Source organism: Oncorhynchus masou, chromosome 2 (genome assembly GCF_036934945.1).
Source record: "Oncorhynchus masou masou isolate Uvic2021 chromosome 2, UVic_Omas_1.1, whole genome shotgun sequence".
NCBI classification, from domain to species: domain Eukaryota; kingdom Metazoa; phylum Chordata; class Actinopteri; order Salmoniformes; family Salmonidae; genus Oncorhynchus; species Oncorhynchus masou.
In genome coordinates, this window is record NC_088213.1 from 33086783 (window position 1) to 33158871 (window position 72089).

The 72089-nt window shown below is 44.5% G+C and overlaps 1 protein-coding gene across 1 annotated transcript; it reads left to right on the forward strand.

Moving 5' to 3' along the window:
* Positions 1-14250: 14250 nt before the first annotated feature.
* LOC135559346 (cysteine-rich secretory protein LCCL domain-containing 2-like) lies at positions 14251-42188 on the forward strand. The gene is made up of 13 exons (XM_064993519.1): positions 14251-14408; positions 22081-22471; positions 26596-26714; positions 33898-34030; positions 35615-35730; positions 36213-36475; positions 36597-36724; positions 36813-36943; positions 37071-37114; positions 37220-37292; positions 37680-37755; positions 39353-39483; positions 40316-42188. Exons 2-13 carry the CDS (start codon positions 22196-22198, stop codon positions 40365-40367), a joined length of 1542 nt encoding a protein of 513 aa, XP_064849591.1. The 5' UTR covers positions 14251-14408; positions 22081-22195; the 3' UTR covers positions 40368-42188.
* Positions 42189-72089: the final 29901 nt, after the last annotated feature.

Genomic DNA, 72089 nt, shown 5'->3' on the forward strand with positions numbered 1-72089 from the left:
GTGACTCCAAATCCAGACCTCCATGGGTTGATAAATTTGATTTCCATTGATAATTTTTGTGTGATTTTGTTGTCAGCACATTCAACTGTGTAAAGAAAAAGTATTTAATAAGAATATTTCATTCATTCAGATCTAGGATGTGTTATTTTAGGGTTCTCTTTGTTTTTTTGAGCAGTGTATAACACACAGAAATATGAGCCTTAGGTCATTAATATGGTAAAATCCGGAAAATATTTTGAAAACAAAACTTTTTCTTTCAGTGAAATACGAAACAATTCCGTATTTTATCTAACAGGTGGCATCCCTAAGTCTAAATATTGCTGTTATAATGCACAACCTTCAATGTCATGATTATGTACAATTCTGGCAAATGAATTATGGTCTTTGTTAGGAAGAAATGGTCTTCACACAGTTCGCAGCGAGCCAGGCTGCCCAAACTGCTGCATATATCCTGACTGCTTGCACAGAACGCAAGAGAAGTGACAATTTCCCTAGTTAAAAGAAATTCATGTTAGCAGGCAATATTAACTAAATATGCAGGTTTAAAAATATATACTTGTGTATTGATTTTAAGAAAGGCATTGATGTTTATGGTTAAGTACACATTGGTGCAACGACAGTGATTAAAAAAAAACAGCATTTTTTTGCCAATGCGCTTGGAAAATCCATCACCCGTTTGGCGAAGTAGGCTGTAAATCGATGATAAATGAACAGGCACCGCATCGATTATATGCAACTCAGGATAAACTAGTAATATCATCAACCATGTGTAGTTAACTCGTGATTATGTTAAGATTGTTTTTTATAAGATAAGTTTACTGCTAGCTAGCAACTTACCTTGACTTCTTGCTGCACTTTCGTAACAGGTAGTTAGCCCGCCACGCAGTCATCCTCGAGGAGTGCAATGTAATCGGCCATAATCGGTGTCCAAAAATCCCGATTACCGATTATAGTGAAAACTTGAAATCGGCCCTAATTAATCGGCCATTCCGATTAATCATCAACCTCAAGTAATCATCTCTCTTACGTAACAATACTAAAGGCAAAAACGAAAATAGGGTGGTTGGTCAGCGTGGATAGGTGGGGCGTATAACGCGTACGTCAAGTAACCCAAAGGTTGCGAGTTTGAATCTCATCATGGACAACTTTGGCATTTTAGTTAATTAACAAGTTTTCAACTACTTAGCATGTTAGCTGACCCTAACCTCAACCCTTTTAGCTAACCTTAACTCTTTAACATAACTTCTTAACTTAACCCCTAGTCTAGCTAACGTTAGCCACCTAGCTAGAATTCGTTACACATCTATTAATAATCACCTGTATTGTAGCCTACCGATATCTATAAATAACCACCCATGGTCTCATTCCTCATTTAGTTTTCACCTACAGTATATGATGTGCAGTATTTCCAGTATGCTGTAGCTGTTCTCCCCATGACCAGGACTGTGGTCAAGCTGGCTGCCTCTGTGTCCTGACTACAGTCTGTTTCAGGGACGTGAGCTTGCTTCTGTTTGGTTTATACAAGCAGGCCCATCATTTCAGATTTTGCCAGTGATGGATTTTCCACCCTCTGTTTTTCTTGCTATAATTTGGCCTTTTGCAGTGTGCAGGTTTTGCTCTCAGACTTGAACATGTAATTAAGTGTGGTATTTTTCTTGTTAATGTCACTGCATAGCTAAAGATCCGCTTTATAGGCCTGGGGGGGATTACAGCCCTAGGCACCCAGTGATGGACCACCTATATACTCAGAAGTGTCTCTTTCAGCCACACAGAGAAAATTATAGGATGTAAGGGAGCTTGTTTTATCTCTTCCATTTTTATGGCATGAGTGGATGTTTATAGCCGGAACACACATTTTTAAAAAGTCAGTCATTTGTAATGGGCATGTTGCGTTGCAAACCTTGGCATGAATGTACACTGGAAACAGGGGCTACTCTTAACATGTCGGTAGGGGTTTTAAAGTAACGTTTCACCCTTCTAGGAGATACTTTAACATTACCTGTGACGATTTCAAACGAGTACCATTGCCTGTGCCACAGAGGTTTGATGCGTCAGGGAGAGATGGTCTAGTGAGGGATGGCTGAATCAGAAGTGCTTAGAACATGTAGTGAACATGAAGTTCAGAACTCTCCTATATGGGGGCTGAGTGCAAACTCCCCCATTCTTTATGAAGGATGGAGAGATGTAGTGCAGGAGAGAAATTAAATCTACCCGTAGAAAAAAATGTGTGTGGTTACATACATCCATATCAACACCATAGCCTCCCCACACCTGTCCACTAACCACCTCAGTCCTTATTTTCAGACTCATATGTCTTGGCTCCAGAAAACGATGCAATTTGAGACAACCATGTCCTGTCTGTAGTAACCAGTGAACTCGTAGGGGGAATCACATAGTTTTAAAGTTTCTCTTCTGAATTGCAAACACAATTCAGTCATTTGCGTTTGAATGGTAATGAGCAGTAACGGCTACTTTCGCCCCCCTCCACTGTGTGTTGGCACAGGACTATCCTGATCCAGTCAAACAAACTGTAGACCTTGAGACTGGAATCCCAGGCATGCACTCCCTCCTCTGGTGCTGTGATGGTCCCTGTGCACTCCAGCTACGCAGACCTCTCCCTATAGCCCCCTTGGCTCCTCACTCCAATGGCTGAGCCCCAAGAGACTTTCCACTTTGCTCTCTGTGATACTCCCACCCTCTTGTTCACCATCAACTCCCATATGCTGCAGTCCTACATTTCCCAGCCTAAACTATCATGGATGTCTTATTTCCTTTCTACTGTATGTGGATGTTACGGATACAGTTATCCTGTGTGTGTGTATCTTGTGTGTGTGTTTCTTTTCTCTCCTTCTCCCCTCACAGGTGAAAATCATCACTCCCCAATCAGTCAACAATCAATCATCAATCAGAAGACACACCTCCTCCTATTTCCTAACCTATCACAGTTCCTTCCCCATGGTTTAAAAACCCCATCATTTGTTTGTTCTAGAGCTCAGTCTCTCTGTAAATGCCATGTCTGTAGGTCTCTGTGTTTCACTCTCGCTTTGTGTCTTAACCTCTCTTTTGTTTAAGCACCTCATAGCACTTTGTCATCACCTGTGAGTATTGTTTTTGGTTATGGTGTTTGTTTGTTGCTGGTGGGAAAAGGGGGAAACCAAGACAAGTCGCCCATGGGCATACACTACCCGTAGGTGAACTTTGTTAAAAACACTAGTTAGAACTGGGCGGACCACCCACTATTTTTGGTTAGTTAGTTAGCTGTTGTTAAAGTAGGCTAGTCTAGCTTAGGGGTGTTTTTTATACTTATTGTTTCTTTCCTTGGGTCCAGCTCAGCCCCTTTTCCTGCTCCCCCCATTACCGTATGTTTATAAATAAACCTGGAGTTTGACGGTAGATTTCTGTTGTCGTGGTTATTTCGTTCACATTTTTACTTTGTCACAATAACAATTTGCATGAGTTATGTTACGGGTCTCATTACCATCCCCCCTAGACTGTCGGGCCAAAAGGGATTCGTAACATAAGTGGAGCCTCGTCCGAGATCTGTCATAACTGACACCCATGCCGCTCATGTAGATTGTTGTAGCGTCATAGCTGAAGTAGCATTAGTGTTTGCTATTTTCTTTGGCACTTGTGAAGTAGTGTAAAATGACTACTTTTGATTTGAAATATTTTTTGGATAACCCTTCGTGGGAGGTTTTTGACAAATGTCGTAGAGTTGATTTAATGACCTTGGCTGACCATGATTCAGTATCAATTCCGCAGAGTTTAGTTAAGGCGGGGGTGAAACGGCTAGTATTAAATGTATTGTTGGAAGAGTAGGTGCTTGTGTTACCGCTGCCTGAGCCTACTACCCCTGTAGCGGATGTTGCTGCTCCTGTAAGCCCATTGGTGTCTGATAATGAGGGAGAGGCTAAAACACCAGCCACATTGTCCCGTTTTGATCCACTCTCCCCAATGTCAAATGGTGATGCCAGGAGGGATGTCCGTTTAGCACAGTTCCAACTGGAGGTGGAAGAGAGCCCAAATTAGGCGAGAGACTCTCCAGTTGGAGATGTGTAAAATAGAGGCAGAAAAAGAACGAGAACAACGGCATTTGGAGATGTGTAAAATTGAGGCCGACAGAGAACAAAGGCAGTTGGAGTTCAAAATGCGCCAGATGGAACTTGAGGCAGAGACAGCGAAGCTAGCCTCCGGTCCTACTGTGCCTGTTTGTGAGCCGTCCTCACCTGCTGTGTCCTCAAACACGTTTGACATTAGTAGGCAGATTGCCTTAGTACCTTTGTTCAGAGAGTCAGAGGTTGACTCCTATTTTTGTGTATTTGAGCGTGTAGCATTGAAATGGCCTGAAGAGGAATGGTGCCTATTACTTCAGTGTAAATTAACTGGTAAAGCCCAAGAGGTTTTGTCAGCGCTACCTCTGGAGGACAGTTTGAATTATGAAGTGGTCAAAGCTACTGTTCTTCGTGCCTATGAGCTTGTGCCTGAGGCATACCGACAGAGATTTAGGTCTCATAGAAAGTCTTCTAGTAAGACTTATGTGGAATTTGCTAGAGAAAAGGGAAATCTGTTTGATAAATGGCATGCTGCTAGTAAGGTAACTGATTTCAACTCTCTCCGGGAGTTAATCTTGTTCGAAGAGTTTAAAAATTGCTTACCCGAACGCATTGTAGTTTACCTAAACGAACAGAAAGTATCCTCCCTGGCAGAAGCGTCTGTGTTGGCAGACGAGTTTGTGTTTTCGGCTCAAACTGAGTGTAGAGCCACTGAGTTTCCTACCTTTAGTCCTAGTCGGCCAGCAGTAGTATGTCAAGCACGCCAGAAGAATGAGCGTCCATGTTTCTATTGTCATAAAGTAGGACATATGATTAATGATTGTTTCCTGCTTAAACGCAAACAAGGGATGCCTCTTCGTGCCAAGCCACCAACAGGTGTTGCTCTAATTCGTACGGTTGTGAGGTCTGCAACAAAACAGGTGCCTCAGGGTAACTGTAGTTTGAAAGTCTCAGTCCCCGACCGCAGTTATGAACCATTCATTTTCGAGGGGTTTGTGTCCCTAACGAATGACGAAGCGTCTCAACGACCGGTTAAAATCCTTAGAGATACTGGTGCGGCGCAGTCGTTTATATTGTCTGATGTGTTGCCCTTGTCTGACGATACATACTGTGGTTCCAGTGTGTTAGTGCAGGGTATTGAAATGGGTTTTGTCCCAGTGCCATTGCACTTTGTGAAAGTACACTCTGAGTTAATCAGTGGAATATTCAGAGTGGGGGTACGCCCTATGTTGCCAGTGAAAGGTGTGACCTTTATAATGGGTAACGATATTGCCGGAGGAAAGGTAGTACCCGTATTGGAAGTATTGGATAAAAGTGACCACTCTCTCTCGAATGAGCTGGCACAGAATTATCCACATGTGTTCCCCGCTTGTGCTGTCACTCGTGCTCAGGCACGACAAGAGGGTGATGAGATAGATTTGTCGAACACTGTTCTGTTCAAAGAGGTTGATCAAGAGGATGGATTGTGTGATACCTCTGAGAAGCTGATCACCTCTGACAAACAGCCCAGTAAAGAATCAAAGAACGTTGAACTTATTGCTGATGCAATACAGTTACCAGTCACTCGTGAGCAGCTGATTGCTAACCAAAAGGTTGACAACAAGCTTGCTAAATGTTTTTCTAGTGTTGTCTCATTGGAAGATGTGAAGAAGAAGAACGTGGCTTACTTCATTGATGGTAATCTCCTCATGCGTAAATGGAAATCCCATGTTGACGCGGATGGAGATTGGAATGCTGTTTACCAAATAGTGATTCCTACAGCCATTCGACAAAATGTGTTATCCCTTGCTCATGATCACCAGTGGTCTGGTCATTTAGGAATCACAAAAACTTATGATCGGATCCTTCGACATTTCTTTTGGCCAGGTTTAAAACAAGATGTGGCTCAGTTCTGTCGGACATGCCACACATGTCAGATAACAGGAAAACCAAATCAGGTTATTCCTCCCTCTCCTCTTTGTCCCATACCTGTCATAGGTGAACCATTCGAGCATGTGGTGGTTGATTGTGTCGGACCCGTTACTGAAGACAAAATCGGGTAACCAGTTTTTGTTAACGATAATGTGTATGGCTACAAGATACCCCGAGGCCATTCCTCTGAGAAGGATTACAGCCCCGGTAGTGAGTAAAGCCTTAATAAAATTCTTCACGACATTCGGGTTACCTAGGGTGGTACAAAGCGATCAAGGTACCAATTTCCTATCCAAACTCTTCAGGCAGGTGTTAAAATCCTTGTCAATTACGCACCGTGTGTCAAGCGCCTATCACCCAGAGTCTCAGGGTGCACTTGAAAGATGGCATCAGACACTGAAGTCTATGCTATGTAAATATTGTTTGGAATCTGAGAAAGATTGGGATGAGGGAGTTCCTCTAGTTTTGTTTGCTGCTCGTGAAACTGTGCAGGAGTCCCTAGGTTTCAGCCCGGCTGAACTGGTGTTTGGTCACACAGTGAGAGGACCAATGAAAGTCCTTAAAGAACAGTTCTTGTCCCAAGAGTTGTGTACCAGAGATGAGAATGTGTTGGACTACGTTAGTCGCTTTCGTGAGCGCCTACACCAAGCTTGTGCTCTCGCAAAGGAAGCTCTGTCTTCCTCACAGAGGAGCATGAAAAGACACTATGATAAAGAGGCTGTTTCTTGTCCACTACAGCCAGGTGACCAAGTACTGGTGTTATTACCTGTTCCAGGATCTTCACTGTCAGCTCGTTTCTCGGGTCCTTATTTAATTGAAAAGAAAATAAGTGAAACTGACTATGTGCTTCAAACTCCTGATAGACAACGCCAATCTCGTGTGTGTCACATTAACATGTTGAAAGCTTACCACACCCGACCCATCACACAGTTAGATAGTTAAAAAACAGAGGAAGGTACTGCTGTCTCCTCTGCTACTACTGCTATGATAGTGGACTGTCATATTGATGATGTTGATGGCTTGGAGTTGCGCAATACTCAGCAGCAGTGTGTTAGATTGCCCAACTCAGAAATGCTGCTGTCTATCCAATCCGGTCTGGTTCATTTAACGGATGAACAGGCCAATGATATTGTGAGGCTACTACAGTTTTCCATGTCTCTTGACGTTCCTACTCGCACAAATGTGTTGGAACATGACATTAATGTTAGAAATGTAGTCTGTAGTATGTAGTATTCATAGAAATACTGTAATATCCCTAGGGTTGCTCTTTTAAGGGTGGGAGTGTTACGGATACAGTTATCCTGTGTGTGTGTGTGTATCCTGTGTGTGTTTCTTTTCTCTCCTTCTCCCCTCACAGGTGAAAATCATCACTCCCCAATCAGTCAACAATCAATCATCAAGACACACCTCCTCCTATTTCCTAACCTATCACAGTTCCTTCCCCATGGTTTAAAAACCCCATCATTTGTTTGTTCTAGAGCTCAATCTCTCTGTAAATGCCATGTCTGTAGGTCTCTGTGTTTCACTCTCGCTTTGTGTCTTAACCTCTCTTTTGTTTAAGCACCTCATAGCACTTTGTCATCACCTGTGAGTATTGTTTTTGGTTATGGTGTTTGTTTGTTGCTGGTGGGAAAAGGGGGAAACCAAGACAAGTCGCCCATGGGCATACACTACCCGTAGGTGAACTTTGTTAAAAACACTAGTTAGAACTGGGCGGACCACCCACTGTATTTTTGGTTAGTTAGTTAGCTGTTGTTAAAGTAGGCTAGTCTAGCTTAGGGGTGTTTTTTATACTTATTGTTTCTTTCCTTGGGTCCAGCTCAGCCCCTTTTCCTGCTCCCCCCATTACCGTGTGTTTATAAATAAACCTGGAGTTTGACGGTAGATTTCTGTTGTGGTTATTTCGTTCACATTTTTACTTTGTCACAATAATAATTTGCATGAGTTATGTTACGGGTCTCATTACCATCCCCCCTAGACTGTCGGGCCAAAAGGGATTCGTAACAGTGGAGCATACAGCCCATATTCACCCAGTCTCATTTGGTTCAGTCACACTGTGTACCCCATTACCCCCCCATTCACCCCCTCCCTCCCCCTCTGGCTACATTTCTCCGTCACCATCTCAGTGCCTCCCGTTCAGAGATTCCACAGTGCCCGCCCCTTAGTCGCTAGGGAAACAAACCCATGGCAACCAGGATTCGAAGGATCCCCCTCGCCAATAAACTCCAGAGCAGGGGTATGAGCAGGAGGGTGTTCTGAAATACTGCTGAGGTAAATGTGAACCCCCCCTCCCCCTGTGCATCTCAGTGTAGCATGGCACCTGGACAAAGGCCCATTCAGTCAAGGTCATGGTTGGCATCCTGTTACCTGAGTTTTATGAAACGCTGGAGATTTCCAGATCCATGGTGGATTGCATGATAATGAAGAGCAGTGCTCGAACTGACACAGATGGGAGGATGTTTGAGTCACTTTTCTCATTTGGCTTTGAACCCCCAGATACAGTCTAGGATGTGAATAATCCCCACTCAAATGAAATCTGTAAGGACTCAATTCTATCTGAAGTTTGATTCTGAAAGTGAACCTCTTCCTCTGTCCACATCTCTTCCTACAGGTCTCACGGAACAGTGCCCTCTGGTGGACATAAATCATACAACCATCAAGCCTGTGGAGATTGTTTGAATGTTCAATGTCAATTATTCAGTATACCGGTAACAGGTTTAGACTTTGCCCTCTTTTCATGGCACCATTCATTGTGGTGAAAAGAACCCTCTGGCTGTTCTGCCTCTCATAACATGTGAGCCTATTCTCAGGACTAGAAACTATATTAGTTTTCCACAATTGTTTGCGCATGTTTGCTGAATCTTTGGACCAATTTCCCGAAACACAAAACCACAAACACAAAATGCAAAACTTTACAAATCTCGAGCAAAAGCAGACACTGCAATCAAACTGTTTCATCTCTTTCCAAAATGTTTTTTTAGCATCAAAATGACGCGTCATGAATAGATCTGTCTACGAACCAACACACTGATGTGCTCAACACAAAACACTATGAATATCCCATCAGTAGGTTTATGCCTTTTGCATTTTCAGTGTTACACTGTAGCCAGTTGTAAAAGATTGTTGCATTAAAGTGTACCTCTGAAATATACATAAATGAACAGAGACAAATGCCATACAGTAACAAAAACGTAATTTATTTCCAAAATGCAGTATTTTTTTGAACACTTGTTTTGTATCTAACACTTTCCAGACCCAAAAGGAGAAAACCAGGAAAAGCATTCAGTAAGAATGGGTTTTCTGTACAAAAATAAAAAATGAAAGTGGCTTATTGTTTTAAAACACTAAATACAAAACTACAAAAACATGCAAAATGTAAGAAAAAATACATTAGGCTCCATCCTGCCTCCTGTTTTGGTCTGGCTCACAGCACCTCATCTACATCGCAAGCGATGTTCTCCCTGGCTAAACAGAGGGGAAAGAATCTTCTGGAGTGACGGATCCAGCCGCCGAAAGCCCCCATATCAACTCCACCATATGCGTCCTCAATTGCCTGGACAAGAGGCATGTGTGCGAGGGGATGGCGGTCATACACCTTCCATCGCCATGCCGAAAAAAAATAATAATTTGGGTTTAGGAATGGGGAATATGGTGGGAGGCAAAGAACAATAAATTGTGGGAGGTCGATGAACCAGTTGCGGACCAGAGCAGCCCGGTGGAAACTCACATTGTCCCAGATGACAGCATACCTGAGCTGCTCTGGTCCACCCCTCTGCTCGGCTAGAATGAGGATGCCGTGTAGTGTCTCCAGGAATGTGATGAGAAGGGAGGTGTTGTAGGGATCAAGGTTGGCATGGTGATGGAGGACACCTTGCTGGCTAACGGCTGTGCACGTGGTGATATTCCCTCCACGCTGTCCAGGGACAGTCACGGTGGCCAATAATGTTCTGTCCCCTTCTTTTGGCTAGGTTGATGCCAGCCTCATCAATGTAAATATAAACGCGCTGAATTGCAGCGGCATCCAGCTCCACGTCTCTGAAACAGACAATACAATATGTGACATAGACCGAGAGCAGTCAATATGGTGGGGCACAATACACTGGATTACAGTACTGTAATGTGGCTATACAGTGCTGATATGATAGTAAATTCACAGTATAGTAGCTGTTCTTTAACCCTCTCTGAGTTTCGCTCAAATGGCACCCTGTAGACCTGTTTCATCCGGATTCGGTTGTGCTGTAATACATGGTCCAATGTAGACAAGCCCACCTGGTGAATGTTATTGAATATTGTGTTGTCTGCAATTATGTGGTTCTGGGTTTATTGTAGTCTAATGGTATTTTTTGCCACTATCATGTTCACAATAACGGTCTCTTGTTCTGGTGTGAACAGCCAATGTCTTCCACTATAGTTGTCTCTCAGTTCTGCAGAAGATCCACAAATATGATATGATTTGTTACAGTAAGCAAAAATAATCTATTTTCTTAGGCCTACTGATATGTTGGATTGCAGTATACTACAGTATACATACATAAAGAGCATAGTGTAGATGGTAGGTAACTTACTGGTTCTCATTTCTGAATGTATGGATCATAGATGCAACGTAGTGGCTCAGGTTGGGCTGAACTCTCTGTCCAGCCTCCCTCATACTCAATCCATGGTTGAGCACATGGTCAACCAATGTGGCCCTGATCTCATCTGAGACAACTGTCCTTCCTTGCCTTCCTCATCCTCCTTTTCCTCTCACTCCTTCACCTCTAGCTCTTGTTTCATCATTGACTTCCATTTTCCTCAAACAGGAGAGCTCATCTGTGGCCTTTTATAGTGCTAAAGCTCTGATTTCTAAGTGAACAATTCAGCAACTAGTGTTTACACATGTGAGGAGTGGGTGTTGCCAATTGGTGTGTAGAGTTTGGCATTGTTTTCCAAAGGGACTAAAGAGATTTTGATTTTGAATGTTGTGCCTAATGTAGAGAACTGTATGTAGTGTTTTGCAAAAAGTGTGATATAGAATTGAAAACTGAGTATAAAGCAGGAATTGTGCTTGCGGTTTTGCAGACTTGGTTTAGGGATTTGATGCATGAGTTTCAGGTTTCGGTGATTGCGTTTCAAGTTCCAATTTTAGTGTGTAAACAATTGGGAAAAAGTGTAATCCTAACAGTATTTCCTGTAGCATGTTGGTATCTTTACCAAGCACTGGACCCATGCCTGTGAGAAGGGAGGGGGGAGATGTAGAGATGTTCTCATCCTCTGTCCTAGCTGTCTGTTGACACACTAGCTGTGGTGCTTGGGCATCTGGGCACAGTGTTTAAACTGCTGCATTTCACTGCGGGTTTCTTGGGTGATTTGAGTAAAAAAGAAGAGGCCTTCAGCTGGTTGCACACACTGTGGCCTCTTAAAGGCCAACAGAGGGGTTTCACACAGAAAAATGTCAATCACCGGATTAAGCATTCCCGTCTCTCACTGCTGCTAACCAGTAATGTTACTGTGGTTACCTTAATGTTGTTCATTTTGGCCTTATCAGAGTGGTACAGCGAAAACAAAAAAGATAATTGAGGAGTAATGTAAATACAGTTTATGTGCTGGGTTCTTAGCAAGAGGGTGGTGGAGGATGTAGATATTTCCAGCTTCCAGCTTTGCAGCACTGGCACAGCAGGCAGGCCAATCATGGGACGCAAGGGGGTCACGGCTTCCCCTGGAAGGGTAGGAGAAGTAGGACAGGGTAACCTGTGAAGAGTAGGAGAAGTAGGACAGGGTACCCTCTGAACGGTAGTAGAAGTAGGACAGGGTACTCTCTGAAGGGTAGGAGAAGTAGGACAAGGTACCCTATGAAGGGTAGAAGTAGGACAGGGTACCCTCTGAACGGTAGGAGAAGTGGGACAGGGTACTCTCGGAAGTGTGGGAGAAGTAGGACAAGGTACCCTCTGAACGCTATGATGTCACTTGTTAAATCCACTTCAATCAGTGTAGATGAAGTGGAGGAGAAATGTTAAAGAAGGTTTTTAAATCCTTGAGACAATTGAGACATGGATTGTGTGCCATTCAGAGGGTGAATGGGCAAGACAAAATATTTAAGTGCCTTTGAAAGGGGTATGGTAGTAGGTGCCAGGCACATCGGTTTGTGTGAAGAACTGCAACGCTGCTGGGTTTTTAACACTCAAACGTTTCCCGTGCGTATCAAGAATGGTCAAGCACGCACAGGACATCCAGCCAATTGGACAGCTGTGGTACGCATTGGGGTGCTGTCGACAGCTGTGGTAAGCATTGGGGTCAACATGGGCCAGCATCCCTGTGGAACGCTTTCTACACCGTGTAGAGTCCATGTCCTGATTAATTAAGGCTGTTCTGTGGGCAAAAGGGGGTGCCACTAAATATTAGGAAGGTGTTCTTAATGTTTTGTGCACTCAGTGTATGTGCAAGACTGACAAGCCCAGATACACATAAAAGCCACTGGAGCAGCTTCCTGATGTCTTTAACTGGTTTACTCTACCTGTACGCAATAAAACGTGGATTCCGGGCAAAGCTTTTTGAATAAATCATTTTTCAATCATTCAGGTAATTTGTAAATGGTCATTTATCAGTGGTCTGGGTTTGATCTGATGAGACTTTTGCTTTGTATTCACTCTGGTGGAGAATTGGAGAGATACTTTTGTTAAATGGAGCAGAATTCTCAAAAAGTCATTTTCAAATCCCTTTAGAGAAGATTCGTTCCTTGTTAAATGCACAACCTAAATGTTTCAGAGCAATATATTTATGGAGGAATTATGGGTAGAAAATGTTTTGCTATTTAGTTGGCTTTTCTTCTGCTAGGTAAATAACAGCGACAATATGATGAACCATCTTCTCAGCAGCACACGAAGTCTCGGCTTCTCTATGTTACCGTGCTAACCCTAATCCGTGTCTGGCGGGTCAACACCCCTCATGTCCCCCCGTGCCAAGTGTCATAAACTTTTGTTTCTCCTACGTAACATGTTTGTTAGTGCGTCTTTTATGTGCTGCTGAGTCAAATGAAGGCCAGCAGACATTATCTCTATTTTTCATCTCCCTCTGTGGTCCCATGAGGCTGTGTGTTTAGACAACAGTCAAATCATGATGGAGTAGTACCATGCCTTTACATCCACAGGTCTGGGTCAGTACAGAAGACGTAGGCATGTATGCTATACTTTACATGTGGAGTGTGATGTAGAGGTTGGTGTGTCAGTGTTGCAGTGTGTGAATCACAGTATGTGTGTGTAAAGTTCCACCGAGGATTCCCACTCTGATGGGAGTCTTGGTCTCCATACCTGGGGGTAGAAATGTGAGTTCTCCATGGGTTAAGTCATCGTCACGGAGACCATGCTGAGCTGTACCAGAGGGAGGGAGATAAAGAAAGAGACTGCTCTGACAAACTAGGTACTTGGTACAGATGTGAATGAAGTGTTTGCACATCTGAAGACAGTGAAGAGAGACGAGTGTAGTAAGAGCACCCCCTATTCTTCATTCCTGTTTGATCTACAACTGTTCTGTTTTAGAACCGAACTGCCCCTCCACCCTGCTATGGAAAGAGGACATTCTGTCATGGCATACCTTGAGTGGCATCAAAGCAAGGCATCAAAATAAAAAGTCAACAAGTGACTAGTTGTTCAACGGAAATTCAATGGAAATAAGTCCCAGACTTTATTGTGTGTTATCCTCGATGATTTTACTCATGCACATGTATGGCTTTTTCAAGTTTTATGTGTGCTTGTTTTTTCAAATGGCCGAATTAATAAAATAAAATAAAACCATAAACTGATATATCATACCAGCTATCATATCATATGAAGGATATATTATAATACAACTATAGAGATAATTATTAATACTAATAAAGTTATACACAATTTACTATCACTTTCAAAATAGTGTAAATTATAATAATATCGTAGGTGGAATTATGAATTATATTTACATGTATCCGACTATAATGATATACAATCATGCAATAATATGTATGATAGGCTAATGGTAATTATCGATGAACTGTCTTGAAGAAACTCTGGCAACACTTTTGAATTGGAAAAGAAACAGAAAAGTTACAAAACTCTAAACTCTAAAAATACAAAACACTATTACGCTTTTCGATTGCACTGTTTCGTAGTGAATTACATACTTTGCGTTTTCCTTTCGACATCAATCGTCAGAGCGCAGGATGCTTGCCAAGAACATAGCCATCTTGAGGAGGGAGCTGTGGGAGTGACTAAAGAAAGAAGAGTTCAAATGTCCCCTCCTCGCTCGTTCAGCGGGGTCTCTATATAAAGCACTGAGATGCCGCTGTAAAGTTAGTCAACAGTCACAAAGTTACTCTGCCCTCTAGGACCGCAGCCAACGAGTACAGCTCCACTTCAGCACCAATTTAGCAAACGGGAAATACTCAACCGGTGCTGAAGCTTTTGGATAATTCCCGGATAATTGTCAGTGATTGAGGTTCGCATGTTTTTCTACATTTAATCAGATTTATTCTGCAACATGTATTCACCATGTAATTCTATGCTTTTGGCTGCTACTGAGTTCAAACATTTTATAATGCTCAGAGTTGATAAGAATATGTGAATGTATTTAATGCTGTTGTAAATTAATTAGTTTCTCATGAAACACTACTTATTTCAATATTGTCTAGAACATTGTTATAACACATGCAAGTGCAGTGCTCCAGCCATCATCACTGTCCACATTTCTACTTCTGTGAAATAATGTCAATCTCAGGTGTCAATTCCTAGAGAACAATTTAATGAAAACTGTGCATACAGTATGTAGCTTATATCAATAATATAGCTATTTTGAGTCAGGTTTACCTAGGAGCATGTGTTGTCTACCTGTCCAAGGGGAGTTGTGTTGATGTGTGACACTCCTGGGTTTGACATCGGGGGCAGTATAGGACAGAAGAGCTTCTGCAGAGCCACCAGGTGAGAGCCCACCAGGCTCGTGTGTGTGTGTGTGTGTGTGTGTGTGTGTGTGTGTGTGTGTGTGTGTGTGTGTGTGTGTGTGTGTGTGTGTGTGTGTGTGTGTGTGTGTGTGTGTGTGTGTGTGTGTGTGTGTGTGTGGCTGCTGGCTGGCTGCTCTGTCTGTCACTCGGGTATAACATTCATGAGAATCATGAGAAAGGCCCAGAAATAAAGACTGGTGTGGGAAGGTAGGCAGGGACACAAAGAGAGGGCCAGAGGAGGGGTGTGGTGGGATGGTTGGGCTGGCTCCCATCACTGGCTGGGGCTGCTTGGCTCTGTGACAGTGTGTTGACACAGACCGGCCGTCAGACCTCAAGCCGCAGTTCCAGGCTGAGAGAGAGAGAGGAGGAATTGAAGGATGCATGGAGCAGTGGCATGACTGCTCTCTCTCTTTACTTCTCTCCCTCTCTGCCATGTCTTCTCCTGCCGGCTGATTTAGTAGCCTTGCTGTTTGTCTTCTCCTGGTCAATGGGGTGGTGGCTGAGGCTGAGCCTGGGAGCCTGCCTTGAGCCCTGTGAGCCTTGTGTGCTGTGGCAAAGGAGGATGAGAACCACACACTTCCTCATTTTCATACTAACATCTTCTGTTTTAGTAAAGAACTCTACATCTGTCTCTTCCTCCCTCTCTCTTTATTTGGCTTTCTCTCCCTCTATTTTCATCTCTCTATCCATCATTCTCTCTCATTAACTAATAACCCTTTCTGCTGTAGTTCTTCACTACTCCCTCTCTCCCTCTACTGTTTTAGATTTTTTAAATCTGGCTGACCTGATTTTGCAGGTCAGCCAGACGAGTATCAGAGAGAGCTCACAGAGATTATGGACTTCTTGAACCTGACTGATTGCTCTCTTTCCACCCAGATTATATATCACTATGGCATCCAGGGCCATTAAGGACAATTCATGTCTTTAAAGAAATATCTGCAGTTATGTTTACTGATACAGTGGGGCAAAAAAATATTTAGTCAGCCACCAATTGTGCAAGTTCTCCCACTTAAAAAGATGAGAGAGCCCTGTAATTTTCCTCATAGGTACACTTCAACTATGACAGACAAAATGAGGAGAAAAAAATCCAGAAAATCACATTGTAGGATTTTGAATGAATTTATTTGCAAAATATGGTGGAAAATAAGTATTTGGTCACCTACAAACAAGCAAGATTTCTGGCTCTCACAGACCCGTAGCTTCTTCTTTAAGAGGCTCCTCTGTCCTCCACTCGTTACCTGTATTAATGGCACCTGTTTGAACTTGTTATCAGTATAAAAGACACCTGTCCACAACCTCAAACAGTCACACTCCAAACTCCACTATGGCCAAGACCAAAGAGCTGTCAAAGGACACCAGAAACAAAATTGTAGACCTGCACCAGGCTGGGAAGACTGAATATGCAATAGGTAAGCATCTTGGTTTGAAGAAATCAACTGTGGAAGCAATTATTAGGAAATGGAAGACATACAAGACCACTGATAATCTCTCTCGATCTGGGGCTCCATACAAGATCTCACCCCGTGGGGTCAAAATGATCACAAGAATGGTGAGCAAAATTCCCAGAACCACATGGGGGGACCTAGTGAATTACCTGCAGAGAGCTGGGACCAAAGTAACAAAGCCTACCATCAGTAACACACTACGCCGCCAGGGACTCAAATCCTGCAGTGCCAGACGTGTCCCCCTGCTTAAGCTAGTACATGTCCAGGCCCATCTGAAGTGTGCTAGAGAGCATTTGGATGATCCAGAAGAAGATTGGGAGAATGTCATATGGTCAGATGAAACCAAAATATAACTTTTTGGTAAAAAGTCAACTCGTCATGTTTGGAGGACAAATAATGCTGAGTTGCATCCAAAGAACACCATACCTACTGTGAAACATGGGGGTTGGGGCTGTTTTTCTGCGAAGGGACCAGGACGACTGATCCGTGTAAAGGAAAGAATGAATGGGGCCATGTATCGTGAGATTTTGAGTGAAAACCTCCTTCCATCAGCAATGGCATTGATGATGAAATGTGGCTGGGTCTTTCAGCATGACAATGATCCCAAACACACTGCCCGGGCAACGAAGAAGTGGCTTCGTAAGAAGCATTCCAAGGTCCTGGAGTGGCCTAGCCAGTCTCCAGATCTCAACCCCATAGAAAATCTTTGGAGGGAGTTGAAAGTCCGTGTTGCCCAGCAACAGCCCCAAAACATCACTGCTCTAGAGGAGATCTGCATGGAGGAATGGGCCAAAATACCAGCAACAGTGTGTGAAAAACTTGTGAAGACTTACATAAAACGTTTGACCTCTGTCATTGCCAACAAAGAGTATATAACAAAGTATTGATATAAACTTCTGTTATTGACCAAATACTTATTTTCCACCATAATTTGCAAATAACTTCATAAAAAATCCTACAATGTGATTTTCTGGATTTTCTTTACTCATTTTGTCTGTCATAGTTGAAGGCCTCTCATCTTTTTAAGCGGGAGAACTTGCACAATTGGTGGCTGACTAAATACTTTTTTGTCCCACTGTAGATCATAATTCTAAAGGGCTGAATAAAAGTGAATTTCCTTGGTCACCGTGTTGAGCAATCGATGGAAGATTACAATGAAGTCATTATTATGGATCTGAAAGGATATCCCCAGCTAATTGCTGTATTATGAAAGAGCTGAAAAGAGCTTTGAAAGGATGGGGCCAAACTGAAGATGATCAGGTACAATGTGGAGATTAAATTTATGAGATATTGTCTGACTACTGAAAGCCTTGTAGAGAGAATGTATCCTTTGATATGGAGTAATACCACTCATTTGGCTACATAGCTGATGCCTGCTGGACTGTTCATTTATCACGGTACTCCATTTTGTTTATTTTTATTTTTTTGTTTATCTGTCGGCCCTAGCCCCGAACTCAGGCCCTGTGTGTAGTTAACCGACCCACTCTGCCCATTCATCGCCATTTTACCTGTTGTTGTTGTCTTAGCTGATTAGCTTTTATGTCTTACCCGTTGTTGTCTTAGCTAGCTCTCCCAATCAACACCTGTGATTGCTTTATGCCTCGCTTTATGTCTTTCTCAAATGTCAATATGCCTTGTGTACTGTTTTGGATAGTTATCATTGTTATAGTTTACTGCGGAGCCCCTAGTCCCACTCTACTTGCCTCAGATTCCTCCATTGTCCCACCCCCCACACATGCGGTGACCACACCCAGTATAACCAGCATGTCCAGAGATGCATCCTCTCTTATCGTCACTCAGTGCCTGGGCTTAACTCCATTGTACCCGCACACCACCATACCCCTCTCTACACATTATGCCCTGAATTTATTCTACCACGCCCAGAAATCTGCTCATTTTATTCTCTGTCCCCAACGCACTAGACGACCAGTTTTGATAGCCTTTAGCCGTACCCTCATCCTACTCCTCCTCTGTTCCTTGTGTGATGTGAAGGTTAACCCAGGCCCTGCGTGTCCCCAGGCACTCTCATTTGTTGACTTCTGTAATCGTAAAAAGCCTTGGTTTCATGCATGTTAACATCAGAAGATTTCCATACCCAACTATAACATTTTCCGTCAAGATAGAACTGCCAAAGGGGGAGGAGTTAGCCTGCAAAGTTCTGTCATACTTTCCAGGTCTATGCCAAAACAGTTCGAACTTCTAATTTTAAAAATGCATCTCTCCAGAAATAAGTATCTTACTGTTGCCACCTGTTATAGACCCCCCTCAGCTCCCAGATGTGCCCTGGACACCAGGGAATGAATTGATTGCCAATCATCTATCTTCAGAGTTTGTTCTGTTAGGGGCCTAAACTGGGATATGCTTAACACCCCGCAGTCCTACAATCTAAGCTAGATGCCCTCAATCTCACAAAAATCATCAAGGAACCCACTGTGTACAATCCTAAATCCGTAAACATGGGCACCCTCATAGATATTATCCTGACCAACTTGCCCTCCAAATACACCTCTGCTGTTTTCAATCAGGATCTCAGCGATCACTGCCTTCTTGCCTGCATCCGCTATGGGTCCGCAGACCACCACTCATCACTGTCAAACACTCCCTAAAACACTTCTGCGAGCAAGCCTTTCTAATTGACCTGGCCTGGGTATCCTGGAAGGATATTGACCTCATCCCGTCAGTCAAGGATGCCTGGTTGTTCTTTAAAAGTAATTTCTTCACAATCTTAAATAAGCATGCCCCTTTCAAAAACTGTAGAACTAAGGACAGATATAGCCCTTGGTTCACTCCAGACCTGACTGCCCTTGACCAGCACAAAACATCCTGTGGCGGACTGCAATTGCATCAAATAGTCCCCGCGATATGCAACTGTTCAGGGAAGCCAGGAACCAATACACACAGTCAGTCAGGAAAGCAAAGGCTAGCTTTTTCAAACAGAAATTTGCATCCTGTAGCTCTAACTCCAAAAGGTTTTGGGACACTGTAAGGTCCATGGAGGACAAGAGCACCTCCTCCCAGTTGCTCACTGCTCTGAGGCTAGGTAATACGGTCACCACCGATAAATCCAAGATGATCAAAAATTTCAATAAGCATTTCTCTACGACTGGCCATGCTTTCCTCCTGGCTACCCCAACCCCGGCCAACAGCTCTGCCCTCCCCGCAGCTTCTTGCCCGAGCCTCCCCAGCTTCTCCTTCACGCAAATCCAGATAGCAGATGTTCTGAAAGAGCTGCAAAACCTGGATCCGTACAAATCAGCCAGGCTAGACAATCTGGACCCACTCTTTCTAAAACTGTTTGATTTGTTTGATAATGTCTATCATTTATGTCCAAATAGCTTCTTTTGTTAGCGCGTTTGATAAACAAGGCATCGGATGGACCGGGCTGTGGGGGAGCACTGGAGCTCTGGTGCGCAGCCTTGGCACCACTCCTCCAGGCTGGATGACCACTTTAGCCCGCACCCTCCAGAGTGCAGGCACAGGATGGACCGGGCTGTGGGGGAGCACTGGAGATCTGGTGCATACCATTCGCACCTCTCCCTTAGGCTCAATACCCACATTCGAACTGCACCCACCCAGCGCCCCGGAGACACAGCACGCTGTGCTGTAGCAGGATACCCTGGCCCGACACGGTGTACTGGAGACCAAACACTCTGGGCCGGCACAATACGCCCTGGCTGGATGCCCACTCTTGCATCGCACTTGCGGGGGGCTGGGATGTAGCGCACCAGGCTAAGAACGCGTACTGGAGACACCATGCGCTTGACCACATAGCACGGTGCCCGACTAGAACGACGCCCGCCACGTTAAGCACAGGGAGTTGGCTCTGGTCTCCAACCTGATTCTGCCACACTCCCCGTGTGCCCCCCACATTTTTTGGGGGGGGCTGCCTAACGTGCCTGCTGCGCTGCCTTACCTCAAATCGCCGCCGCTCAACTTTCGCTGCCTCCCGCTCTTCCTTGGGGCGGCGATATTCCACAGCCTGTGCCCAGAGTCCCTTGCCTTCCAGTATCTCCTCCCAAGTCCAGGAGTCCAGAACCCTCTGCTCCAGGTTACCACTCTGCTTGGTCCTTTTTTGGTGGTGGGTGATTCTGTAACGATTCTCCTCCTCAGAAGAGGAGAATCATCCACCACCAAAAAAGGACCAGGAGGAGTAGGAAATGTCGGACCAATGCACAGCGTGGTAAGTGTCCATGTTGTTTATTATAACCGGAACACTGAAACAAAAACAGAAGTAGAACAAAACGCAACAGTTCTGTCAGGTACTCACACAAAACATAAAACAATCAAAATGGGAAAACAGGCTACCTAAGTATGGTTCTCAATCAGAGACAACGATTGCCAGCTGCCTCTGATTGGGAACCATACCAGGCCAAACACATAGAGATAGAAAACATAGAATGCCCACCCCAACTCACACCCTGACCAAACTAAAATAGAGACATAAAAAAGGAACTAAGGTAAGGACGTGACATAAAGACTGTTGGCATCTAGTGGAAGCCGTAGGAAGAGCAATATGACCCCATTTACACTGTATATTGGAATGGCAAAGAGTTGAAAAACTACAAACCTCAGATTTCCAAATGCATGCTTTTCAACCGTTCTCTACCTGCACCCGCCCGCCCGACTAGCATCACTACCCTGGACAGTTCTGACCTAGAATATGTGGACAACTACAAATACCTAGGTGTCTGGCTAGACTACAAACTCTCCTTCTAGACTTATATTAAACATCTCCAATCCAAAATCAAATCTAGAATCGGCTTTCTATTTCGCAACAAAGCCTTCTTCACTCACGCCTCCAAACTTACCCTCGTAAAACTGACTATCCTACCGATCCTCGACTTCGGCGATGTCATCTACAAAATAGCTTCCAATACTCTACTCAGCAAACTGGATGCAGTCTATCACAGTGCCATCCGTTTTGTTACCAAAGCCCCTTATACCACCCACCACTGTGACCTGTATGCTCTAGTCGGCTGGCCCTCGCTACATATTCATCGCCAGACCCACTGGCTCCAGATCATCTATAAGTCTATGCTAGGTAAATCTCCACCTTATCTCAGCTCACTGGTCACGATAACAACACCCACCCGTAGCACGCGCTCCAGCAGGTGTATCTCACTGGCCATCCTCAAAGCCAACACCTCCTTTGGCCGCCTTTCCTTACAGTTCTCTGCTGCCAGTGACTGGAACGAATTGCAAAAATCGCTGAAGCTGGAGACTTATATTTCCCTCACTAACTTTAAACATCAGTTATCTGAGCAGCTAACCGATCGCTGCAGCTGTACATAGTCCATCTGTAAATAGCCCACCCAATCTACCTACCTCATTCCAATATTGTTTTTATTTACTTTCTGCTCTTTTGCACACCAGTATATCTACTTGCACATCATCTGCTCATTTATCACTCCAGTGTTAATCTACTAAATTGTAATTACTTCTCTACTATGGTCTATTTATTACCTACCTCCTCACGCCATTTGCACACACTGTATACAGACGTTCTTTTTTTTCTATTGTGTTATTGACTGTACGCTTGTTTATTCCATATGTAACTCTGTGTTTGTTTGTGTCGCACTGCTTTGCTTTATCTTGGCCAGGTCGCAGTTGTAAATGAGAACTTGTTCTCAACTAGCTTACCTGGTTAAATAAAGGTGTCTGGCCATGTGCTTTGCTCTGTAGCCTGTTTTGTTGGCTGGCCGGCTCACAGTGTGTTTTCTCCCCACAGCATCGTGTCTGCTGTGCTCAGGACCAGAGCTCACACAAGGCTGCCCACTGTGGTCTGCCCAGCCTGCCCAGAGCCCTAGACACAGACGCCCAGAGACCCGTCCCAGAGACCGGAGATGACTGCTGCCATGCCCTGCTGGCTCTCTGCCCTCACCCTCACCCTAAACCTCCTGGTCCTCTCTGCCAGGGAAGGAGCTGCCCTCTTCCTGCCTGACTCCAATGAGCTGCGGCAACTACTGAGCCGGTACCAGGATGACCAGAACAGCACCGATAACACAGTGGGTAGTAGGACCCGACGGGCCATCCAGTGGACAGACCGCGGGGAGATTCTACAACTGCACAACAAACTGAGGGGACAAGTCTACCCCACCGCATCCAACATGGAGTACATGGTGAGACATGCAATCCTGAAATGTACACTACCGTTCAAAAGTTTGGTCGTCACTTAAGAAATGTCCTTGTATTTAAAATAAATGCAATTTTTTTGTCCATTAAAATAACATCAAATTGATCAGAAATACAATGTAGACATTGTTAATGTTATAAATGACTATTGTAGCTAGAAACGGCTGATTTTTAATGGAATATCTACATACAGAGGCCCATTATCAGCAACCATCACTCCTGGCACGTTGTGTTAGCTAATCCAAGTTTATCATTTTAAAATGCTAACTGATCATTATAAAACCCTTTTGCAATTATGTTAGCACAGCTGAAAACTGTTGTTCTGATTAAAGAAGCAATAAAACTGTCCTTCTTTAGATTGTTGAGTATCTGGATCATCAGCATTTGTGGGTTCGATTACAGGCTAAAAATGGTGGGTTGCAAAGAAAAAGCCATATCTCAGACTGGCCAATAAAAAGAACAGATTAAGATGGGTAAAAGAATACAGACACTGGACAGAGGAACTCTGCCGAGAAGGGCAGCATCCCGGAGTCGCCTCTCCACTATTGACGTTGAGACTGGTGTTTTGCGGGTACTACTTAATGAAGCTGCCAGTTGAGGACTTGTGAGACGTCTGTTTCTCAAACTAGACACTCAATGTACTTGTCCTCTTGCTCAGTTGTGCACCAAGGCCTCCCACTCCTCTATCTATTCTGATTAGGGTCAGTTTGCGCTGTTCTGTTGAAGGGAGTAGTACACAGCGTTGTCCGAGATCTTCAGTTTCTTGGCAATTTCTCGCATGGAATAGCCTTCATTTCTCACAAGAAGAATAGACTGATGAGTTTCAGAAGAAAGTTATTTGTTTCTGGACATTTTGAGAGTGTAATCGAATACACAAATGCTGATGCTCCAGATACTCAACTAGTCTAAAGCAGGCCAGATTTATTGCTTCTTTAATCAGTTTTCAGCTGTGCTAATATAATTGCAAAAGGGTTTTCTAATGATTAATTATCCTTGATAAACTTGGATTAGCTAACACAATGTGCCATTGGAACACAGGAGTGATGGTTGCTGATAATGGGCCTCTTATGCCTATGTAGATATTCCATTAAAAATCAGTCGTTTCCACCTACAATAGTAATTTACAACATTAACAATGTCTACACTGTATATCAATTCGATGTTATTTTAATCGACAAAAAAATTACTTTTTATTTAAGAAAAAATACATTTCAAAGTGACCCCAAACTTTTGAACAGTAGTGTATGTACTGTAGCTTTAACTATCAACACCCTGACAGATACACTGTTAACACACTGTAAAGAGGCTCACTATTCACACACTACAGTAGCACAACAACCTCTATTACATGTAGAATACATGGTGAAAGTGACGGGTTGGAAGTTGTTTCCCTAGCTGGAGGCACAGAAAGCTGATGAATAGCAGGTGCGTAGCAGGTAGCCTAGCGGTTCAAGCATTGGGCCAGAAAGCGAGAGGTTGCTAATTCGAATCCCTGAGCCGACAAGGTGAAAAATCCCTAATTGCGTCAGAGTTGATAATGGCAGACCCTGCTGGCCGTGACCCCCCCCCCCCCCACACACATGTGCAATAGGACAAATATATTTTATTACTAGATAGTACAGAGAGATGGAGGTAAACGTCAGCATCAGTCTGCTGCTCAGGAAATACCAAGGTCTTGTGTTTATGAGATATAATGTAGGTGAGTGTTTATAGGCTCCACATTCAATGGGAGGGTTTTGGTTTTACTACTGTTAGGTTCTGAACAAACAGAATTAAAAACTCATGGACATCTAGAAAAAGCTCAAACCAAGTTTATTCACCCACTGGGTCATACAGCTGCAAAGACAAAGATAGGATTACACAAGAATAAATATTTATACCTTCCTACTAGGCGCAGTCTACTCCTTGCACATCTAGACAGCCAATACAGTAATTTCTTCTTTTTTCACCTTTATTTAACCAGGTCGGCCAGTTGAGAACAAGTTTTCATTTACAACTGCGACCTGGCCAAGATAAAGCAGTGTGACACAAACAAAAACACAGAGTTACACATGGAATAAACAAGCGTACAGTCAATAAAACAATAGAGAGAAAAAAAGTCTATATACAGTGTGTGCAAATGGTGTGAGGAGGTAAGGCAATAAATAGGCCATAGAAGTGAAGTAATTACAATTTAGCAACATCTCTGTTGCTAGTCAGGAACTTAATTGGTTCCTCTCACTGGTGTTGCCATGGCCCTGCCTGGTGCTAGAACCTTCCTGGGTGTGGAAGTATACAGTGCCTTGCGAAAGTATTCGCCCCCCTTGAACTTTGTGACCTTTTGCCACATTTCAGGCTTCAAACATAAAGATATAAAACTGTATTTTTTTGTGAAGAATCAACAACAAGTGGGACACAATCATGAAGTGGAACGACATTTATTGGATATTTCAAACTTTTTTAACAAATCGAAAACTGAAAAATTGGGTGTGCAAAATTATTCAGCCCCTTTACTTTCAGTGCAGCAAACTCTCTCCAGAAGTTCCAACCTCACTGAGCTCGAGCTGTTTTGCAAGGAGGAATGGGAACAAATTTCAGTCTCTCGATGTGCAAAACTGATAGAGACATACCCCAAGCGACTTACAGCTGTAATCGCAGCAAAAGGTGGCGCTACAAAGTATTAACTTAAGGGGGCTGAATAATTTTGCACGCCCAATTTGTCAGTTTTTGATTTGTTAAAAAAGTTTGAAATATCCAATAAATGTCGTTCCACTTCATGATTGTGTCCCACTTGTTGTTGATTCTTCACAAAAAAATACAGTTTTATATCTTTATGTTTGAAGCCTGAAATGTGGCAAAAGGTAGCAAAAGGTCAAGGGGGCCGAATACTTTTGCAAGGCACTGTATGTGTGTGTAATAGGACTGTTCCTTCTCACTTCATCTGACCTGACCTCGGGCCCAATTCCTCGCTCCTCCCTAATCCTCAACTGTCCTACCTTAACAGTGACTGAAACCAGACTGTTTGCCCTTTGCCTCCCTCCTTAGCCTCCATGATTTTTAACAATACCATGTTTTGACAGAATGTAAAGTTTCTGCACTCCCCCTTGTCTCTATTCGTAACTTCCCCTACACCTAGGTTCTATCCACCCTACATTGACCCCAACATATTAATTCATTATACATGTAAAGTAATTAATAAGTTCTAGTATCATAACATGAATAAGTATGTTTCAAGCTAGAACCCAACACGACAACAATCTTCTCTCCTGGAAAAGATGAGCTCATGGTAGTCAACTGCTGGCAGCCTGGAGAGGAGCTGGCTTACTAGGAGGATAATTACACTGACTCTACACTACCTGCTGGGAGTCAGACACTGCAGAGAGGGGTGAATGAAGACAGGGTAGGCCTCCCTCTGCCCTGCTTTTCTGTTCTCTGCCAGGCCTGGTTCTGAGGACAGGACTGGGGGTATAGCTGTGCTGGCATAGTCACGGGCATGCATATGTATGTGTGTGTATTTGTATGTGTGGTGGTGACCACCAATGGCCTGGAAATGTACTGAGGAGAGACACTGTGAGGTGCCACACTGTACCAGTCCTCTCCTCCCCCATATCCTAGTGGTGAGAGTGGTGGCAGAGATGAGTTGCATCCCATCTTTCCACATTCTTTTCCATGAGTAGAGAGAGAAACCCGCTCAGGAAATATGCCTAATTCAGCTGTGATTGCTGGGGATTTGTAGTGGAGTGGGGCCAGGCGTTGCTCCACTCACATTTCCTGGGCTAAAGCTAATGTTTTACTTGTATCCAGATCAATTTCAGCTCCTTGGGAAGAAAGAGGGCTAGCAGAGGCCTACAAAGGAGGCTTGTGGTTAGGTAGGTAGCTATGAGGAGACAGGAGGAGCAGTTATTATATGAAGGGGATCTACCTGGTGGCCTGATATTAAAGCAGCTGGGGTAAGTCTAGCTATGGAGATGGTCATGGATGAAGGTAGTTTTGATGGGTCTGTCTCACTGTTCACTGATCATATGTTGGAGTGTGTCACAGTGTGGACCCCTTTGCTGTCATTAATGTTACTGAAATGTGTGAGTTTTAGTGTTACAACTTTGTTCTAACAGTGTTATTTGTGTGTTTCCAGGTCTGGGATGATGAGCTGGAGAGGTCAGCCACTCACTGGGCAGAGGCATGCCAGTGGGAACATGGACCTAATGACCTGCTCATGTCCATCGGTCAGAACCTCGCTGTTCACTGGGGCAGGTAAGACAATATGACACACACACACACACACACACGCACACGCACACGCACACGCACACGCACACACAAACACTTTGTGCTTTGTGCTGTCTGCTACCGAGTCTATGTGAGTCTGTAGTGTGGCTGTTGTGTGTGGATGTACACTGAGTGAACAAAACATTATGACGAACACCTGCTCTTTCCATGACAGACTGACCAGGTGAATCCAGGTGAAAACTATGATCCCTTATTCATGTCACTTGTTAAACACTTCAATCAGTGTAGATGAGAGAAGACAAGTTAAAGAAGGATTTTTAAGCCTTGAGACAATTAAGACACAGATTGTGTATGTGTGCCATTCAGAGGGTGAATGAGCAAGACAAGATATTTAAGTGCCTTTGAACAGGCTATGGTAGTAGGAGCCAGTCGCACCGGTTTGTGTCAAGCACTGCATCACTGATGTTTTTTTCATGCTCAACAGTTTCTCGTGTGTATCAAGAAGGGTCCACCACCAAAAGAACAACCAGCCAACTTCTGGATGCATATGGTAGTGCAGCTCCCGCTTTTTTTTTTTTTTTTTTTAATTATTTTTAAATTTTTTTACCCCTTTTTCTACCCAATTTCGTGGTATCCAATTGTTGTAGTAGCTACTATCTTGTCTCATCGCTACAACTCCCGTACGGGCTCGGGAGAGACGAAGGTTGAAAGTCATGCGTCCTCCGATACACAACCCAACCAAGCCGCACTGCCTTTTAACACCGCGCGCATCCAATCCGGAAGCCAGCCGCACCAATGTGTCGGAGGAAACACCGTGCACCTGGCAACCTTGGTTAGCGCGCACTGCGCCCGGCCCGCCACAGGAGTCGCTGGTGCGCGATGAGACAAGGACATCCCTACCGACCAAGCCCTCCCTAACCCGGACGACGCTAGGCCAATTGGGCGTCGCCCCACGGACCTCCCGGTCGCGGCCGGTTACGACAGAGCCTGGGCGCGAACCCAGGGATTCTGATGGCACAGCTAGCGCTGCAGTACAGCGCCCTTAACCGCTGCGCCACCTGGGAGGCAGCTCCCGCTTTTTATCATAGGTACACTTCAACTGTGAGAGACGGAATCTAAAACAAAACTCCAGAAAATCACATTGTATGATTTTTAAGTAATTCATTTGCATTTTATTATCAGAAAAGCAGAACTTCATATTTGGTACAGAAACCTTTGTTTGAAATTACAGAGATCATACATTTCCTGTAGTTCTTGACCAGGTTTGCACACACTGCAGCAGGGATTTTGGCACACTCCTCCATACAGACCTTCTCCAGATCCTTCAGGTTTCGGGGCTGTCGCTGGGCAATTTCTATTGGGTTCAGGTCTGGAGACTGGCTAGGCCACTCCAGGACCTTGAGATGCTTCTTACGGAGCCACTCCTTAGTTGCCCTGTCTGTGTGTTTTGGGTCATTGTCATGCTGGAAAGACCCAGCCACGACCCATCTTCAATGCTCTTACTGAGGGAAGGAGGTTGTTGGCCAAGATCTTGCGATACATGGCCCCATCCATCCTCCCCTCAATACGGTACAGCCGTCCTGTCCCCTTTGCAGAAAAGCAGCCCCAAAGAAGGATGTTTCCACCTCCATTACGGTTGGGATGGTGTTCTTGGGGTTGTACTCATCCTTCTTCTTCCTCCAAACACGGTGAGTGGAGTTTAAACCAAAAAGCTAAATTTTTGTCTCTTCAGACCACATGACCTTCTCCCATTCCTCCTCTGGATCATCCAGATGGTCATTGGCAAACTTCAGACGGGCCTGGATATGCGCTGGCTTGAGCAGGGGGACCTTGCGTGCGCTGCAGGATTTTAATCCATGACGGCGTAGTGTGTTACTAATAGTTTTCTTTGAGACTGTGGTCCCAGCTCTCTTCAGGTCATTGACCAGGTTCTGCCGTGTAGTTCTGGGCTGATCCCTCACCTTCCTCATGATCATTGATGCCCCACGAGGTGAGATCTTGTATGGAGCCCCAGACCGAGGGTGATTGACCGTCATCTTAAACTTCTTCCATTTTCTAATAATTGCGCCAACAGTTGTTGCCTTCTCACCAAGCTGTTTGCCTATTGTCCTGTAGCCCATCCCAGCCTTGTGCAGGTCTACAATTTTATCCCTGATGTCCTTACACAGCTCTCTGGTCTTGGCCATTTTGGAGAGGTTGGAGTCTGTTTGATCGAGTGTGTGGACAGGTGTCTTTTATACAGGTAACGAGTTCAAACAGGTGCAGTTAATACAGGTAATGAGTGGAGAACACGGGGGCTTCTTAAAGAAAAACTAACAGGTGTGTGAGAGCCAAAATTCTTACTGGTTGGTAGGTGATCAAATACTTATGTCATGCAATAAAATGCAAATTAAATACTTAAAAATCATACAATGGGCCTCCCGGGTGGCGCAGTGGTTAAGGGCGCTGTACTGCAGCGCCAGCTGTGCCACCAGAGACTCTGGGTTCGCGCCCAGGCTCTGTCGTAACCGGCTGCGACCGGGAGGTCCGTGTGGCGACGCACAATTGGCCTAGTGTCGTCCGGGTTTGGGAGGGCTTGGCCGGTAGGGATATCCTTGTCTCATCGCGCACCAGCGACTCCTGTGGCGGGCCGGGCGCAGTGCGCGCTAACCAAGGTTGCCAGGTGCACAGTGTTTCCTCCGACACATTGGTGCGGATGGCTTCCGGGTTGGATGCCCGCTGTGTTTAAAAATTATTATTACTATTTTTTTTACCTTTATTTCACGAGGCAAGTCAGTTTAGAACAAATTCTTATTTTCAATGACAGCCTCGGAACAGTGGGATAACTGCCTGTTAAGAAGTGTTCAGAAAAGTGCGGCTTGGTTGGGTTGTGTATCGGAGGACGCATAACTTTCAACCTTCGTCTCTCCCGAGCCCGTACGGGAGTTGTAGCAATGAGACAAGATAGTAGCTACTAAAAAAACAATTGGACACCACGAAATTGGGGAGAAAAAGGGGTAAAAAATAAAATAAAAAATATTTAAAAAATCCTACAATGTGATTTTCTGGATTTTTGTTTTAGATTCTGTCTCTCAGTTGAAGTGTACCTATGATGAAAATGACAGACCTCTACATGCTTTGTAAGTAGCAAAACCTGCAAAATCGGCAGTGTATCAAATACTTTTATTTATCAAATACTTTTTTTATTATTATCGAGGAACACAAAGAAAGTACAAATAAAGTAAAAGAACCACAAAAAAAGATCTGTCAGTTACAGCGTATCATACATTCATCAGAGTAGTTACATTGACATCATCTTTGAATTAGACCATTTTCAAGTACGAAACCCATTTTCCCCAGTATTCCTGACCTCTCTTCTGTTGAGTTCTTAAAGCAAAGGTCATACGCTCCATGTGGTGTATTTCTCTTACAATGTCTATCCATTGTGTCTCTGTGGGAGGGTCTTTTTGTAGCCATTTTCTAGTGATAGCCTTTTTACTGGCTGCCAGTAGGACCTTCAAGAGGTACTTTTCTCTATTGTGTAAGTTGTCAGGTATTTCACCCAAGTACAAAGAAATCAATGTTTGTTCTATGTCAAATCCCATAATTTTCCAATGTTAGATCTTATTTCTCCCTAGTAAGTTTTGATTGCGGGGCAGAACCAAAAGATATGAGAGTGATCCACCCTTGATAGCCCTCATTCTCTCCAACAAGGGTGTAGGGAGCCAGTCTCTTTTGATTTCAGTTTAGGTGTTATGAAGAAAAGTATAACATTCTACCAATTGAATTCTCTCCATGACCTTGAGTTGGTGGAGCTTTGAGTCTCTAATATGTTCAACCATGTTTCATCAGTTATTTCAATGTTAAGTTCCTCCTCCCGTTTCTGTTTAATATACAGTGCCTTGCGAAAGTATTCGGCCCCCTTGAACCTTGCGACCTTTTGCCACATTTCAGGCTTCAAACATAAAGATATAAAACTGTATTTTTTTGTGAAGAATCAACAACAAGTGGGACACAATCATGAAGTGGAACGACATTTATTGGATATTTCAAACTTTTTTAACAAATCAAAAACTGAAAAATTGGGCGTGCAAAATTATTCAGCACCTTTACTTTCAGTGCAGCAAACTCTCTCCAGAAGTTCAGTGAGGATCTCTGAATGATCCAATGTTGACCTAAATGACTAATGATGATAAATACAATCCACCTGTGTGTAATCAAGTCTCAGTATAAATGCACCTGCACTGTGATAGTCTCAGAGTTCCGTTAAAAGCGCAGAGAGCATCAAGAAGAACAAGGAACACACCAGGCAGGTCCGAGATACTGTTGTGAAGAAGTTTAAAGCCGGATTTGGATACAAAAAGATTTCCCAAGCTTTAAACATCCCAAGGAGCACTGTGCAAGCGATAATATTGAAATGGAAGGAGTATCAGACCACTGCAAATCTACCAAGACCTGGCCGTCCCTCTAAACTTTCAGCTCATACAAGGAGAAGACTGATCAGAGATGCAGCCAAGAGGCCCATGATCACTCTGGATGAACTGCAGAGATCTACAGTTGAGGTGGGAGACTCTGTCCATAGGACAACAATCAGTCGTATATTGCACAAATCTGGCCTTTATGGAAGAGTGGCAAGAAGAAAGCCATTTCTTAAAGATATCCATAAAAAGTGTCGTTTAAAGTTTGCCACAAGCCACCTGGGAGACACACCAAACATGTGGAAGAAGGTGCTCTGGTCAGATGAAACCAAAATTGAACTTTTTGGCAACAATGTAAAACGTTATGTTTGGCGTAAAAGCAACACAGCTCATCACCTTGAACACACCATCCCCACTGTCAAACATGGTGGTGGCAGCATCATGGTTTGGGCCTGCTTTCTTCAGCAGAGACAGGGAAGATGGTTAAAATTGATGGGAAGATGGATAGAGCCAAATACAGGACCATTCCGGAAGAAAACCTGATGGAGTCTGCAAAAGACCTGAGACTGGGATGGAGATTTGTCTTCCAACAAGACAATGATCCAAAACATAAAGCAAAATCTACAATGGAATGGTTCAAAAATAAACATATCCAGGTGTTAGAATGGCCAAGTCAAAGTCCAGACCTGAATCCAATCGAGAATCTGTGGGAAGAACTGAAAACTGCTGTTCACAAATGCTCTCCATCCAACCTCACTGAGCTCGAGCTGTTTTGCAAGGAGGAATGGGAAAAAATGTCAGTCTCTCGATGTGCAAAACTGATAGAGACATACCCCAAGCGACTTACAGCTGTAATCGCAGCAAAAGGTGGCGCTACAAAGTATTAACTTAAGGGGGCTGAATAATTTTGCACGCCCAATTTGTCAGTTTTTGATTTGTTAAAAAAGTTTGAAATATTCAATAAATGTCGTTCCACTTCATGATTGTGTTCCACTTGTTGTTGATTCTTCACAAAAAAATACAGTTTTATATCTTTATGTTTGAAGCCTGAAATGTGGCAAAAGGTCGCAAAGTTCAAGGGGGCCGAATACTTTCGCAAGGCACTGTAGTTTGATTGTTTCTTTGAGGATTGAATACCCAAGTAAAGATTGGAAATAGCTGCTCGAGGGTCAATCACTTTTATTTCCCTTAAGATATAGTGTCGTACTTGTAAGTATCTGTAAAAATCTTGTTGATCCAAGCCATGTTTTTTTACTTAGGTCCTGAAAGTTCTCTAGGTCCCCATTCCTTGTAATTGTACTGAATGATGTGATGCCTTTCTGCGTCCATTGTTTAAATCTGCTGTCCCGAGTTGCAGGGATGAAGCTGGGGTCGTATACGGGCCAACTCAGCAGTTTGACCTCTGTCTAAATAATTTTGCTTAACTGCCCTAAACCATGACTTCAGAGAGAAATTAATCCACTGATTTTGTCTATTGTATATTTCTATTACCATGTCCTTATTTCCCCAAACTGACTATGTGTATCTCTGTCAAAGTAGTCTGAATGTCTTTCCATTTGGATTCGTATTCTGAATTGCACCAACACACCAGAGGTCTCAATTGGGCTGACACATAATAATATTTTAGGCTCTTCAAACAGTATCTTAAATAATCCTCCTCCTCACCTTGACCCACCCCCCTCTTCCCCCCACCCACAAAAAAATTATGTGACACCCCCCACACACGCTCCACCCCCCTTCTAGCTCTGACTCTACTGATAACTACGTTATTGAAGAAAAATATACTTTCTGTCCCTGTGATATGTGGTTGTCCCACCTAACTATCTTAAGATGGATGCATTAACTGTATGTTGCTCTGGAGAAGAGCGTCTGCTAAATGACTCAAATTAAGACATTTAAAACATGGACCAACATCCCTGTGAAAAGCTTTTGACACTTTGTAGAATCCATGCCCTGACAAATTGAGGCTGTTCTGAGGGCAAAAGGGGGGAGTGCAATTCAATATTAGGAAGGTGTTCATAATGCTGGGTATATTTGTGCTGTGTGTTTGTTAGGGTGTTCAGAGCATTGCAGCCTGACAGTAGGGCTCTTTGTGTATGACAGTGGAGGGCTCTTTGTGTATGACAGTAGAGGGCTCTTTGTGTATGACAGTGGAGGGCTCTTTGTGTATGACATTGGAGGGCTCTTTGTGTATGACATTGGAGGGCTCCGTGAGCAGGTGCCATTCCAGGAATCTGCTCGCTCTCGCTCTCACAGACCCCCTCTCTCCCTCTCTCCCCCCCTCTCTCACAGACCCCCTCTCTCCCTCTCTCCCCCCCTCTCTCACAGACCCCCTCTCCCCCCTCTCTCACAGACACCCCCTCCCTCTCACAGACCCCCTCTCTCCCTTTCTCTCTCTTCTGATGCCAACACCGGCCAGGGCTGTTTATCTCCCTCTCCGCTGCCAGTTTGTAGTCTCAGCACTTTTCAGTACCGTAAAAAGAGATGTTTACAATAAAGGACCATAATTGATTCGACAGGCTGTGGAGCCATGTTTAGTTTTTGTAATTTTTTCTCAGCATGGCTTGAGTTCCCCAGTGTTGGAGGGAAACAGACTGTGAGTGTGTCTGTGTGCCTGCTAGGTCAGAACCGGACTAATCAGTGGAGGCCAGAGGGGAGCCTGAGGGAAGGCTGTTGCAGTGTGTCTCAAGCCCAGCCAAAGCACCTGGCAGCCCCCTCAGATATTCCTCAAATGGCCCTGGCAGCTGGAGATCCTCCTGTATGAGCTCTCTGTGCTGCTGAGGCTGATGCTGCTCCCTCTGTGTCTGCAGATACCGCTCCCCGGCCTACCACGTCCAGGCCTGGTATGATGAGGTGAAGGACTACACCTACCCCTACCAACATGAGTGCAATCCCTGGTGTCCCGACCGCTGCTCAGGGCCCATGTGCACCCACTACACCCAGGTGAGTCTTGGCTGGGGGAGAAAGGGGGTGGGGTTTCTGAGTTTGGAGCGAGTACTACCCTCAACAGTTCTACAATGAACAGCAAACCACATTTGGATCTAATTCCATATGAAATTGTATTTTTACAGGTTTCCTTTGAACTAATATAGATGATCTGTGTATAAGCCTGTGCAGTGTTCAAGGGGGGGATGAAGAGGGAGAATTGGCCTCCTCTCCTCATAGACTTTACTTTGTAGCTGGGATGGGTTTGTGAAAATAGCCCGACACATCCTCCTGCATCTGCATACTTCACACGGGAAACCAGGTCGCTAGCATCTGGAAACACTTCCCAGACACACCAATCATCTCTGTGTTTGACCTGGATTCCTTTGAAGATGTAATGCAGGAATGGGGGGAACAATGCCAGGTCTGAACACCCTCTCCTTGTTTTTGCCTTTAATTTTCTAGGAATGCTAGTGTAGCGTAGCATAGTTGGGGTCCAATCCCTACCATAACACTGCAAAGCTAGGTTATGCTAGCCCCTCTGGTCAGCATCCTCACAGTCTCTCTCTGGGATGAGACAGAGCTTTACCACAGGCTCCAGACCTCATCATCACATCTCTGTGTATGCTGTAGTGGTGTAGCAGTGTGGTGTCTATGCGGAGTCATTGTCTCTAAGTCAATACTGCCTGTGGCCTCTCACTGGCCCAGGAAAGGGAAACACATTCCTGAAAGATGGGGGGGGGGAGTGAGAGTCAGAGAGAGAGAAATAGAGGGAAGAATTAGGGGTACAGGGGGAAAGATTGGTATTGGAGTCACGTATCAAGCTCTCAGTAGTAGAACTGCCCTGGTGTCAAATCCATAGGTGCTGCCTGTAGCTTACATTTAAGTTGTGAAAAAAAAACTGTATTACTATTTTTCACTTTTGTATTTGGCATTTGATTCTTGATTGATACTTTTATTGTACTGCATTGTTGAGGAGAGTTAGCAAGCAAGCATTTCACTGTAACGTATGCGGGCACGTGACCAATAAACTTAGATTTGATTTGATTTGATTTAACTACCTCTCCATATTGACAGAGGAAGTGGGTCTGTCCAGAGTTGTCTTTGTTCGGTCCGAGCTACTGCCAGTATCATTTATTTACATTATTAAACTGGATCATGAGAATGATCACAGAATGTCGCAGGAAACAAACTGTGGTCACACTCGACGTCTATCTCAGGGGCCCCATCAATCTGCCTCTAAACCCCAGCTTGGGAGCCACTTCCTGTGGCAGTAATGAGGGATCTATGAGGGGCGAGAAGAGTGAGAAAAAAGAAAAAAGAAAGAGAGAAGTCTACAGTGACATGGTGCTTCCTACCGATTTGTCTGTGAGGCTTTTCTCAGATCTCCATAGCCACCCATGACAGGCCCTTTCAAAGGCTGCAGAGCTGCAGGGCTCCAAATCAAATAGTTTCAGCTAGTATAGTTGTCTGCACTTTTATGTGGAGCTGAGGAACTGTATCGGTGGAGATGGATGTGTGGTCATAGAAAGAACAACGAGTCAGCAATGCGAATGTCCTTTTATAATAACAATGTTAATGGAAGTGTTGTCTTCTCTGCAGCTGGTCTGGGCCACCACTAGTCGTGTGGGGTGTGCAGTTCACGTGTGTCCCAGGATGAACGTGTGGGGGGAGATCTGGGAGAACGCTGTTTACCTCGTCTGTAACTACTCCCCCAAGTAAGACCAACTCACTAACGTTACTCTAATTTCCCCACTCATTCACACATCACGTCTCCAGTGTTCTGTTTTACATACTTCTTACCACCACATGGGGTGTTTACCTAATACCAAACGCTTTTGAGGGCACATGTCAGGGTATGAATTGTTCTGTCTAATGTTACAGTTAAAGTGTCTGTCTGAGAAGTATTTCATGACACATTGAGGCCATGCTGAAATTCCAGCAGAAGTTCAAATACAAAAATAATAAAGGAAGGGGAAAGAGAAACAGGTCCTAAGCAGAATATTCCAGACAGACCTCGTTTCACTTCCAGAGGGAGAGCAGGAGGGTTTTCACTATCCAGCTGGACTCAGGGATTTAAGAGTGTGTGATAATGTGCAAAGAACACGTGAATAATTACAAGGCCATGTGCTGTGATGGCTGAGTGCTGATTAGTTTCCAGTCAGTCAAACTGACCACTGTGCTCCTTCCTCCTCCCCAGGGGTAACTGGATCGGAGAGGCCCCTTACCAACATGGCCGCCCATGCTCCCAGTGCCCTCCTAGCTACGGAGGAAGCTGCAGGGACAACCTCTGCTTCAAGGGAGACTCTCAGCGTTCTGAGACTGAGGATATGAACGAGGTGGAGAAAGCTCAGATTCCCATGTCACCCCGCACCACCACCAAGCCTGTCCCCAGACCCAAACCCAAGCCTGCTGCTCCCAAGAAGCCCTCCACTCCCAAGGCTCCCACCAGCACTTTCCTGGGTGAGTTTGACTAGTGGGAATCGTGGTTGGGGGCTTTCAGAGTTGTCTATTTGAATGTATTGTTTGGTAAGGAATGCCACTGAGATCCCTTATTGACCAGTAATTTATTTGTCTCCCACAGCTCAAAACATCAAGTGTGAGACCAAAATGCGTGACAAGTGCAAGGGAGCAACCTGCAACAGATTCAACTGCCCTGCTAACTGCCAGAACAAGAAAGGGAAAGTGTGGGGGGTGCTCTTCTATGATGTGGTGAGTCTCACACTGAAGTCCAACATTTCACACTATACATTTTGTATGCCTGAATGTGTTTCTAAGGATTATTTTTATATTTTTCTAGCAATCAAGTATCTGTCGTGCTGCTATGCACTATGGCATCATCAATAACAATGGTGGTCTGGTGGACACTACAAGGAAAGACAAGTTGCCATTCTTTGTCAAGGCAACAAAGAACGGCATTGAGTCATTCAGGTAGATATTTCTGGTTGTCTTTATTTTCTGTCGTCATTCTGCCTGCTATGCTCATTCATGTTTTGTGAAATGAATGATTTCCTGAAATGTAATGCTCTTCTAATGCCTGACTTTGATCTCTTTACAGTAAATACAAAGCCGGCAATGCATTTGTGGTGGCCAAAGTGGAAAGTAAGTCACACTTTTTCCAGAATAAGTGGAGCATGCACACCCTTGTTTCTTCACCTGATGACTTTTGCAGCTGTTGATGGCGTATGTCTCCTCTCTGTACCACAGGACAATCAGTGGACTGCTATGCAACAGTGGCGGAGATCTGCCCCTTCAAGAAGCCCAACTCCAACTGCCCAAGGTGCCCAGCTCCTCTCCCCCCCACCATATTTCACACGCAAAACAAGAAGTGATGACTTGTGAATTAAGGGCTTTGCTTTGTAAGCAAAATCTAATTAGAGTCAGATTCCTGCTCTGGGACAAATGCTTTAAACCTCCATTATAAAACCACTGGAATCTCCTAAACATGCAGACTCTGCTAGAAGGAAGCGTCAGTCTTTCCTCTGTTCTACAGAAGTTCTATGGAAAATGTGTTGGGGTTATTCATAACATGACATACATTACATTTAGCTAAATGGCAAATTCTTGCATAAATCCTGCATTTCTCATTGTTGCAACATAAACCGTGGGTCACCCATTCAATTGTATTTGCCAATAATAATGCAATCTCAATGTGTCTCTCCCTCAGAGTGTTCTGTCCTGCCAACTGCAAGAACGAGCCATCCTACTGGGCTCCGGTGGTTGGGAACAGCTTCTACACAGATGTAAGTGCTGGACCTAGTCACTGGGTATACCAGAATGGCATCACCATGCATGTCCTATCCTCACCATGCCTGTCCTATCATCCTGACCACGCTGAAAGGCTGAGAGGTCATACTGACAGAGGACAAAACGTTTGTCCCCACTGGGCCTGCCAGACAGATACACCTCAGTGTGTCTGCTCCCCAGAGAACTGTATCTGACTGGAACACTGAGCGGATTTATGTTGGACAGCAGATGAGTGCGGTCTAGCCCCGTTGAGCACTTAAGAGACTGTGGCCTGAGGCGACCACGAGCAACTTCTGAATAGCGGCGTGAACATAGTTGGAATGGGAGCACTGGTGATGCAGGCCTGGTAATGGTCGCCAGTAATGTCTCTCCCAGTGCTGAGTTCGACCACACACAGCTGCTCAGCCCTGACTGGTGGATTAACTGACTCATAACTGGCCCAGAGATTGCATGCTTGAGGCCTGAGGTCTGAGGCATGGGACTGTCAGGAGAGGGCTTTAGGACCAGTTTCAGAGAGGGAGGAGCAGTGGGACACACTGTCACCTCCATTATTGTCACATCACCTCAGTTCCTGTCAGATCACCTCTTTCACTTCCTAATGACCCGAGGGTAAATCTCAAGTGATACACTATACTCCATACAGAGCGTTACATTTGACCAGAGACACATACAACTCTAGTGACAAGGAGTGCAGTATATAGAGAATAATATGCCATTGGAGACACGCCATATGTCATTCTAAAATCACCTCTGACCTAAGTTGCAAGTTGCATGTGTAAGCTAATGTGAGACTGCAGTGGATGAAAGGAGCGAAACAAATAATGACGCTCCCCTGGGAACCATTTTGGACCTACATTGACCCAGTTACATGAAGTTGATGTTTTAAGTGTTGTTGCCTCGAATGAACTTGTTGACTCTTGTTTTTCCCCAACATTATTTCACTTAGATGTAGTCCAACTAGACACAGCAGTTTCCCAGAGATCTCAAACAGGGCCTAATGACTGAATTTTGTAAGGGCAGAGCCTGATTCTAACACTTAAACACTCACAGTGCCAACACACAGCAAAACACAGCAGGAGAAGAGGAACAGGCCTATATTGACATGACAGAAGTCCCTTGAATGTGGCCTGTGTTAGGCTAGACCAGTGTGATGGAGTATGATGAATGAGCTTCCAGGTTAGTGATAAGGAACCAGGGTCTGACACACTGGAGCCAGACTCAGTGCTTCGGACTGGGGGACAGGAGGCACCATGCCCTGCCTCAGAACCATGTGTGGAGTGTACAGCTCTCTGCTGCTGTCTGTCATCTGTAATCCAGAGTGGGGCAGCAGTTTACATCCTGATAATGATGTGCCTGGCTTCAGCCTTGCTATTGTCATGCATATGTACATGTATAGGATTTGTACATATTGAATGCTCTGGAAACGAATACATTGACTGTATTTGGTGTGGCTCTGTGCACTGTATGTGCCTGTGCTGTACCTAATACAAGACGCTTTACTGATATGGTGAAATGGAATAATAAGCCATGATTGCTGTATCTGATATCATGAGAATTATAATGAACCCTCTCTTCTGATCTCCCCTCCCTCAGCGCTCCAGTATCTGCCGAGCAGCCATCCATGCCGGGGTGATCCAAGCCGGCGGGGGCTACGTGGACGTCCTGGCCCTGGATAAGAAGAAGAGTTATGTTGGCGTCCTGAAGAACGGCATCCAGTCAGAGAGGTGGGTGCCTGCTTACCCTCCTCTTCCCCTGTAAAATACCCTTCCCTGCCCTCTCCCTACCCTTCCCTCACACACCCCTCCCCTGTCAGACAGAGGTCTAGCGCTCAAGCACGGAAGCCATTGGCGCCAAGTCCATGTTTGGCACACAGGGGTGCAAGAGTAATGGTGTGGTTTGGTGTGCGGACGGCCCACACATGAACTCTTTGCTTATTTTACCCGGATATTCAATGGAGTGTGCAAAGTGCTGCATGGCCAAAATCAGCTGAGCTAGAGTACAGTGAAATCTAATGCTGAAATCAAGGGTCCCCTACCTGGGAGCCTCACCGTGACCTTAGTGTGAGTGAGGACATGGGCTGTCAGTGACAGGGAACAGTATGGTATTACAACCATGGCCATACACAGTCAACCCCTGGTGTGATAGAGACTGATCCAGAGGTTGACTTCTGTCCAAGTGATGACCCAGCTGTTAGGAAGTGGGGCGTACACGTAGCTGGTTGGGTGGACGGTTCTTTAATAAGGAGGAAATAATCACAGCCTATCCATTTACCCGGGGATGGAAAAGCTGTCGGCGGCAGACTCAGTGCTTCCCTCTGCAGGTAATTGCAGCCAATTTGATGCCAATGGGACGGGCATCATCCTGGCATTACTGAGATTGGCAGGCCTTCAAGGCCTCTCCACTACTGAGTTAATAACAAATATGGTTTATATTATTGTAGTTATCTTTAGATTTATGTCACTTTATCTTAGTAATGAGTTGAAAGGACATTGGTTAACTGTTTGAGTTGATGAATGAATGCTCAATGTAACCGTCTCTCTCACTTCTCTTTTGCAGTAAGAGCAATCCAGAGGGTGGCTCGTTCCGTGTTTTTGCTGTGAGGGAGTGAGTCTCCTCCATCTCAGGGCCTCCCACTCATTGGTTCAGGGACTAACAGGGTCCCCCATCTGCTCTTACTGCAATCTGGGGGCAGGAAGTGCCCATAGGTTTGATGCCATGGCAACTCCTCCCATCTGTCTCTGTCCCCCACTCTGGGAGGAAGCAGAACTTTCCATTGGACCAACCGACACTTCTCCCTCTTAGCTAATAAACAGTATCTGACTGCTCAAAGTCGGTGGCTAACATCACAAAGAACCCTTCTGTCTTCTCCTACCTTTCCCACCTTTAAACTACAGATTATTTTTGTAAGATAGACAAGCGTTAAATGCAAAATGATGTGTAACATCAAAGACCAATAGAACAGCTGGTGCTGGATCTCTGCGTCTTGACATGTAGTTAGGTTTCAAATCAAATATGTCATATTTGTTTATATTTTATGTTCTTAATACAAAAGTGAATCATTGGTCTCCATACACAGGAATGTATATTGATCACTGTATTTAATCATTCTGTACAGATTTCATTAATTCATTTTTTTCTTCTTAAATGGCTGTATATTAACAGTTTTATATGTGTTCATAGTGTATTTTGTAGCTTGTCTCTGCTTTCCTAACACATTAATGCTTTCATCGTTGTCTTTACCTTTGGCGGAAAGGCCATGGTGCTTGAGTTAGGAGAGGATCTGTGTTTGGCATGCTGGACGAGCTCACAGTGGACAGACAGGCAGACAGAGACAGACAGACTTAGGGGTTGCGTAGGAAGGGAAGGGGAATGAGGAGGAGGGGAAGGCATACCTCCAAGGAAAAGAAACCTTTCCTGAATACAGCTTGTACTTGTTCCAGTGTCAATAATGTTAAGACGATCTGGTAAAGGTACAAAAACATTGTAGCAATATTCTGTCCACTGTGAGCTCAGTAAGGCAATGGGAGCCTGTGTGGGCAGGGCTTTCAAAATGGTGGCATATCTGGCTTCATCTGAGGACATTCACAGATGAACGATGTTCTTGTTTGAAAAATGATTCTGTATTTATAATAGCTCACTGCTTTCTTCCCCCCTTTCCTCTCTTGATGCCATGTGTTTTGATTGAATAATATAAATACTGTACGATAGGTTGAATTTGTCCCCACTTAAGACAGTTGAATGTTGTAGGTTTTGTAGAAAGAGGGTCTTATACAGTCCAGTGTAAGAAAGGTGTGCCAAGTGTTCCTATCAGCAGGCTTAGCTTCAGTCAGGATTCATGACTAGGTAATGATTTGTAAAATACACAGAGGATGCAGAACATGGATCTATTTAAACCACTCATACCCAGGAATGTAATAAATAGTTACTTATTCAGAAGGAAGGCACACAGAGGCAGAGGCAGAGGCAGGCTTCAGTTGGGGAATATCCTCTTAAATGCTGAGACTTTGTCGTGAGAGCAGAGTAAATCTATGTAAATTGATGCTGGAGGTTTTGGGTCTCCTAAAGAATGACATTAGGTATCCCCTATCTATCCCTCGGCTAGACTGGACAACAGCGCCGCCATTCTCTCTTTGTTTATATTTTTCATCTTTCTACCTTTTTTTCTGGCTACCTCAGTCTTGTCGCTGCGCTAGGTTTGTAGTACATTGGAGAATCTTAAGGGAAATGTTAATGGTTTGTACAGCTTTGGAAATGGAGTGTAAATACTTTGATTTGTCTTTTCTGAACTGTTCTCTATGCTGTAAATGTATCTTTCTAAATATATGTGTTGTGTTATTTTGTTTGTTTGTCTAGTTTGTATGGTGTTTATAGGCATTGGATGGGTTTTGTATTTTTTGGCACAATTTGAAAATAATTAAAGTTTGAAATATTTAGAATATAAGTTTCTTTTGTACACTGGATATAGTAGGATATAATACGTACATTTTCCTAGGTAGTAGAAACATGTCCCTATAGCAATTTAGCATAAATGCTTATTTCTCAACAATCCAAATACAACAACACATCTTGAGCCAGATCACATGACTGGAGCAGTCAGGTGACATGACAGGCATGCTGAGTAGTGATGGGCATTCCTGCTCTTTTCAGTGAGCTGGCTTGGATCCCAAACGGCGCTTTAAAAAAAAAAATGTTTTGTATTTTTTCAAGTCACACAGTTTGCGATAGTTTGACTATGATTGGTGTTAAAACAATTCTATTTAAATTATTAAATGAAATCATACTCTACCATAACCACAATGTTTTTAAAAATGCATGTGTTTGTTATGAAAAAAATGCTATTAAACATTTGCATTTAAAGTATAACTTTTCAATGTATATAAACTAAGTGCATATAAATCTAAACATTCAAAATGAATACAATCTGAACAGCATAATATAATATTGCACCATATCAACTAAAGATAAATAACAATGTGCAAACTGCATCCCAGTTAAAACATGAAACTGGTCCCTCTTTTCTCTCTCTCCTTTATTGCCATGTTATAACCAGCAGCACATAGCAATGCTGACCATCTTTTGCCTTTATGAGAGATTTGCATTCAGAAATGCAAGCTGCCTCACTTTCGAGGGGTTGATGCGGTTTCTTCTCTCAGTAATTATTTGTCCCGTTTTCGAGAAGACCCACTCAGAAGGAACAGATGTGGCCACTATGCAGAGTCTCCTTGTCATGACTTTAGATAGCCGTGGGTAGACAGAGGCCTCGTTCTTCCACCAGCTCACAGGATCTGCAGACCTTTGGAGGAGGGGCTCCTCCAAATAGGATCGAACCTCCATTATGACATCTGCTGAGGGATTCCTTTGTGCTGCATCCCCAGTTGCTCTCTTGTCAAACAGCATCCAAACAGCAGACGTTTATTGCACGACTGCTGGTGCTTCTGCTCCATAGGATCCCCTTCTTCCTGTTGCCCTGGTGCCTGAGCCAGCTGACTGCTGGGGCTGTCCCTCCCTGCTGCTGAGGTTATTCTTTGAAGAGCCAATCGCTATGGCATCAATCGCTCTGGCATCACTGAAGGCTAACTTCTTAAACCTGGGGTCAAGTGCAGTGGTTTTTGATAGCATGTGATTATATTCCATTCTGTGGAACTTTCTGTCCCCTGATGAACATAGGGTGTCCATCAACTCTTTCACATGTCCTGTGGTTACATTTTGCTCCTCTCTGACGGCTGGCTGTGATTCGCTGCAGACCCTTACACAGGAGTATCATTTTTGAGGCTGTCACATAGCTGAAAAGAGAGAACATTAACTTATTAGTTCAGATTCATGTTTTGTCTACTGATACTACATTCTCATCTACTGCTCATATACATATATAATACTGGATTAAATAATGATGTAGTAATAACTGCTTACTGTACCTCTCTCCACTGATCTCCACAGTGACCTGCTCAAAGGGTTCCAGGACTCTGCACACCTCCTCCACCACCTCCCATTCCTCTTGGGTCAGAGCATCAACAGGTGCATTGACAAGGGCCAGAGTAGAGATGATGGCATCCTTTGACTCAAGAAACCGCTTCAACATATAAAATGAATTTTCAGCACCTTCTGTGCTCCTGTGGAAGTATTCCACAGCTGTTTTCACTTTGTCCACAGTGGGCTTCATCACCTTCAGAGCATCTCTTACAATCAGGTTGATTGTGTGGGCAAGACATGGATGATGGGTCCATTTAAAATTGTTCATTGCTTTGGTTATATTAGATGCATTGTCGCTAACACAACAGACCACTTTTCCATCTACTTGCCATTCTCTTGCCACTCTCAACAGTTCCTCTGCCAAGTTCTCTGAGGTGTGTCTGTCACTGAACTCAAAGCAGTCCAGAAGACAGCTAGACATCAAAAAATCTTCAATGAAGTGTCATGTAACCGACGTGTAAGAAGTGGTTACCCTTGATGTCCAGCAGTCAGTGGTAAGGCAAACTGCGGTAGCTGTTTGGACTCTATCCGGCACTGAAGCCTGTGTGCTCTCGTACAGTTGTGGAATAAGTGATTTTGAAAGGTTTTCCTGCTTGGAATTGTGTACATTGGATTTAGACTATTGCCATAATTTCTAAAACCTCTGTCCTCCACGATCGAAAATGGCTGGAAATTGGTGGCAATCATTTTAGCCAATGCAATATCAATTTGGCCTTGTTTTGCTACAGACATAGACTTTGGCATAAACTGGTCCATAGAAGACTGTTGCTGTGGGTCGTGGAGTAGGTCTACTTGACTGAGTAGATACATCTCCACGTGTGGAGGTGCTGGCTCCACCACTAGCAGGCCCGCTAGTTTCTCAAAGCTCCGCTACAGATAGCTTCACAGTTGGGTGCACAGTTTCCATATGCCGGTGTAGGTTGTGCATCTTTAGTTCATTGGTTGACACTGCGTGTCTGATTGACAGGAACAACAGGTGAGGCTGTTAGTCTGAGCAAAGGTCAGAACGAATGTGTGCGCTTGAGCATTTAGGCCTATATTATTTTATTATTTTTTTCATTCTTTGAATGAGTTAATTCTATTAATTTAAATCTTTTGATTATTCATATCTTAATTTTAAAATATTTTTATAAATAGATTTGGCTATTCTGATATGTGAGCCGGCTCCCAACGTTCACCTACAAGAGCTGGCACTTAGAGCCGATTCGTTGGTGAACGACCCATCATTAATGCTGAGGTCCACAGCAGGAATGAATGGAACGGAATAGAGACCGAGGCCACCCAGGTTACGCCCATTATCTTTGGAACAACTTCACTGACCACAGACACGATCTGAACTGGCCTTGGTCTGCCTCTGGTGGGTACAGACATGCAGGAATGGGGTGGAACAGATTCCCACTCAGTTCAAACAATCACTTAACCTTAGGAAACACAGAGATGGTATGCTGATACTTTAGTCCTGTAGATCTGAGTTAGCACAGTACAGAGATGGTATGCTGATACTATAGTCCTGTAGATCTGAGTTAGCACAGTACAGAGATGGTATGCTGATACTATAGTCCTGTAGATCTGAGTTAGCACAGTACAGAGATGGTATGCTGATACTATAGTCCTGTAGATCTGAGTTAGCACAGTACAGAGATGGTATGCTGATACTATAGTCCTGTAGATCTGAGTTAGCACAGTACAGAGAGTATGCTGATACTATATGGATCTGAGTTGTACAGAGATGGTATGCTGATACTATAGTCCTGTAGATCTGAGTTAGCACAGTACAGAGATGGTATGCTGATACTATAGTCCTGTAGATCTGAGTTAGCACAGTACAGAGATGGTATGCTGCACTATAGTAGATCAGAGATGGATATGCTGATACTATAGTCCTGTAGATCTGAGTTAGCACAGTACAGAGATGGTATGCTGATACTATAGTCCTGTAGATCTGAGTTAGCACAGTACAGAGATGGTATGCTGATACTATAGTCCTGTAGATCTGAGTTAGCACAGTACAGAGATGGTATGCTGATACTATAGTCCTGTAGATCTGAGTTAGTCCACAGTACAGAGATGGTATGCTGATACTATAGTCCTGTAGATCTGAGTTAGCACAGTACAGAGATGGTATGCTGATACTATAGTCCTGTAGATCTGAGTTAGCACAGTACAGAGATGGTATGCTGATACTATAGTCCTGTAGATCTGAGTTAGCACAGTACAGAGATGGTATGCTGATACTATAGTCCTGTACATCTGAGTTAGCACAGTACAGAGATGGTATGCTGATACTATAGTCCTGTACATCTGAGTTAGCACAGTACAGAGATGGTATGCTGATACTGTAGTCTTGTAGATTTGAGTTAGCACAGTAATGACACAAGTATGCTACTCAATAGATGTAAAGACACCATCAGGGTTTCTTGTTCTTTGTACTTTGCAACTTTCCACATTGAGAACAGACAAATGGAGACACATTGGAAATAAGGGCTCATGAACCATTGGAAGAATGTCTAAGTTTGAGATACACTCTTTAAGCAGTGGTAAGTTCTGATTCTGTCATTTAGAAAGACATACAGTAGTAAGGACATGTGGTGTTACTTCAGCACACATTGACCCGATGCTGAGAGTAGAGAGCCATCTGAACAACACTCCAGTCTAACACTGGCAAGAGGTTGTGTTTAATCACTGGGAGAGAGAGAGAGAGAGAGAGAGAGAGAGAGAAAGAGAGAAGAGAGAGAGAGAGAGAGAGAGAGAGAGAGAGAGAGAGAGAGAGAGAGAGAGAGAGAGATCAGCAAGAGGTGAGTCCTGGCTGGAGCTAGAAGCTAGGTCTGCTGATTAACAGCTGTTATAGGCCAGCCTGATGACTGTTTAACTCTCAGTGATGATGAAGATGGAGTGTCGCTCTCCACTCAACCTTTAACGACCCTCAAAGTGCAGAGAGTGAGGACCAAGTTTTATGCAGTTTTGTTCCAGTTTGCTCTTTCGGCGCTCTTGGCACGCACCACATCCGTTTGAATGTCATACAATACACGTTTTTCATTTCCTCCCTGCTATGTTGAAGCTGCTATTTTGAAGCTGAGGCTCTGAATGGCTGTTTGTGTGTCTGTATTTGTGTCTGTTGTCTCCAGAAGACTGTATCTTGGCATAACAACTCCACCAGGCTCACCTATTCAGGAAGCCAGTTTCTCCTCTCCATCACCCTGCTTCTGCTTAAGATTACCTTGCCGTGTGCTGCAGACTGTTTGGTTGGGTTACTGTAGTAGTCCAGGTGTGTGTCCTTGTTGTTGAGCTGAAGACTATTTGTCCCAGGGCTGCACTGGAACATGGACAGGGCAGTGCTGGGGAATCCAGTACATCAGGTCCACTCACGCTGTGGGAAGCAACAGGGGATGGAAAAACAAATAGGCCTCACTTATCTTGTAACCCAGCCACTAATGCACAACAAACAGCAGGGCCTTCAGTGGAGACCATGCAGCCCCGGCCCTTATCCTGCCCCACTGCAGCAGCAGCAGGAGCAACACACTCTATCAACCAGTTGCTGTCCATAAGCAGCCTGGAGAAGAGCCCTGTCTCCTCTGATGGGGATATGTTCTACGCACCTCAGTGTGTGTGTGTGTGTGTTGGAGGGGATCTTAAAAGCAAGGTATCTGGCTGAAGTCCCTGGAGCTAGGACTTTGCATTCCTTACAATCATTTACCGTATGCTAGTGACTTTCGGTTGAAGATCTCTCTGCTGTTATTGAGTGCCATTATCAACCACAATGTCTCAGACTACGGTCAAACTACGGTCAGACTACGGTCAAAGACTGTAATTCAGAGTGACTTTGTGCTTGCCTTGTTTCTACCTGAAATTTGAGCGAAATGAAAGAGGACACATTGAACAAATTACATTAAACAACTCCTTAACCCTTTAATTTACACAGCAGATCCTCCTAAAACTGTGGTCTCTAAGTCAAGGCCTGGTAGCTCCATTTCCTTTCCATCCTTCTGATGTGCTGGATAATTCCTGCATCTCACCCTCACACATCGTTTAATCAACATCTGTGTGGGGGCTGGAAGTCATTTCTGAGGAAGGCAGTACAGTAATTACTGTAGTGAAGTCCTTTGGGGGAAGTGGCCATAGCTGTGTGTCCGGGAGGAAGCACCGCAGGGCTTCCAGGATATGCTGCATGGCTGTTATCAACCTCTGGTTTGTTGGCTTGATTTAACGAGGCTTCACAGGCCAGGACTGCTGACCTACTAACATGGATCCCCTTTCTGGGGGCCTTGAACACCTCTGTAACATTCCACTGGGATGTGTGTTGTGTGTCCTGTGTCCACCACTCTCCATGCTGCTTGTCCAACAGTCTACAGTTCATGATGAAAAACACTGTCCACTCTACTCAAACAGAGAGATGATCAACATGGTCATGTTCACAGTCCACAGTACCAGAGTTGGGGAAACCACTTGGACACTGTGACCTACAGCTATTAGTGTCTGCATCCAAGGTAATAAATTAATCTGTCGTTTATCGGCTGCTGACCCTTGGCTGGTATACACTGTATGTTGGAAACATTCCCGCAGACCTCAATCAAGACTGCTCAAGATAAACACAGCATTAATGAGATGTACAGGTTGTGGACAGCATCGATGTAAACGCAGTAGAGGAAAATATCCTAATACATCATACAGCATTTCCCCAGGCCATGTGAGAAGATCCACCTGGGTTCCCCGGCTGTGGAGCCATGGATGTTGAGTTATCGCTGTATTTGCATCTGTTAGGGAGTTGTTGTTCAAACTAGGTTGACATAGCACACATGCCCTGCACTCACTGGGGGCGGACCAGGATGTTAAGAAGACTGCACCAAAACAAAAAGAGGACTCCAGATTTAAACTAATATGACAGACTAGGTAAATTGAGTGTGTTTTTCCATCCGGGGGGATTGATAGTGATGCCGCATGTGCTCTGAAGGGACACATGAGGTCTACTGGGTTAGTGTTGTGGGACGATGCAGGATAAAGGACTGGATTTTGATCCAAATGGAGGTATATGCAAAGGTGGCTGATACTGCTGTGATGTTAAGGAGGATGCTTGCATGGCCTCATTGGCCTGCTGCTTGAGCCGGGCTGAGGACATGAAGCTAGGGTTAGGGTTATGGCTAGGGTTAGGGCTATGGTTAGGGCTGAGCTTGGGTGAGGGCATTAGCTATGGTTAGGGTTAGGGTTGAGCCGGGCTGAGGACATGAAGCTAGGGTTAGGGTTATGGCTAGGGTTAGGGCTGAGCTTGGGTGAGAACATGAAGCTATGGTTAGGGTTAGGGTTGTGGCAATGGTTATGGTTGAGCTGGGGTGTGGACATGAAGCTAGGGTTAGGGTTATGGCTGGGGTTAGGGCTGAGCTTGGGTGAGAACATGAAGCTATGGTTAGGGTTAGGGTTGTGGCAATGGTTATGGTTGAGCTGGGGTGTGGACATGAAGCTAGAGTTAGGGTTGGAGTTGAGCTGGGGTGTGGACATGAAGCTAGGGTTTGGAGTTGAGCTGGGGTGTGGACATGAAGCTAGAGTTAGGGTTGGAGTTGAGCTGGGGTGTGGACATGAAGCTAGGGTTGGGGTTGGAGTTGAGCTGGGGTGTGGACATGAAGCTAGAGTTAGGGTTGGAGTTGAGCTGGGGTGTGGACATGAAGTTAGGGTTAGGGTTGGAGTTGAGCTGGGGTGTGGACATGAAGCTAGGGTTGGGGTTGAGCTGGGGTGTGGACATGAAGTTAGGGTTAGGGTTGGTGTTGAGCTGGGGTGTGGACATGAAGTTAGGGTTGGGGTTGAGTCGGGGTGTGGACATGAAGTTAGGGTTAGGGTTGGTGTTGAGTCGGGGTGTGGACATGAAGTTAGGGTTAGGGTTGGTGTTGAGTCGGGGTGTGGACATGAAGTTAGGGTTGGGGTTGAGTCGGGGTGTGGACATGAAGTTAGGGTTAGGGTTGGTGTTGAGTCGGGGTGTGGACATGAAGTTAGGGTTAGGGTTGGGGTTGAGTCAGGGTGTGGACATGAAGTTAGGGTTGGGGTTGAGTCGGGGTGTGGACATGAAGTTAGGGTTGGTGTTGAGTCGGGGTGTGGACATGAAGTTAGGGTTAGGGTTGGGGTTGAGTCAGGGTGTGGACATGAAGTTAGGGTTAGGGTTGGGGTTGAGCCGGGGTGTGGACATGAAGTTAGGGTTAGGGTTGGGGTTGAGCCGGGGTGTGGACATGAATCTAGGGTTCGAGGTTAGGGGTTAGCCCCACAGGGTCACATTCACCCAACCTTCTCACTCCTCACTGCTGTGGGGGTTGAGGTGTCAGGGGCCCCTGAATAACATGAGCGGAGGAAACCTGGGGTACCCCCTGAGGGCTCTGGGGTGTAGAGTGGAGGAAGTAAATCACCTGCAATCTGTGAAAGTAATCACTGGCACACAACATGGTGTGGCAGCCATCTCCAACACTGCAATGTGGGTCACATCTGACAATACAGTTACATGAGCCAGAGACATCAGTGAACATCTTCTACATTTCATACTGTACTGTGTATAATCCATCTTCATTTCTCTCCAGTTTATTCAACCTGCCATGACCTACTGAACAGGCGAAGACACGATTAACACAAGCCTACCAACATACACACACTCTGGTATTACCCTTAAGGTGGTGAATACACTGTAGCAAATGTTCCTGTGGAGGTTTGAACTGTGAAGGATTTCTAGCAAGTTGTCTTACACAATACAAATCATAATGTAACATTTTAAATGCTTCCAAACGACTGCAAACTAACACAATTACAGTTTGATTGACTCATCTCTCAGTTATTTGTTTGATTCAGTCTCTTCTACTGTTTCAGTATAAAAACAGCTCTCATTGATTAGTTGACTAAGTCCCCCTTGGGAGTGGAGTAGAATACTGGCACAGGGCAAAGCTTCTCAGAGCAGAGAAACAAAGAGTGTCTTTCACAGGGCTGATGGGGACTCTGTGGCGATGCTGCATACTGCTTAGTGAGACAGAGTGTTCTGACTGGAACCACAAAACAAGCTAGAGACGTACAGTGAGCTCCAAAAGTATTGGGACTGTTTTTATTGTAAATAAAGAATAGAATATGTTTTTAAACACTTCTACATTCATGTGGATACTACCATGATTATGGATAATACGGAATGAACTGTGAATAATGATGAGTGAGAAAGTTACAGTTACAGACACACAAATACTCCCCCAAAATGGTGAGAGGTTAGCATGTCTTGGGGTACGATATTTATGTGTCTTTCTCACTCATCATAATTCATAATAATTCATTCAGGATTATCCGTAATCATGGTAGCATCCACATTCATGTAGAAGTGTTTATAGACACATTATATTCTTATTTACAATAAAAGTACCTCCAAAATGACACAATACATTATTTATCATTCATTTCCATTGGGTACAAAATAATCTGAAAAACAACCAAAACAAACAGCAAATGCATCCAATGAATGTGTAGTCACAAGCTTGATGTAGTCATTGCGTGCTATGACTATGGGACCAAATACTAAACTTTTCACTACTTTAATAAACATATATGTGAATTTGTCCCTATACTGTTGGTCCCCTAAAATGGGAGGACTATGTACAAAAAGTGCTGTAATTTCTAAACTGTTCACTCAATATGGATGAAAATAACCTCAAATTAAAGCGGACAGTTTGCACTTTAACCTCATAGTCATTGTATAATTTCAAATCTAAAGTGATGGAGTACAGAGCCACCCCCCAAAATATGTCACTGTCCCAATACTTTTGTAGCTCACTGTATATAAGGATGAGGACTAAGCGATAAATTGTTCTGTTTTATCACACTGAAGCAGCCCCCAAGTTTATTTTTTCAGTGACGTACTTCCATGCTGGGAAGATTCACAGCCCAGTGATCAAACATGGTCGCCTGCGGATACATAGTTCAACCAATGAGCAGGGACTCACTGGTGCCAGCTTTGGAACCCTGAAATGTCTAGTAGAAATCGTAAATCCATGTTGTTTTTGAAAACACACTTGTCACCCAGCAGTGATTCCATGTTGAAGAATAGATGAACATGGGGATAGATTAATTTAAAAGTCATCCATTTTAGATTTGTGAAATTGTTAGATATTTTTTAAAATTATTTACCTTTATTTAACTAGGCAAGTCAGTTAAGAACAAATTCTTATTTTCAATGACGGCCTAGGAACAGTAGATTAACTGCCTGTTCAGGAGCAGAACAAAAGATTTGTACCTTGTCAGCTCGGAGGGTTTGAACTTGCAACCTTCCGGTTACTAGCCCAACACTCTAACCACTAGGCTACTGCACCGTTGGAGCTAGAAACACAAGCATTTCACTACACCAGCAATAACATCTGCTAAACATGTGTATGTGACCAATAAAATGTGATTTGATTTGATCTGTGCCCAAGAGTGACTGACCAGAAACCTGCTGTGCCACCTGGTTGACTCAGGTGAACAAAAAAAATGACATCACACAGTCACTAGAAGCCCTCTTATTGAATAGTGAGAACCGGAACTCATTCATGGAAACCACTTCTCTACAGGTTTACATAATCAAATCAAACATGGGATCCTGTGGATGTTCAAATCAGTTAATAGTAACTAAATGTAATCGCAAATGTAATCTACTTAATCCCCAAAAGCAATTATTTATAATTAGAGGCTCATAAACAATGACTAGTGATGCTGCATACTCCAAGAAAGGTTAACATCTCACCTTGCTGCTAAAATTGTTATATATTGCTGAGGTGTGGTCACTTTTGAGGACACAAGCTCAAGTACACAGTACATATGATGCAAATATGACATATTTGACATCATGTATTTCCTATTAAACACAACTGTATGAATAAGACTTATATATATATATTTTTATTTAACTAGGCAAGTCAGTTAAGAACAAATTCTTATTTTCAATGACGGCCTAGGAACAGTGGGTGCACTGCCTTGTTCAGGGGCAGAACGACAGTGTTTTACGTTGTCAACTCGGGGGAACCGATCTTGCAACCTTTCGGTTATAAGTCCAACGTCTAACCACTATGTCTCGTTCTAAACATAGTATAATCAAATTATAAAATTACAAACTATAAGATTTCGCCTTTCCTATAACTGCAAAATACATGTTTGTATGTTTAGTGTTAGATAAAATGTCCATAACCTAGGTACTTATAGATGTCCACATATTCTAGGTCGGAACCATCCAGGGTGGTGAAGCTAGTCGGGCGTGCGGGTGCAGGCAGCGAACGGTTGAAAAGCATGCATTTGGTTTTACTAGCGTTTAAGAGCAGTTGGAGGCCACGGAAGGAGTGTTGTATGGCGTTGAAGCTCGTTTGGAGGTTAGATTGCACAGGTATACAGAATGGTGTTGTCTGCGTAGAGGTGGATCAGGGAATCGCCCGCAGCAAGAGCAACATCATTGATATATACAGAGAAAAGAGTCGGCCCGAGAATTGAACCCTGTGGCACCCCCATAGAGACTGCCAGAGGACCGGACAACATGCCCTCCGATTTGACACACTGAACTCTGTCTGCAAAGTAGTTGGTGAACCAAGCAAGGCAGTCATTAGAAAAACCGAGGCTACCGATAAGAATATGGTGATTGACAGAGTCGAAAGCCTTGGCCAGGTCGATGAAGACGGCTGCACAGTACTGTCTTTTGTCGATGGCGGTTATGATATCGTTTAGTACCTTGAGCGTGGCTGAGATGCACCCGTGACCGGATCGGAAACCAGATTGCACAGAGGAGAAGGTACGGTGGGATTCGAGATGGTCAGTGATCTGTTTGTTGACTTGGCTTTCGAAGACCTTAGATAGGCAGGGCAGGAAGGATATAGGTCTGTAACAGTTTGGGTCCAGGGTGTCTCCCCTTTGAAGAGGGGGATGACCGCGGCAGCTTTCCAGTCCTTGGGGATCTCAGACGATATGAAAGAGAGGATAAACAGGCTAGTAATAGGGGTTGCGACAATGGCGGGGGATAATTTCAGAAATAGAGGGTCCAGATTGTCAAGCCCAGCTGATTTGTACGGGTCCAGGTTTTGCAGCTCTTTCAGAACATCTGCTATCTGGATTTGGGTAAAGGAGAAGCTGAGGAGGCTTGGGCGAGTAGCTGCTGGCCGAGGTTGGAGTAGCCAGGAGAAAGGCATGGCCAGCCGTTGAGAAATGCTTGTTGAAGTTTTCGATTATCATGGATTTATCGGTGGTGACCGTGTTACCTAGCCTCAGTGCAGTGGGCAGCTGGGAGGAGGTGTTCTTGTTTTCCATGGACTTTACAGCGTCCCAGAACTTTTTGGAGTTAGAGCTACAGGATGCAAATTTCTGCTTGAAAAAGCTAGCCTTTGCTTTCCTGACTGACTGCGTGTATTGGTTCCTGACTTCCCTGAACAGTTGCATATCGCGGGGACTATTCGATGCTATTGCAGTCCGCCACAGAATGTTTTTGTGCTGGTCGAGGGCAGTCAGGTCTGGAGTGAACCAGGGGCTATATCTGTTCTTAGATCTGCATTTTTTAAACGGAGCATGCTTATCTAAGATGGTGAGGAAGTTACTTTTAAAGAATGACCAAGCATCCTCAACTGACGGGATGAGGTCAATATCCTTCCAGGATACCCGGGCCAGGTCGATTAGAAAGGCCTGCTCGCAGAAGCGTTTTAGGGAGCGTTTGACAGTGATGAGGGGTGGTCATTTGACTGCGGACCCATACAGGCAATGAGGCAGTGATCGCTGAGATCCTGATTGAAGACAGCGAAGGTGTATTTGGAGGGCCAGTTGGTCAGGATAATGTCTATGAGGGTTCCCTTGTTTACAGATTTAGGGTTGTACCTGGTAGGTTCCTTGATGATTTGTGTGAGATTGAGGGCATCTAGCTTAGATTGTAGGAATGCCAGGGTGTTAAGCATATCCCAGTTTAGGTCACCTAACAGAACGAACTCTGAAGCTAGATGGGGGGCGATCAGTTCACAAATGGTGTCCAGGGCACAGCTGGGAGCTGAGGGGGGTCGGTAGCAGGCGGCAACAGTGAGAGACTTATTTCTGGGGAGATTAATTTTTTAAATGAGAAGTTCGAACTGTTTGGGTATAGAAAGTATGACATTACTTTGCAGGCTATCTCTGCAGTAGACTGCAACTCCTCCCCCTTTGGCAGTTCTATCTTGATGGAAAATGTTATAGTTGGGTATGGAAATCTCAGAATTTTTGGTGACCTTCCTAAGCCAGGATTCAGACACAGCAAGGACATCAGGGTTGGCAGAGTGTGCTAAAGCAGTGAGCAAAACAAACTTAGGGAGGAGGCTTCTGATGTTGACATGCATGAAACCAAGGCTTTTTCGATCACAGAAGTCAACAAATGAGGGTGCCTGGGGACATGCAGGGCATAATAACAGAACTAAGGTCAGAACGTGACAGCTATATTGTAATTACTTTGCCACCATGGCCTATTTATTGCCTTAACTCCCTTATCTTACCTCATTTGCACTCACTGTATATAGACCTTTTGTGTTTTTTGTTCGACTGTATTATTGACTGTATGTTTTGTTTATTCCATGTGTAACTGTGTTGTTGTATGTGTCGAATTGCTATGCTTTATCTTGGCCAGGTCGCATTTGCAAATGAGAACTTGTTCTCAACTAGCCTACCTGGTTAAATAAAGGTGAAATAAATAAATTAATTAAAATGAAGCTGGTCTGTGCTGTAGCAATATAATTGGTTGTTACTGGGAGGCTCTGAGAGAAGCAGAAGGAATAGTGGAAAGTTAAGCAGGGGGTAAACAAGGCTTTGAGGCAGTGTTATGGTATGTTTAAACAGCTCTGTGCTTTAGTGGAGCTGAGCTGGGATGGCGCCAGAGGCTGAGAATGTGACCAGCTGTTTGGGTGAGGAGAATGTAGCCTGTGAGAGGTGCTGAGAGGTGGGACAGTCATGACCCCAGCCTGGCCTACGAGATGGTCTCTTATCACTTGAGTCCTGGTTCCAGGTATCCCCACGTGGGACTGGTTCTGGACTGGGAAACAATACCCTCCACAGACTGGTACCAGGCCTTAGAAGGTACTGTACCCTCAGCCCTCACAAAATCGAAGATAAAATAAACATTTACATTTTAACATTACCTTTTAGTCTCCAGCCTTGGTTTATAAATGCATTCGTGTTTCGAGGGCTATTTCCATAAAGTGTGGCTGCGCTCATGATGCAGAGAAATCCCCCCAAAATTCTAGGTGTCCTTGTGTTGTCAGCGGTTTAATATAGTGGTGTTTTTCCTATTTTCCTCATGTAAGTCTACTATCTCTAGCATGCTAGCTGAGCTGGGCCCCTCGAAGCTGAGGACCCTGTGTCATGCAGAGTACAATATTAACTGGATCATGGAAGGATTGGTGATAAATCGCCCCTCTGGTACCCTCCCTCTGTATTTGTGTCTGTCAGACATCTCTCAGGAGAGAAAACCGTGGTTCAAATGGGGAGCTACAGTGACTTGCGAAAGTATTCACCCCCTTGGCATTTTTCCGATTTTGTTGCCTTACGACCTGGAATTAAAATAGATTTTTTTGTGGGTTTGTATCATTTGATTTACACAACATGCCTACCACTTTGAAGATGCAAAATATGTATTTTTTTATTGTGAAACAAACAAGAAATAAGACAAAAAAACTGAAAACTTGAGCATGCATTACTATTCACCCCCCTAAGTCAGCAATTTGTAGAGCTACAAGTCTCTTGGGGTATGTCTCCATAATAGGCTTGGCACATCTTGCCACTGGGATTTTTGCCCATTCTTCAATGCAAAACTGCTCCAGCTCCTTCAAGTTGTTGGGTTCCGCTGGTGTACAGCAATCTTTAATTCATACCACAGATTCTCAATTGGATTGAGGTCTGGGCTTTGACTAGGCCATTCCATAACATCTAAATGTTCCCCTTAAAACACTTGAGTTTTGCTTTAGTAGTATGCTTAGGGTAATTTCCTGCTGGAAGGTGAACTCTGTCCTAGTCTCAAATCTCTGGAAGAGGGTTGCCTCAAGAATTTCCCTGTATTTAGCACCATCCATCATTCCTTTAATTCTGACCAGTTTCCCAGTCCCTGCCGATGAAAAACATCCCCACAGCATGGTTCTGCCACCACCATGCTTCACTGTGGGGATGGTATTCTCGGGGTGATGAGAGGTGTTGGGTTTGTGCCAGACATAGTATTTTGCTTGATGGCCAAAAAGCTAAATTTTAGTCTCATCTGACCAGAGTACCTTCTTCCATATGTTTATGGAGTCTCCCACATGCCTTTGGCGAACACCAAACGTGTTTGCTTATTTTTTTCTTTAAACAATAGCTTTTTTTTGGCCACTCTTCCGTAAAGCCCAGCTCTGTGGAGTGTGTGGCTTAAAGTGGTCCTATGGACAGATACTCCAATCTCCGCTGTGGAGCTTTGTTGCCTCTCTGATTAATGCCCTCCTTGCCCGGTCCATGAGTATTGGTGGGCGGCCCTCTCTTGGTAGGTTTGTTGTGGTGCCATATTCGTTCCATGTTTTAATGATGGATTTAATGGTGCCTCGTGGGATGTTCAAAGTTTCAGATATTTTTTTTATAACCCAACCCTGATCTGTACTTCTCCACAACTTTGTCCCTGATCTTTTTGGAGAGGTCCTTGATCTTCATGGTGCCGCTTGCTTGGTGGTGCCCTTTGCTTAGTGGTGTTGCAGACTCTGGTGCCTTTCAGAACAAGTTTATATATACTGAGATCATGGGACAGATCATGTGACACTTAGATTGCACACAGGTGGACTTTATTTAACTAATTATGTGACTTCTGAAGGTAATTGGTTGCACTAGATCTTATTTAGGGGCTTCATAGCAAAGGGGGTGAATACCAGATGTGTGGACTGGAGTCACATGGCTTGGACTCGAGTCAGACTCGAGTCACAAATATGATGACTTGCAACTCGACTTTGACTTTAACACCAATGACTCGTGACTTGACTTGGACTTGAGCCTTATGACTCGACCTGACTTGATACCCTCCCAAGCCCAAATATAAAAAGTGATGTTATTTAAAGTGTGCAGCACATCAACTCTTCATTTAACGGACTACAGTTTGAATCGAACAGCAGCCAACCAAATTGTGCCAGCTGAGAAAAAGTTGTGCGTGGCAGTGCAGAGGAACGTCGGCAGGTGAATTCAGATGGAGCCCTTGGAAAGATGATACCCAAAATTCTTATTTTTGGATATAAAGACGACGCTGTATCAACAAAAAACGGATTGCAACTTACAAAACATGCAGGAAGAAAATTACAGATGGAGGCGCAACCATTTCCAAATTTGTTCGACATTTGAAGCTGCACAAAGAACGATAAGTTTTGGCTAATATAGCCGACAGCTATATATTTTATTACTTTACTAGTGTATCATGTAGGCAAACGTAACGTTAAGCCAATGAGCCTCCACACAGTCAGTCAGTGCGGGAACATGATCATTGCACCCAAGATTGACCTACAACTGGCTAGGCTGTTGGTAGCCTAAATAATGCCTGATGTTACCGCTGTTCCTAAAACCATTGACATACATTAGCCACACAGAGAGTGAGAGTATGTGTGTGTATGTGTGTGTATGTGTGTGTGTTAAGATTGGGCGATTGAGTACAAGCCGACATCGCCCGATTGCGCCCCATAGCGATCCTCGATAGTGACATATCAGTGTGGATGACGGATCACCACCTCAAGCTGAACTTCGGCAAGACGGAGCTGCTCTTCCTCCCGGGGAAGGACTGCCCGTTCCATGATCTCGCCATCACGGTTGACAACTCCATTGTGTCCTCCTCCCAGAGCGCTAAGAACCTTGGCGTGATCCTGGACAACACCCTGTTGTTCTCAACCAACATCATGGCGGTGGCCCGTTCCTGTAGGTTCATGCTCTACAACATCCGCAGAGTACGACCCTGCCTCACACAGGAAGTGGCGCAGGTCCTAATCCAGGCACTTGTCATCTCCCGTCTGGATTACTGCAACTCGCTGTTGGCTGGGCTCCCTGCCTGTGCCATTAAACCCCTACAACTCATCCAGAACGCCGCAGCCCATCTGGTGTTCAACCTTCCCAAGTTCTCTCACGTCACCCCGCTCCTCCGCTCTCTCCACTGGCTTCCAGTTGAAGCTCGCATCCGCTACAAGACCATGGTGCTTGCCTACGGAGCTGTGAGGGGAACGGCACCGCAGTACCTCCAGGCTCTGATCAGGCCCTACACCCAAACAAGGGCACTGCGTTCATCCACCTCTGGCCTGCTCGCCTCCCTACCACTGAGGAAGTACAGTTCCCGCTCAGCCCAGTCAAAACTGTTCGCTGCTCTGGCCCCCCAATGGTGGAACAAACTCCCTCACGACGCCAGGACAGCGGAGTCAATCACCCCCTTCCGGAGACACCTGAAACCCCACCTCTTTAAGGAATACCTAGGATAGGATAAAGTAATCCTTCTCACCCCCCCCTTAAATGATTTAGATGCACTATTGTAAAGTGGCTGTTCCACTGGATGTCATAAGGTGAATTCACCAATTTGTAAGTCGCTCTGGATAAGAGCGTCTGCCAAATGACTTAAATGTAAAATGTAATGTAAATGGGGGGGGGGGTCTTTCTCATGGCTACTCATGTATTTCCATGGAAATATAACATTTATTTGGAAAGTAATAAATATATAGATATTTTGAAAAGCATTCATGATTTGAGTAAATGTAATATACTAACTATTACTCTGGTTGGTATTACATTTGGTGGTATTACATTTGGTGAAGAGCACATTATGACTTGTTTAGGACTTGAGACTTGACTTGAGACTTGACTCAGACTTGCCTGTCTTAACCTTGGACTTGAGTGCTAAGACTTGAGACTTGTGACTTGTAAACAATGACTTGGTCCCACCTCTGGTGAATGAATACGTATGCACGCACCACTTTTCAGTTTGTTTTCTTTTCAGAAGTTTTTGAAACAAGTTTTTTTTTCCATTTCACTTCACCAATTTGGACTATTTTGTGTATGCCCGTTACAGGAAATCAAAATCAAAATCCATTTAAATTACAGGTTGTAATGCAACAAAGTAGGAAACACGCCAAGGGAGATGAATACTTTTTCAAGGCACTATACATTACGTCTCCACCAGATAAAACCCTCACTTTCAGAGAAAAAACGCCCCTTACTCTGAAACAGCTATCCTCCCCTTATATCACCACCATGAATTCTGAGAGTACTCAATAAAAGTCATTGCATAAATGTATTGTTTCCATTACTTAGAGGACAGGCTTAGAGTGATAAAGTTTACATGGCTTCGTATGTAACAGGTTTTGTTAAGATGTTGATGCAGCCCTTTTGATGGGCTCACCCTCTGGAATGGCACTGGGGACCATTATGTTCCTTTTTTTCAAACCGGATCGTAAAATGTAACCCAATGTTTTCCACTCCAGATATGGGTTGTATATAAACACTACCTGTGGGGAAAGTAATATGCTTAGATCTACGTTAGACCTCAACCACACAGGGTATATGTTTCACTGTCCTCCCATGGCAGATTAAATGTCAGTTGAAGGGGGCTGTGGATCCATCTTCTGAGAGGTTGGAGTCTCATCAGGCTCCCAGCTTTGATGTTCTGTTTTGGACATCTCTCTGTTCTCTAAAGGTTGCTCCCATGTCAGTCAACCATTACTGCGTTTCTTTTATTTACCATACCTTGTAATTCACCCTTATATAGGAACACACATTCAGACTAATGTATACGGTACATACAGTACAGACCAAGTCCCTCATGTATGCACAGTATATTGTTGATTACAGTATTTTCTCACTGATGTAGATTTAAACATGTCTGAAGTGCCAGTATTGTCCCCCATAGACAAGTACAGCCCATTGCTTGTCTGACTCTGTGCATGACAATACTCCTTAAAGGTCCAATGTATCCATTTTGATCTCAATATCAAATAATTTCTGATAAAAATTAAGTACCTAATTGGGATTGCTTTCAATTAAAATGGTCAAAAAGAAACAAATTGTTTCTTAGCAAAGAGACATTTTCTCAAGCATGTATTTTGCTAGTACTGTCTGGGAGTGGTCTGAGTGGGGAGGGGAAAAATGAAAATGTGCCAAAAAGGTTTGGAACTCTCTTTCTTATTGGTCTATTGTCTAATTTAACAACAAAACTCCCTCCCACTAAAACAAGCGGAAATTTCAGGTGACCTTTTTAAACAGCTCTTACACTAAAATTATTATTAATAATTTGCAGCATTATTCCAACATCACAGTGTGAACATATATATAAAACACAGGAAATCACATTTTGGCTGCACTGGGCCTTTAATGCCCTATCTACACGTGCATTATGAATCATGTCTGTGTGATTCAAGGGTTTAAGTACTGGCCAAGCTAGCTTCAACTCATAACTTTAACTAATAGTCAGGATATTTTATAGGTACAATCTTCTAAGAAAAAATGACTGGTGTTTTATGTAATACTTACCTAACGGTATCATGAAAGATTTAGTTCCTTAGCCTTGTTGTCTCATTAACGTAGGCTCTCATGGGAATGTCCCCTTATCAGCTTGGCTTAAGAAGACTGATGGTAATCAGCATCAGAATGGGAGCAGTGATGCCACATTTCCCATATTACTCACTGAGGCCTGTGACGGTGATGCCTGCGGAGTGTTGGCACTAGCTGCCCATGCCAACACAAATTGTCAGTCAGTCTCGGTCCCCCTGTCCCGTGGTATTTTAGTCAGCCTTGTGATGGATGTGTTACAACAAGCTCTGAAAATCCCCACTTGGGCCTAGCACTGTCCCCTCCTGCTCTCCAGGGGTGGCGCTCTGGGAAAGGTTGGGTTCCCAGGCAGAGAGGGACAGACTGGGTGTGAGATGTGTTTTCCAGGCCCGCTGGAGGCTTTGTCCCGGGAGCCTGGAGCAGCGGGACGATGGGAATGTGGGAGAGAGAGCGAGAGACCACCCTCTCACCTGACTCTGGGCTGGTGAAGGGAGTTCCCCTTCCTCTCTGTTTCTCTCCCTGAACCACTTACCATGCTATATGTCCCAAAGCCTTTACAAACAAACTGCAGCTCAGATGATGTCCTTATGGTTCACAGGAGAATAGCACTGGCCTGTCTGAAATGTCATGTTCTCATTGAGGTCTTACACTCTGACACATCTTCCCATCAGGGTCTACAGATTGTGATGAATGTTTGTCACTCTGTCACATCTTCTCATCAGGGTCTACAGATTGTGATGAATGTTTGTCACTCTGACACATCTTCCCATCAGGGTCTACAGATTGTGATGAATGTTTGTCACTCTGACACATCTTCCCATCAGGGTCTACAGATTGTGATAAATGTTTGTCACTCTGACACATCTTCCCATCAGGGTCTACAGATTGTGATGAATGTTAATCATTTTACCATTGTACAGTCTGGCCAAAAGTTTTGAGAATGACACAAATATTCATTTCCACAAAGTTTCCTGCTTCAGTGTCTGTAGATATTTTGTCAGATGTTACTATGGAATACTGAAGTACAATTACAGGCATTTCATAAGTGTCAAAGGCTTTTATAGACAATTACATGAAGTTGATGGAAAGAGTCAATATTTGCAGTGTTGACCCTTCTTTTCAAGACCTCTGCAATCCGCCCTGGCATGCTGTAAATGAACTTCTGGGCCACATCCTGACTGATGGCAGCCTATTCTTGCATAATCAATGCTTGGAGTTTGTCAGAATTTGTGGGTTTTTGTTTGTCCACCCGCCTCTTGAGGATTGACCACAAGTTCTCAATGGGATTAAGGTCTGGGGGGTTTCCTGGCCATGGAAGACTGATGGTAAAATATTGATGTTTTGTTCCCCGAGCCACTTAGTTATGACTTTTGCCTTATGGCAAGGTACTACATCATGCTGGAAAGGGCATTGTTTGTCACCAACCTGTTCCTGGATGGTTGGAAGAAGTTGCTCTTGGAGGATGTGTTGGTACCATTCTTTATTCATGGCTGTGTTCTTAGGCAAAATTGTGAGTGAGCCCACTCACTTGGCTGAGAAGCAACCCCACACATGAATGGTCTCAGGATGCTTTACTGTTTTCCGGATGCCCCAAACAATTGGAAAGGGGATTCATCAGAGAAAATGTCTTTACCCCAGCCCTCAGCAGTCCAATCCCTGTACCTTTAGCAGAATATCAGTCTGTCCCTGATGTTTTTCCTGGAGAGAAGTGGCTTCTTTGCTGCCCTTCTTGACACCAGGCCATCCTCCAAAAGTCTTTGCCTTACTGTGCGTGCAGATACACTCACACCTGCCTGCTGCCATTCCTGAGCAAGCTCTGTACTGGTGGTTCCCCGATCCTGCAGCTGAATCAACTTTAGGAGACGGTCCTGGCGCTTTCTGGACTTTCTTGGGCGCCCTGAAACCTTCTTCACAACAATTGAACCGCTCTCCTTGAAGTTCTTGATGATCCGATAAATAGTTGATTTAGGTGCAATCTTCCTGGCAGCAATATCCTTGCCTGTGAAGCCCTTTTTGTGCAAAGCAATGATGAGGGCACGTGTTTCCTTGCAGGTAACCATGGCTGACAGAGGAAGAACAATGATTCCAAGCACCACCCTCCTTTTGAAGCTTCCAGTCTGTTATTTGAACTCAATCAGCATGACAGAGTGATCTCCAGCCTTGTTCTCGTCAACACTCACACCTGTATTAACTGTGAGAATTATTGACATGATGTCAGCTGGTCCTTTTGTGGCAGGGCTGAAATGCAGTGGAAATATGTTTTTGTTATTCAGTTCATTTGCATGGCAAATTGGGACTTTGCAATTAATTGCAATTCATCTGATCACTCTTCATAACATTCTGAAGTATATGCAAATTGCCATCATACAAACTGAGGCAGCAGACTGTGAAAATGAATGTGTCATTCTCAAAACTTTTGGCCACGACTGTATGTCTGATATATTGTATACAGACAATTTTGAGTTTTCATCACAAAGAAAATGTTTTCCAACTGGTTTTGGACTATATAGCCTATCGAATTTAAAATGTGCACTGTTTTTGTTACTAGAGCGATCCAATAAGTTATCATGGTATAAAACACAAACTGGAGGTTTTGCTCTTTTTCCCGGACTGTAATTTACAATCACTAATCATGAAAGTGGTGGATGGCTTTATTTGCTCTACAGTACATAGTTATATATCAAATCAGCCCAAGACAACTGGAGCCTGAGGGGGAGGTGAAGAAACCCTTGTGTCTTTTGAGTCCGAACCATTGATTATATTTTGGGTTGGTGTGGTTGACTTTGACGTCTAAGACCACTCACTGATGGTGGTAGTGGTTGTCTCCTCTCCCCTCTAGCCGTTGAGGAGTTGTAGTGGCAAGCCAGTGTTGATTCATTTTATATTTCCTAGGGAGAGGAAAACACGGGCTGACACGAGTGCAGAGGCGTCACGGCGAGCTGCAGACTTGTTGCCACTACTACTGCAGCCAAGAGGGATGAGTGTTCCTGGAACAGACGGGTTCAGTTAGACAGACAGACAAAACAGAACTGTTACTGCTGAAGAGAGCTGCACATTCTGTTGCTCTGATTATGTGTCTACCATCCTAGTACAGATCTATACACTCCAGATCTGGATAATACATTCTTGTTTGTCTCTTTTTTAATTATTATTATTTTTTAAATAATAATATCCACCTAATTTTTCCCCTCTCCTTCCCCATATGATCCACTGATCAGGCTTGATTTACTCAAGCCTTACCTCCCCCTTTCCACTTTCCTTTCTCCATCGTCCCTACTGACTGAGTCTTGAGCTCTTCTCTGAAAAAGCCCATAACTTACAGTTTTTTTCCAACTGCTTACACAAGTTTTCAAAACTGTCTCCTTTTTTTCAAAACTCTAGACACAATTCCCCAAACTGCACACACAAAATGCAAAATGCCTCACATCTCCTTCAAAATGTAACACTGCTTTCAAAATGCCATAAACACATGTCAGAATGAAGCATTTGCATCAAATGGCAAACACTGCTTTTTTGGGGGGATATACCATGTAAACACTGTTGTTCTAAATCTAAAGCTCTTTGGTCTTTCATAGGCTTATATCTACATTTCAATACAATGTTCTACAGTGAAAGTAATCGGCTGAGAGGGGTAACAAGTACCCTGTAAACACCAATGCAATGTAGAAACAGAAAATATTTATTAGGCCAAACATTACAGCTGTATACAGTAGCATACAACAAAACCATAAACATATGTAAACCAAAAGTATATTCTTTAGAATACAGCAAAGAACACAATTTGTGTGTGTGTGGGGTCCCGGGGGGTCAGTCCAGGAAATGGTAGGGGGGTGCTAAGCTACGCTTCATCTCTTCTCCGGCCTGAGTCTGGCCACAATACTTCATCCACATCACAGGATACGTTTTCTCTTGCCAAACATGGAGGGAATATCTCCTAGCATGGTGTATCCAACCTTGGACAGAGGCAACCTCTATGTCCCCACATGGAGGGAAGTATCTCCTAGCATGGTGTATCCAACCTTGGACAGAGGCAACCTCTCTGTCCCCACATGGAGGGAAGTATCTCCTAGCATGGAGTATCCAACCTTGGACAGAGGCAACTACTCTGTCCCCACATGGAGGGAAGTATCTCCTAGCATGGTGTATCCAACCTTGGACAGAGACAACCTCTATGTCCCCACATGGAGAGGCAACCTCTATGTCCCCACATGGAGGGAAGTATCCTAGAAGTATCCAACCTTGGACAGAGACAACCTCTATGTCCCCACATGGAGGGAAGTATCTTCTAGCATGGTGTATCCAACCTTGGACAGAGGCAACCTCTATGTCCCCACATGGAGGGAAGTATCTCCTAGCATGGAGTATCCAACCTTGGACAGAGGCAACCTCTCTGTCCCCACATGGAGGGAAGTATCTCCTAGCATGGAGTATCCAACCTTGGACAGAGGCAACCTCTCTGTCCCCACATGGAGGGAAGTATCTCCTAGCGTGGTGTATCCAACCTTGGACAGAGACAACCTCTATGTCCCCACATGGAGGGAAGTATCTCCTAGCATGGAGTATCCAACCTTGGACAGAGACAACCTCTATGTCCCCACATGGAGGGAAGTATCTTCTAGCATGGCGTATCCAACCTTGGACAGAGGCAACCTCTCTGTCCCCACATGGAGGGAAGTATCTCCTAGCATGGAGTATCCAACCTTGGACAGAGGCAACTACTCTGTCCCCACATGGAGGGAAGTATCTCCTAGCATGGAGTATCCAACCTTGGACAGAGGCAACCTCTCTGTCCCCACATGGAGGGAAGTATCTCCTAGCGTGGTGTATCCAACCTTGGACAGAGACAACCTCTATGTCCCCACATGGAGGGAAGTATCTCCTAGCATGGAGTATCCAACCTTGGACAGAGACAACCTCTATGTCCCCACATGGAGGGAAGTATCTTCTAGCATGGCGTATCCAACCTTGGACAGAGACAACCTCTATGTCCCCACATGGAGGGAAGTATCTCCTAGCGTGGCGTATCCAACCTTGGACAGAGACAACCTCTATGTCCCCACATGGAGGGAAGTATCTCCTAGCGTGGCGTATCCAACCTTGGACAGAGACAACCTCTATGTCCCCACATGGAGGGAAGTATCTTCTAGCATGGCGTATCCAACCTTGGACAGAGGCAACCTCTATGTCCCCACATGGAGGGAAGTATCTCCTAGCGTGGCGTATCCAACCTTGGACAGAGACAACCTCTATGTCCCCACATGGAGGGAAGTATCTCCTAGCGTGGCGTATCCAACCTTGGACAGAGACAACCTCTATGTCCCCACATGGAGGGAAGTATCTCCTAGCGTGGCGTATCCAACCTTGGACAGAGGCAACCTCTATGTCCCCACATGGAGGGAAGTATCTCCTAGCATGGCGTATCCAACCTTGGACAGAGGCAACCTCTATGTCCCCACATGGAGGGAAGTATCTCCTAGCGTCGTATCCAACCTTGGACAGAGACAACCTCTATGTCCCCACATGGAGGGAAGTATCTCCTAGCGTGGCGTATCCAACCTTGGACAGAGGCAACCTCTATGTCCCCACATGGAGGGAAGTATCTCCTAGCGTGGCGTATCCAACCTTGGACAGAGGCAACCTCTATGTCCCCACATGGAGGGAAGTATCTCCTAGCGTGGCGTATCCAACCTTGGACAGAGACAACCTCTATGTCCCCACATGGAGGGAAGTATCTCCTAGCGTGGCGTATCCAACCTTGGACAGAGGCAACCTCTATGTCCCCACATGGAGGGAAGTATCTCCTAGCATGGCGTATCCAACCTTGGACAGAGACAACCTCTATGTCCCCACATGGAGGGAAGTATCTCCTAGCGTGGCGTATCCAACCTTGGACAGAGACAACCTCTATGTCCCCACATGGAGGGAAGTATCTCCTAGCGTGGCGTATCCAACCTTGGACAGAGACAACCTCTATGTCCCCACATGGAGGGAAGTATCTCCTAGCGTGGCGTATCCAACCTTGGACAGAGGCAACCTCTATGTCCCCACATGGGAGGGAAGTATCTCCTAGCATGGCGTATCCAACCTTGGACAGAGACAACCTCTATGTCCCCACATGGAGGGAAGTATCTCCTAGCATGGCGTATCCAACCTTGGACAGAGACAACCTCTATGTCCCCACATGGAGGGAAGTATCTCCTAGCGTGGCGTATCCAACCTTGGACAGAGACAACCTCTATGTCCCCACATGGAGGGAAGTATCTCCTAGCGTGGCGTATCCAACCTTGGACAGAGGCAACCTCTATGTCCCCACATAGACCATATTTATAATTGCAGTCTCTTGTACATCTGTAAACAAGCATCCTTGTCCTCCATGATGTCTTTGCCTTTCCACTCTGTACAGAATTCAAACACAGTATGTGTTCAGCATAGGAACTGTAAACAATGTACAAAACAAAGTAGTACAGCATGATAACCAACCTCATTCATTCAATGCAGTGCAGTAAATGGATGGCTTAGAGTTACAAATGTTTATGCAATACTATGAAGTCATAAGTATTTTACAGTACATTGCTGTAATGCTAAAACAGTCATTAGATAGTTGCATTTCTGAAGGTTCAAATTATGGACGCCACTGTAAATCGACTCAAGTTGGGCTGGACTCTCAGTCCAGCCTCTCTCATGGCCAAACCGTGGTTGTTCACATGATCAACAAGTTTTGCCCTAATCTCATCAGAGATGGCTCTCCTTCCTTCTCTTCTTTGTCCTCGTCCTCTTCCTCTCCCCCCTACTCCAGGAAGAGCCACTTTTGACTTTGCAGCTGGCCTATCTAGTGGAAATCACTCAGCTCTGCTTCCAAGACAAGATTCATCCCAATAAATGTCAACCTGCACAAGACTGTTAACAGCTTGGGATGGCTTTGCCCCGTCCACTTAAACTTCAATTGATTCATTAGATTTTTTTGCCAAAGAGCCATTTGGTTGGATAATACTTGTACTATATTTGTGTGGTTTGTAAACAAGGATGAATGGGTTGATTGACTTTCTTAGCAAATGGAGCCAATGTCTGTCCAATAAATCTCACAGAAATCTGGGTCATGTGTCTTGCTATGTAGGGCAAACTAAGGAAATGGCACTGACAGATTTTGAAACCAAGAAGATGAGACCTTTCCTTACCCTTATGAATCAAATGTTTTCACTTGCCAAGATGTTCCACCGGCCATTAACTGTCAAATAATCAAATTCTAACCGGAAAAGTTTTGCTGTACTTTCATAAGGGAACAGAGACTTGCATGAGAAGACTATAATATTTAAGGTACTTTATTTCCACCTGGAATTCACTGGAGGCTGTTTTATGAAGGTACAGTTCTCTCCCCTGTGAGCTGCTCTGAGCCAAATGTGATCATCCTGTGTTGGCAGTGCTGGGTGCTGAGAGATGGTAAACAGCCGCCTGGCTAAATCAGGCCTTTCAACTAATCAGGCCTTTCTGCCAGTCTGGGTCAGGGGAGGGTTATAGCCAAAGCCTGAGGTTGACCAAGACATGGTCTGAGATAGAGGATGGTGTTTACATCTGACATGGTCATGGTATGGTAGGTCAATGGAGGTTACAGACTCATGTTATTTATGCTATTCTAAAATCACCTGAATATAGTAGAGCTGAAACAGGATAGTTTGTCATATCTGTTTTCTTGTATGAAGGTTGTTGTTTTGTAATGCTCATACATACACATTAATTTAAGTCACAGCTCAAAGTTTGCTACAAAAAAATACATAAAAACCTGAATTAAAAACCATTATTATTCATCTTCTCCACCTTTCTAGGGACTAATTTGACCCTTCACTTCACTCCCAGTGTGACTCCACGTCTGGTATCCAGCTGTACTGCTAAAGAGCCCAAACCACACTGTTTTAATACTCTGCCATATTTCACAGTAAAGAAACTCCGGGGGCCTGACCAAAACGGAATGCCTGTTTAGCTTGACGAAACATACATGTTAATTGATTTTTGGGAAAGATGAGTGTACATCGGAATACTTTATTCTACGAAACTAAAGGGCACTTCTGCTCTATGTCCCATACAGAAAAGGCCATGTTTCCTTTCCTCTGAGTTCTCCACAGCTATACTGTATAGTACAGTACCTGCCATAGAGCGCTTTCCATGAGTGGAAAAACCCTGTGCAGTGTGTGGATGGAGGCCTGCTGTGAAGAGTAGAGCTCAGCCTGTGTGGGTTTGTCCCTGTGGACTGTCTATGTGATCAGGTGCACAGAGGGCTCCCCCCACCACACACCACACTGTCTCTGCTGCCAAGAGGCTGTCGCCGCACAACTAGACTCCCCTCTTTATACTGCATTTCCACAGGTCTCTCTCTCTCTCTCTCTGTGTGTGGGTGTGTGTGTTTGTGTGGTAGTTTGTACGTACAGATGTGTATTTGTGTGAGGCAGGGAGTTTGGACGCCAAAGAGAGTTGACCCACTTCAGAGCTTTATTCTATACACAAAGATTTGTTACAGGGTCATCAACGTGCATCTGGAGACCTGCTGTATGGCACTGTAAGGCAGAAGAACATGAAGAATATGTATGTTAACCCAGTACTGTTGATAAGAGATGGACTCAACTGGTTTACCTTTATCTGATCATGAAACTAAATCTGCTGTGTGGCCTAAGAATAGTGGCATGACATCAGTGAATGAAGGTAATAGTGGGATACCTCCTCCACCTCCACCACCATCTCCACCACCACCACCCCTTCACCTCCACCACCATCTCCATCACCACCACCCCCTTCACCTCCACCAACATCTCCACAACCATCTCCATCACCACCACCATCTTCACCTCTACCACCATCTCCACCACCACCACCCCCTTCACCTCCACCACCATCTCCACCATCCACAACCAACACCACCATCTCCACCCCCTTCACCACCACCATCTCCATCTTCATCTTCACCACCACCCCCTTCACCTCCACCACCATCTCCACCATCCACAACCTACACAACCACCTCGTCCACCATCACCTCCACCATCACCTCCACCACCATCTCCATCATCATCTCCACCACCATCTCTACCACCACCTCTACCACCACCTCCACCATCACCACCACCTCCATCACCTCCACCATCCCCTCCACCACCACCACCTCCATCATCTCCACCACCATCCCTTCCACCTCCACCACCACCTCCATCACCACCACCACCACCACCTCCTCCTCCTCCACCACCACCTCCTCCACCACCACCACCTCCATCACCTTCTCTACCACCTCTACCACCTATACCATCACCTCCATTAGCACCACCACAACAGACTCTATCTATTGATAGAGTATTCTCAGACTGCCTTGTGGATGACATGATGATGCACTCACAGTAGACTCTTAAAAAAAGGTGCTATCTAGAAAACTAAAAGGGTTATTCAGCTGTCCCTATAAGAGAACCCTATGAAGAACCCTTTTTTGGTTCCAGGCAGAACACTTTTGGGTTCTTCATAGAACCCTTTCCACAGATGGTTATCCTATGGGGGCAGCTAAAGAACACTTTTAGAACCCTTTTTCGAAGAGTGTACAGTGCATTCATAAGTGGGATAAATGGCCTGTCTTAACCTTTGCATTGTGGACATGTTGAAGAGTAAATAAGGAAGAGGTCTGAACACACATCCCTACCCTGTCCGATTAAACACAGCTGCTTGCCACCGTGTCCCCATGTCACCTCTCCTAGTTTGGCTCTATTATGTTCCCCGGACAAACAAAAACAGGGACCGAGCCGGAATGCAGATTCCAGCAGCAGTCTTCATCTGATGCTAAACTGTGACGGACAGGTCAGTAATGCTTGTAAACTAAACAAAGATGCACTCAGTGCCCTCTGTGGCATCTCGCCCCTAGAGTGAGAGATACTGATGCTCAGCCATAGACAGAGTATACTAGGGCCGGGGGGACAAAGCCCTCTGTGGTGACTGATGTTGCCTCCCCGCTCTCCTCTCCCTCCTCCAGACCCAGAGATGTGTATTAATGAGCGGGGATTACACTGAGGGGCCGGGGCCCAGACTGGTTCCCTCCTGTTTCCAACCACAATGCCCGGGTCGGGTCAGGATGATGAATGGTGACCACTAAAACACTGTGTTGCTCACTGTACACAAGATCCCATTCATTATCTGCTTAATGACAGGTCCAAACCACTTTGACTGAAAGCATCTAATGCTTACAAAGGCCTTTGTTTTATTAAAGCTTGGTTTTTAATAAAGATTTTGTCTGCAATTACACAAGTGGGGAGGGGGGAATTCCCCTGGGATTTCATCAAGTCCCAAACAATGTCTTTGCAATGGGTAACCACTGACACAGGGCTCGGTGATGGTGCTGTTGCTGTTTCTGTCGCTTCACCCTCTGCTGTTACTCAGAAATTAAACCATGACCCAAGAAACCACAATATGTCACAATAGCAAGGAACGTGTCGTCTACTTCAGGAAAATGATGAATACACGTGACAGAGTATATTATTATTTATTGTCAGTATTATCTATTATTATCATGCATCATTTGACCACAATCCTCTAGCCTGTGCACCATAATAGTGACATTTAGTCCCCCAATGGAATTACCAGCAGTATTAAAGGTGTTTATTATAGTTATAGTGTTTTTCAGTCAAGCTTGAGAACTCAGTACGTTAACTGAGGTGAGAGAAGATGACTGGCATCTAACAGTACACACTCGTCCTCTTACTCATGTAATGTTAATTACCGTGGCTGTGAAACAAAGTCACACTTTTTTTAAATATATTTTTCGAACTAGACCAATTTGCCCATGGCAGCAGCTAGTTTACTCTGAGCACTACCTGTGGCCATCTCTCATTAAAAAGTTCCCTGATTGAAA

Coding starts and splice junctions, on each gene's coding strand:
- LOC135559346 (XM_064993519.1), top strand. CDS start 22,196: ATGACTGCTGCCATGCCCTGCTGGCTCTCTGCCCTCACCCTCACCCTA. Junction 36,944..37,070: donor AACGGCATTGAGTCATTCAG/GTAGATATTTCT, acceptor ATCTCTTTACAG/TAAATACAAAGCCGGCAATG. Junction 39,484..40,315: donor AACGGCATCCAGTCAGAGAG/GTGGGTGCCTGC, acceptor TCTCTTTTGCAG/TAAGAGCAATCCAGAGGGTG.